This window comes from Tetrao urogallus (assembly GCF_951394365.1).
Source record: "Tetrao urogallus genome assembly, chromosome: Z".
NCBI lineage: Eukaryota > Metazoa > Chordata > Aves > Galliformes > Phasianidae > Tetrao > Tetrao urogallus.
In genome coordinates, this window is record NC_136816.1 from 48,918,016 (window position 1) to 48,990,104 (window position 72,089).

Genomic DNA, 72,089 nt, shown 5'->3' on the forward strand with positions numbered 1-72,089 from the left:
TGTTGCTACTCCCTCAGGATGTGTCATATCCCATCTCATGCTTTTTTCTGTCTGCCTTCCCACTTTCCTTTGCCTGATATGTTGTAAGTTCTCTGCAAGAGACTGCCTTATTTTCCTCTCTTGTTTTCAGTAATACCTGGCGGAACAGCATTGTTACAAGGTTTAACTTTCAGGTGCAGTACAGCTCACCTCTATTCCCTCAAATCTGACCGAAAAAATGGTCCCTGGAAATTAATTTTGAAATGGGCTGTAGTTGGAAAGATACAGCAACCATGTGTAGAAGAATACTTACTGTAGCACCTGCAAGAGCTGAAAACTCTGGTAGCAAGCCAACTTTTATTGTATGTTAATAGCAACAAAATTACAGTCCAAAATGCCAACTGTCTTTTTAATTTCTCCTTGTCAAAGATGAATAAGATGCCTTTTCTTAGAGTGCTGTACACATTTACAATGAAACAGAAAATCAGAACAGATGCAGGAGATACAAAAGAGAGACAGCATACTGAGTTTAAATGCCTATAATGAAAATATTAGTAGCTATTTACTAACAATTTAATTAACTTCTTTTCCCCCCTCATGCAACCTCTATTTCAGATCTTTTGAATACCATATGGCAATTGAGAGTGCATTTTGAAAACTTTCCCCCTAGGTGTTTTCATTCTTAGGTCTGAATGTGGCATTAAGACCCAAAGCGTATTCTTGCTGTTTGTGGTAGGCAAGGTTGCCCAGCTCCTGAGGTAAAACAAAACTGAGCAGTATGACACTGAAGTTAACTTTGGTCAAACTTTGTACTACATATTGTCTTCCTTTGAAGTCCTTTAGAATTTTCTGTGCACAGAAGCTTCGGTTCCTGCAGCCAAGTGTGTTGTTGGCTTTTTCTCTGCCCTTAACTCAACCATCCTTTTCTGCTTGTGGCAGCTGCAGTTACACCCACTGTTCCATGACTGTCCTTTCCGTAGGTCAAAGGGGAAATTGAATGTTTTCTCTTTTTTTGCAAAGGAAAGGCTGAAATCTTTACATTTGCTTGAAGAAGACACAGCATGAAAGCTGAACCACAGAATTAGAGAATCACAGAATGGCTCAAGTTTGGAAGGGACCTCAAGGATCGTGAAGCTCCAATCCCCTTGTCACAAGCAAGGTTGCCAACCTCCTCATTTAATACCAGACCAGGCTGCCCAGGGCCCCATCCAATCTGGCCTTGAACACCTCCAGGGATGGGGCATCCACAACCTCTCTGGGCAGCCTGTTCCAGCACCTCACCAGTAAAGAACTTCCCCTGACATCCAACCTAAATCTTCCCTCCTTCAATTTAAAACCATTTCTCCTTGTCCTGCTGTTATCTACCCTTTCAAAAAGTTGACTTCCCTTCTGTTCGTAGGCTGAAAGACTGCAATGAGGTCACCCCACAGCCTTCTTTTTTCCAGGCTGAATAAGCCCAGCTCCCTCAGCCTGCCTTTGTAGAGAAGGTGCTCCAACCCTCTGATCATCTTTGTGGCTCTCCTCTGGATCCTCTCCAAAAGCTCTCTGTCTTTCTTGTACTGGGGACTCTGGACCTGGACACAGTACTCCAGATAGGGCCTCACGAGGGCAGAGTAAAGAGGGACAATCACCTTCTCTCTGTGCTGGCAACCTCTCTTCTGATGGATCCCAGGATACCATTTGCTTTCTGAGCTGTAGAAGCACACTGCTGGCTCATGTTCAGTTTTTCACCCACCAGGTCCTTCTCTGCAGGGCTGCTCTCAAGGACTGCTCCTTCCAGTCTGTATGGATGCCTGGGTTTCCTCCGACCCAAGTGCAAAACCTTGTACTTTATTATGTTGAACCTCATTAGGTTCACCCAGGCCCACCTTTCAAGTCTGTTGAGGTCCCTTTGAATGGCATCCCTTCCTTTCACTGTGCCAATCACACCACTCACCTTGGTGTCATCAGCAAATTTGCTGAGGGTGCACTCGATTCTATCATCGATATAATTGATAAATATGTTAAAGAGCACTGTTCCCAAGGCAGACCTCCTTGGGGACAACACTAGTTACCAGCCTCCGTCTGGACATAGGACCATTAATCACCACCCTTTCCACCCTTTCTCTACAGCCTGTCAACCAATTCTTTATTCACCAAGTACTCCACTCATAAAATCCATATTTCATCAGTTTGAAGTTAAGGATGTGATGGGGGACCATGTCAAAGGCCTTGCACAAGTCCAGGTAAATGACATCAGTCGCCTTTTCTTTGTCCACCAATGCTGTCACCCCATCACAGAAGGCCACCAGGTTGGTTAGGCATAACCTTCCCTCGGTGAATCCATGCTGGCTGTCTTGGATCACATGCTCATTCCTCGTATGACCTAGCATGTCATCCAGGAGCATGTCTATTCCATGATCTTTCATGATTAAGTTCTTTACTACGAGAATGGTGAGGTGCTGGAACAGGCTGCCCAGAGAGGTTGTGGATGCCCCATCCCTAGAGATGTTCAAGGTCAGATTGGATGGGGCCTTGGGCAACGTGGTCTAGTTTTAAATGATGAGGTTGGTGGCCCTGTCTGTGGCAGGGGGGTTGGAGATTCATAATCTTTGAGGTCCCTTCCAACTCGAGCCACTCTGTAATTCTCTGATTCTGTGATTTTGTGATTCCCAGGCACAGAGGTGAGACTGACCGGTCTGTAACTCCCCTGGTCCTCCTTTTTCCTTTTCTTGTAAATGGGAGTGACGTGACCCTTCCTCCAGTCATCTGGGACCTCACCTGACATCCACAACTTTTCAAATATGATGGAGAGCGGCTCGGCAACCACCTCAGCCAGCTCCTTCAGAACCCTGGGATGCACGCCATCCGGCCCCATAGATCTGTACACATTCCGTCTCATGAGGCAATCTCGGACTTGCTCTGCCCTTACATTGAGGGGGGGGTTTACCACCCCAGTCCTCACCAAGAGGTTTAGGGATGCAGGACTCAGGGATGTGAGAAATATTAGAATCCTGGCTGCTGGTGAAGACCAAGGCAAAGAACTCATTCAGTACCTCAGCTTCTCCTCATCTGTTGAAACCAGCTCTCCTTTCACATTTACCAAAGGAGGTACACTTGCTTTGGCCTGTCTCTTCTAGCCAGTATGCCTGTAGAATGTCTTCATATTGTTTTTAACATCCCTCACCAAGTTCAGTTCTGCCTGTGCCTTGGCTTTCCTGATCCCACATATGCAAGTCCGGACGACATCCCTGTATTCTTCCCGGGTGACCATGCTAGGACCAAGGTGTTTTGGTTTTTTTTGGGTAGTGCTGAACTTTGAAGCAGGACAGAGAATTGCTTGAGGGTTTTTTTTTTTGTTTGTAACAGTGACTGGGGTAACAACCCATGCTTTAGTGTTCCATCTTCAAGACTGGGTGACAGAAGGAAGAATAACAGAGGAACTGCTCTTTCTCTTCATGCACAAACAGTCAAGGAGAGAAATAATTCAATATGTTTTCTTTTTATGGTGCAAGAGAATACATGCTCTAATGAGCAAGGTACAGTAGCCTCCATGTTCTAGTTTGCAGTATGCCAGGGTCATGTGATGAGAGCTGCTGTGACGCTGCATTGCTGCACCTTGCCTGAACCAGCTTTGCATGGCCCCATAAGAAATCTCACATCAGTTGGGGGGACTTCTCCAGCACAGATAGTAGCACACATGGTTCACTTTTTGCCCTGAGTTTTCAGAGGAAAGTTAGAAGAACGTGAATAAATCTTTCTAGAATTTCACCAGAGTAGTTGAGCCCTCTCTTGACCCTTCAACATCCCCTCTTCCTGAGCCAGCTCCAAGACCTTTCCTTCCCCTTTAAGTCCAAGAGCCAGTCACTCTGAAAGCCAGTCTCTATTCCCTGCTGCATAGAATCATGGAATCATAGAATTGTTTGAATTGGAAGGGCTTTAAAGGTCAGGTAGTCCAACTCCCCTGCAGTGAGCAGGGACACATACAGCTCAACCAGGTTGCCTGACCTTGAATGTCTCTGAGGAAAGGACATTCACCACCTCTCCAAGCAGCCTCTTTCAGCTTCCTGTTCTGCAGGTGAGAAGCAAGCAGAGAAAGGCATCTCTCTAACCTAACACCAGACTCTGTAGTAGTTTGCATTTCCAATACAAAACAAAACAGAACAGAACAAAACAGTCAAAAAACCCCACAATCTAATAGAAGACAGTAGCAGCACAAAAGAAATTACAACACTTGTGAAAAAAAAAATTAAAAAATTCTGTTTTCCAATTGAAGGTTTTGAGTCTAATGTTTTTTCTCTAGACCTGAGCCTTTCAGCATCTGGAATAGCATGAGATCACAGGCAAAAATGGCGTAAGATCTTTATAAGTGAGCCAAGAGTTGTGCATTTTGTTTGCATTGGATTAAAGGAAGAGGTTTTGAACTATATGTTGAAATTACAAGTGTATCTCTGCTTTCACAAAGCTGAAATAAAATTTACATTCCATGAATGTACCGTTCAGTCTGTAGGATATTAGTTTCAGGTTCCTGTAGGACATGAGGATAGAGGATCCACAGTGATTCCAGTTAACTAGAAATGACCCAATTTTCATAAATGCTGAACAACTTCTCTTGTCATTAGTTCTCATGAGATCTGTGGATATTTCAGACTTCTGAAAATTATGTTACTCATATTAAGACAATTGAAGTAACAAATACCTTCAGATGAATTCTCTGGCAATTAGTCTGTTGAGATGTCTGTCTGTATTCAAGGTTATTGTTAGCTTCACCTCTGTGCTATCTACTGTCATACAAATAGTTACTCCTTCCAATGGTATTTTGCAGAATATCTTCTGCAAATTTCTTCATGCTTAAAGTTAAATTATTAAAGTTATTGAACACGCTTTTTAGAACTGCACTTAAAAGAAAAAAGAATAAAAAGTCAGATCACAGATTCATGGAACTCTTTTTCCTTTTTTCAAGCAGAGTTAAGGAAGCGCTTCCATGGTAACATAGAAGCAATCATCCATTCAATAACAGAAAGGCCTCATTTTTTATTTCTTTTTTTAATTGTAGCAAGTTTCATTTCATTTCATTTATCAATATGTCTATTTCACATAATTTACTACTCAACACTTCTTTTTATTTTCACTAGTCTAGGATCCTTATAAGTAAACACTTGTTAATGCCAAGTGAATCAGCAGGCCATTATTAATTTTATAAAGCCTGAAATGCCAGTCTCTCACCTTCTGGGATGTGTTCATTCTCAGTAATCCCTGAATATCCCTGAATTCCCGTCTAGTGAATTAAAAACTAGCTGCTTTCTTTTTTTTTTTTTAACTTTTGCTAAGTAGAAGCACTTTGTAAATGAGGACAGTCATTTCTGGAAGAGCATTATGCAGATGGAGATCATGCATTTTAATGCTTCTCCATTTGGAATTTAATCTTGAAATAATTCTAATAGTGGTTTAAATAACGAATTTCTGAACCTATGTGATGGCATCTAAGCCTGGCTGGTAAAGACCACATGCACTTCACATGCTTTTTCTTGGAAATTAAAGAAAGCAGATATTTGACAGGGGCTTTCATAAACAGGGCAAAGTAGTGAGTCCCTGAAATTAGAAATGATGATCAGAGAGTCATCCATGTCCAAACAGGTAAAAGCCTGTTGGAAAAGGTTTGCACAGGCAGGTCACAACCCTTCATGTGAAAACCAAGGTCTGGTTCTGAAGGGGGTTGCCTGTCTTATCCTCTAGAATTTATTGATTTTCATTTTAGCTATTTACTAATATTTCAATATGTGAAACCACTGACAGGTTTGACCATAAGTAAACTGTCAGATATTTCAGTTGTAGATCTTGCATTTAGAGAGATCCATTACTGGGCAGAAGAACAGAATGATTTCATCCTTCATAACACAAGGGACAATTGTGAGATCTGCCTGTAGCCATTGCCAACACCTTTGTTAATTAAAAAGTACTCCACAATAGTCATTACCAGTGAAAAGCACCTCTTCATCATCAAGAGGCAGTACCAAAGAAAACAACAGATAGCACAACTTGAGATCACAATGCAGTTTTCCCTCTTAGGAATCATAAAAACTATCAGAAATTATTTTTCTTGGTTAAGGGAAGGTAAAATAAAATAGTGGCATCCTTTTCATCTGATGCCTCTAAGTGTGGTCTCTCTGTTCTTATAAAGACCAATAGCATGTGTTCAACAGGACCAGCTGAGACAACACACCTTGAAGTCAAAGATCGGAAAGATAGGTGTTCTACTCTAGCATGTTTCCATCTAAGCTTTACCAAAACAGTTGTGTGGATAGACTCTACCTAAAAGAAGAACCACACAAAGAAATGAGAAGGATTGGAAGGGCACGTTCTCTTTAGACGTCATTTTGGACATTTTCTCATCAGTGTCCTAAAACTCAGAACATCCTCTAGGGAGGTTGACTACAATTGAATTAAGCCTCCTTTCAGCCCTGTGAATCTGGTTTCCACTGGGGTCCTCACTAAACAGTCCTCAGAGAGAAAAAGGACTGAATACATTAAGCCTTGGGCCATTTGGAGCAAAGAATATAAGTAATATGTAAAAAATATCAGTGCATTCAAGAAGTTTCTCTCTGTTCTTCCTTGCAGTCTGATTACAATAGGTGCCAAGTCATGTTCCCACCTGTGCTCTGCCAAATACATCATTTTACTGCCCTGGCTTTTTATTGGACTTACATTTGCCTCCCACTTGTGCTTCTTGGTAAGAAGTGGGCAGAGCAGACTATCATGAGGAGTTTAGTGCTGAGTGGTTACCCGAGGATGCAAAAAGCTTCCATTTCACTGCCTGCTTTGTCAGCATTGGACTCACTCCCTTGAAAAGATGGGCCTCAGGACTCTTCATAGGAGAAACTAAAAAGGCTTTTTGACCTTCAGCTGCGTACAAGAATCTTCTAAAGGCCATGGTAAGCACATTCTCTATAGCACAATTAAGCTGCAAACTGTCACCTGTTTTGTTGATTCATTTCATTTAGAAAGTTCTCTTCTGTTTTTAAGTGCCTGTCATGAACAGCTAAAATACTGGAGCTGTTTAAAAGTCTCATACGCAAGACAGAAAAAACAAATCCAGGGCAACCACCACAACCAGTCTGAATGAAGAATCAATCAAGAAATGGTTCTGGAGCTCATCACTGCAATGAACAGATGCTCTTTACAGTTACCCGAAGGGAGGTTATGATGAGGTGGGGGTTGGGCTCTTCTCCCATGTAAGTAATGGTAAAACTAGAGTCAGTGGCCTCAAGTTGAACAAGGAGAGATTCAGGTTGGATTTCTTTTGACAATTATCTTTGACAATTACTATTGACAATTTTGACAATTACCTTTGACAATTATTTGACAATTGTTCTTCTGACAATTATCTTATCAATAGCAGACTTTTCCGATTTAGTACAAATCTTGATGTCATCCTCAGTGATGCAGCCAGACTGCACAACCCACCAAGCTTCTATGGTAATTTCCACAGGTTTCGCAGGTAACAGATCACGCGCAGTTTTCCTTCTGACAAATTTCTTAGAAGATCTACATTGGTTCATTAGATCTATATATTGGTTTCTTCCTATACCAAGGAGTCTTAGACAGTCGGCAGCAGTAAAGTTGGGTAATGAATCATAGCTTTTTTCACTGTTCATTATATCCTCCATTATGCCCATGTAATACGAAAACGGTGTTACCAGGAAATACTTCTTCTCTGAGAGAGTGGTGTTCAAGAAGCATCTAAATTTTCTTCTGAGAAACATGGTTTAGTGGGAAATATTAGTGATGGGTGGGCAGTTGTACTGCATGATCTTAGAGCTCTCTTCCAAACTTGGAGATTCAATGATTCTGTGATTCAATGTGGAATAACCTCCCCATTAAGGACACACATACAACTACTGCCACACCACTGCTCAAATACAAATAAAGTGATACAGATTTGTTTGGCAACCTCAGCTTGAAGATACAAGGGGAGAAATAAACATAACTACTACTAGGAGCAGAAGTAATGTTATCAGGACTCAAAGGACAAACTATTTATTGCACTACTGCAGATTTATAGCTACAAACCTTCATTTAGAGCTGTGGATTTACAGCTTAATGCCAATGGAGTAAGCATAGTTGCTATGTATTGGCAACAACAGGAAAAATATACAGAAAACAAGTCACATACTCAAGTTAATCCATACAGTTTTAAGAGATTTTGCAGCTCCATTCCCAATGGAGGGGTAATTGGTGTCACCCAGCTTATGATGTTTCTTCAAAGCATGACTCATTTGTATGATTCTGCGTTCAGAACTCTCTGTCCCAGAAAGAGTCAAATATGCCCTGTCCTGCATCTTGGTAAAGTTATACTGATACTATATATATAAATATACTATAATATATACTATATATATAAAGTTATACTGATACTATATATATATATTATACTATAAAGTTATAGTGAGCAGGCATCCTCACAATCATGGCATTAACATATCTCTCCAGGAATGGCACACAGAACTTCTGCCTTTCTCCCCAATAGCTGTACCTATTCAGGAACCACCTAATTAGATAGACTAAGCCATGAAAATCAGTCTTAGTATTCTGTCATTTGTTCTCTCAGCTTACTGCTCAGTACAAACATCTCTGATTTCCAGAGCCTGCCATGAATTTTGTTTTCAGTAGTGCCTAGAGAAAATCAAGGCATCCTACTGAAGCCACCTGGAGCTATGCCAATGAGGTTAAATCAGAGACAGACTGCATTCATCCTCGTGAACTCAGTCAATCTGAAGAAGGGATGTGGTAGGTTTCAAAGAGCTGTGTGCAGGAGTAGTGTCTTATGTAATCATGTTTTTATTGCTACCCTCCTTGTCCAACTACCTGGCTACACCTAAGCTTGTTATTGTATCTTCATTTTCCTTCCCGTTGTCATTTGACAGAACTGTATGCTCAAAAATCCTAGATAACTCCAGCAGGACTGATAGAGGTGTGGTGATCCCCGGGAGAAATGTAAAAGAGGACTGCACTGTCTTCTCCTATCACCCATTCCTGAACCTTCCTTTCATCCCAAGCCCTTTCTGTGCTGTGGCAGAAACAGAAAACAGAAAATACCCTTTCAGCTTGCAGACATTTTTTTAACCCGGACTCTTCCCTGCTCCCAGTCTGTCCACCAAGGCCAGAGGGCAGTTGCACCCAGAGGACCCCAGGCAGTGTGACTGATGTCAGCTGTAAACCAGTGGCAGGGAAGACCTGCTAAGAGCTATTGCTAAGCCACAGGGTCTACTTAAAGGGTCAGGGCTAGGTCACTGCTCTTTTGGTAAGCCAAGTAGCTGCAGGCCCTTCAGAGAGACAAAGGAGAAGGGATTTATCTAAAAGATTTGCAGCTTAATCACTGTGGGGTTGTGGGGTTGTTTTTTGTATTTTTATTTATTTGTTTGTTTGTTTTGTTTTGTTTTGTTTAATGGAGATTGCCCTCACCTGCCCTCTGATGCAGAGCTGTACAAGTGGGAACCAGAGCCAGGAAAGTTTCTGCCTTTTGTGGGCACAAGATAAACAGTAGGTGACTCCGCAAGCATAGCAGGAAATGAAGAGACTTTACTGGTCCTTATTGCCATCTACAGAAGATACACAGCAAAGGCACCCTCCACCCCCCTCCCGAGGCTGTGACGCTCACCTCCACCCTATTCACAAGACAGTGGGCAGAAAACCCTGAACAGCAGCACATCTCTCCCTCCTACCACCTCCCTATAAGATTTAACTCTCACTGGAAATATATATACTTTCCTTCTCCTCTACCCCTTCTTTAGCAAGGTTTTTTTCCATTTAATCTCTCACAGCTTCTCTTGGTTATTACTGGAAAATTACAGTCACAATCTTGAGCCTATATTTAAGAACTGCTGTACATTAACACACTTATGTTAAAACATTCTCTGTTACAGCATTCTGATTTATCTATGGATCTTTATTTTTGGATACCACTGCTTTTTACAGCTTTCTAATTTATATAGCCATTTGTTTTGGCTGTCAAAACATTTTTAATTTTAATTACTGAGTATCATGCTTCTGGGTATAAAACTGTCAGATAAATCTGAGTATCTGCATAAACATGTGGGGAACTGCATGTGTTATCACTCAGCAATCGCTGGTGGGCAGTTTGCAAGCTCTTGTCTGATCTGCATTCAGCTGCTGCGGAACAGCATTGGTGTGATGAACTGTTGATTAGTTGTCAAACTGTGTGCAGTTATGTCCTTGGCTCTGCCTGATACAGTGGGCTATTCAGACAGCACAAACCTTCAGCAAAGGAGTGTCCACAGCCATCTTTACCCCAATCATTCAAATCCAAAGTGCTCATTTATCAGGACATCTCCCAAAAGAGTGTTTTGTTTTTTTTTTTCTATTTAAAAAAAAAAAATGTGGCATTTTTTGCTTCACGTGGTGGCCAGGAGAAAAGTGACTCCTTTTTAGTACTTAGGAGCCAAAACATGTGTTTGTGTTTTCCCTTTACAACAAAGATAAGCCTGTGTCTCCGTGCAATAAGTAGAAACCCTTTCTGTCTGGGAAGAGAACAGGAGCTCTTCTGCAGAGCACCCTGACTGTTCTCTTGCATTTCCGCAAAGTGGCCTCTCTTATCCTGCTGAGACATTGTTTTATTGGTGCTGGTGCTAGACCCAGCCAGGCAGAGGACCCATTGCAATAGGACACAGCAAAGCCCATAAGAGTGAGGATCCCAAAACTGGTAGTGGTGGCAGACAATTCTCCAGAAGGCAAGGTAGGACTAACCAGCCCTCTTGTCACACCTGGCTGCAGCTACTGTAGGTTTGTCACAACGGTTTACGGGCTGCTTTGGCCCGGTTCCATGACCAGAGGAGCGGAAGGATCTGCGGATCTGCGCCTCCGGAAAAAGGAAATAGGGGACCCCAAAATACTTGAAAACAATGGCAATAATCTGAGGTGGAGCAAATGATTTACTAAATATAGTATTAGCAAAGTACAATGAGAGAGAGAGAGAGTTTGTCTGAATGGTAGATAGGCCTCATCACAATGCTGAGGTGATAAGTGCAGTCCAGTTGAGTGAATGACGAAAAGCAGACGGCGAAGCGCAGATGGCAAAGTGCAGACGGCGAAGTGCAGATAGTGAAGCGCAGACGGTGGAGAGCAGGAGAAGAAGGAATCAGGCGACCTTGCACAGAGTTATATCTCCTCGCTGACTGCAAAGCCTCGTGGGGAAATGTAGTTCTTCTCCGTTGGACAAACATTTGGAACTCGAGCATCAGAAATCAAACCCCCCAGTGCATTACATGATGTTATGGTGTGGAATGCTGATAACCAAAAATCATAAAACCATGACACCTATAAAGATCCTCTCCTCATCTTTCTCTAGTATCTCACAAGGCCTTTTTGCTCTTGTGAATATCTGGTGATGTTTTGTGCTCCTGTCAAACTCACTGTGGGAGAGACACAGGGAAACAGCCCTTACAAGCTTCACATTTTGCCTATCCATCCTGTCTTAGTTTGCTATTTCTGCCTCTTATGTTTGCATCAGAAGCTCTATGAAGATGGGGCTGCGTGTGCCTGCCAGTGTGCACAGTGCCTGGCACAGTGCAGGAAGCTCTGCACTCCTGCACTACAAATTAAAATTCCTTTATAATAAAATACTACCAAGGGTAGGGAGGGAAAAATGTAAGGGACAAAAAGGCAGCAGATATACCAACATCAGCATCCCATATCATCTGCCACAGCCAAAGATCTGGTGCAATGTTCCTGTGAAAGTTCTTTCTGTTGTGAGATCACTTCTAAGCAGAGCTGATCTTTTGCCATATTTCTCCTCTGTATGATCTTCACTTGGCTTGCAATAATGTTGCTGTTTTTGCTACTAGAACAGTTTTGTTTCACTCTCTCACAAACAGCATCTCCAAGCCAGAGATTTGCACTGATATTTTTATATATTCATCTTTACCTTTTGCTTTTTCTGCCTCAGGTGATCAAATTGAATGAACTTTACTGCCATCTGGGGATGTAACATTTTTACTTCTGTTTGTCATTCTATCTTTTTATCTCATTAAAGAGACTCATTATGAAGTTTAAGGAATGGAAGAGAAAGCATTTCAGTGTTTTTACTTACTGTGAAAACAGGTGAAGACAATACAGTCCTCTTCTGTGTCTCCTTGGTGTCTTTGAGGCTGAACTTAACAAGTGAACTCACCAAAGGGCACACTCCTGACTGGTGGATATGCACTGCTTTCAGCATCAGTGGAGGACAATGCCAATGCACGGCAGCACTGCTGGTGGTTCATGTGAGGCCCAGGGAACAGGTAAGCTCTGCCCTGTATCTCAAACCCATCAGTACTGGCACTGAGGAAGTGCTAGATAAAGCAGATATTGAATATAACTCATTATCTTCTGCTCTGCTGTAAGCTTTTGTCCTGAGTGTAGTGTTGCCATGCACATGCAACACGCAACCAACTAAAAAATCAATATTGGTGTGCATGTCTGCTTAAAATGGGTCTTGTACAACATCCAGGAAGTGCCATGCCAGGGACTTGGAAAATGAATCACCAAACTCCCTTGGAAATAAGGACAACATTATTTCAGTGCAAAACCTGCAGACTATCAAAGGAATTAAGTCTAATACAAACAAAAGGAGGTGTTTTTTCACTCAGCAGGTAGCGGGTCTGTGAGGTTCCTTCCCAGAGGAAGCAGGATAAAAAAATGTTTGTATCCCACCATAGAAAGATGGGATTAATGTTCAGAAGACAGCAGGTTACTCAGAAAACCATACCAGGGTCAGGATTTCCTGTAGGGTAGATGGTGGGAAAGTTCCGGGGACATGGCAGGGAAATATGTTTATCATAGAATCATAGAATGGCCTAGGTTGAAAAGGACCTCAAAAATCATCTAGTTTCAAGCCCCTTGCCATGGCAGGGTCGCCAACCAGGTCGCTAGACCAGGCTGCCCAGAGCCACATCCAGCCTGACCTTGAATGCCTCTGGGGATGGGGCATCCGCAACACATAAATCCACACTGGGCAACCTTTTCCAGTATGCCACTGCCATCTGTGTGAAAAATTTCCTCCTAATATCTAATCTAAATCTCCACTATCTTAATTTAAAACATTTCAGTCAGAGTAGCTCTTCTTACGTCATAGTTTTATGATGACAATATTAATGGAACAGGTAACAGGGCTGATGCAAAATAAGGAAGTTTTGAAATCCTGGATTATTTTTTAAGATTATTGATTTTGCTTTAGAATTAGTTCATAAAAGGTTCTGCTTCAAAAAAGTTATAAACGTACAGCGGTTCTGATACAATTCCACACACACTTTCTTCTTACTTGCCTTAACAAAAAGCATTTATCATGAAAGTACAGTGACCCTTTCTTGATAATGTTTTTCACAAGCAATCATTTTTACTAAGTAATCTTACAGTATTTATGTAATCAGCTGGAATGTGTGTGATGTTATGTGCTCTTTTTCAGAGGTCTGCATTTATATTTGGATGAGGGAACAGTAATAAATACATCATTAGAATGAACTTTATTGTGATAAAAAAATTTTGCTTCGCACTTGATGAAAAGGAATATTGATAAGGTCAAGTAAATTATTATCTTGGTTATCCTCTTAGTGTTCTACAGGGCTTGATTCTGAGGTGGGGAGTGGAAGGAGAGAATGCAAGGAAAGTAGCAAAAACATTTTGCTCTTGAGATAGCATTAGCGCCAAGACTTTGACTTAAATTAGTGCAAGGTATTTTATGGCTATGTTGCACTTGCAGAGAAGATACCAGCACTCAGACCAGGGCAAAAAGCCCTTTGAAACCCATCCCACCTTCCCTCACAAATATCATCTGCTATTTCTTACCCCAGCAGGGAGATGTAGTTGTAGCACATGTGGTGCCTCAGACGTTGTGCGCCAAGTTGTAACAAACTGAGGGTGTTAAGGCCCCACTTCATAAGAGACCTTTTCCAGTCAATTCCCACTGGTAGCGTATGACCTTAATACTCCTTCTTCACTCCTGCCTTCTCACACGACCCACTTGTGGTCAGTTATCGGGCAACAAAATCTGTGTCAACAGGGATTCAGTGAGAGTAACCATTAGCTTCCAATTACTAGTTGTTCACGGTTTATCGAGCGTTGTGTCTGTAATTAGGGAACTAAGATGTAAACTGCAGTGTCCTTTACAAAGTCAGTCCTGTGGGAATAATTTCAAGAGCCAATTGCTGTTGCTGGATAGTAATTGGGAACCCAAAGGAATTCACATATGAATAACAAATGAAGGTGCACAGTAGTAGTTGGAATTTATACCTGGAACGTTAGACTTCTTAATGACGACATTAAAAGGAATAAGGTCATTTTTTATTCAAAGGATCATGAGATACTGCATTTTCTAAGGATAAAAAGCACACACAAGGTTAGGAAGTATAAATGTGAGACATGAGGGCTTTCTGATGTCCATCAGTCAGGACTGCCAAAGGAGTTCGCATTCTGCGACAGAACATTTCCTACATTTTTGTCACAGTAGCTTGAAGTCCCAGGTGTTGATTGCCTAAAAACAAAGCTTGAAGTTAGGCAAGGCTGTTTCATACATCTCATTTTGTGAGTGTTTTACATGCCTGAGATTCACAGAGCAGTGCAGATAAGTGAGTGGGTGGGGTTTACATTGAGGAGATGAAATGAATTTTAGTGCAACAAACATTCTGGCTGGAGATTCAGACTAGATAGCACCTTCTAAAACACATAAGACAAACTCACTTTTCAACTGTAGATACACTTAAAACAAGAGTTAAGTTTTCTGAATCGTGCTGTGACAGTGAATATCAAGGCTTGAATAGCCATGTATAAATATACTCTACATAACACTTTCAGATTACAGCTAAGAACGTTTTCAATAATTTGGTTTGAAAACAAGACTTAATCCTGAGTTTCTTCACATCTCAGCTAAGCACTCCTAGTTTAGAAACACTGTTTCTATTCTAGAAGCCAATTCCTTACGAACAAAGAAAACCATTTGTATTAATCTTGAGATTTTCTGGAGGAAATGTATTCACATTCCCTTCACAGAAGGGAAATAGCTGAATTTCATTTTTTATGTCATATTAGTGGAGAAAACACATTGAAAGCGTCTCTGACAGCCAGCCAACTTTTAATTTCCCACTTCTGTGGGAACAGATCACACAGGACTTCTGTGCATTCATATATTTTTGAGACACCTATCCCAATCAAAGTTTCTTGAACTCATTTCTAATATTTCAGAGTGCAGGTGACTGAAAATAATGCTGATTTTCCTGCAGAAGCTAAGCTAATTGTGTTCTGCTTTTTGTTGAACCAAACATTTCAGTAAGATTACTGATCTTTTCCAAGCACTGTTAAAGTAGTCAATATTTTTACTATCTCTGCATGGTAACCAGTATACACCAGTTTATTTATTGACCTAAATAATGCTTTTTATCACAGAGTATCCAGAGTTGGAAGGAGCCCACAAGAATCAAGTCCAATTCCTAGCTCTACCAGACCACCCAAAATTAATAGTCCAAATGCTTCTTGAATTCCAGCACTTGGCAGACTGTGCTCACTGCCCTGGGCAGCCTGTTCCATGCCCATTGCCCTCATGTAAAGAACCTTTTCCCTAATCACCAGCTGCCCCTTCCCTGACAGCTCTGTCATTCCCTCAGGGCCCTGTCACTGTCACCAAAGAGCACACTCTATGCTAACTGAAGTATGCCATTACTGATTCTAAACTGCACTGATGTGGCTCTGATCCCTTGCAGTATTTGCATGCTTTGTTGCCTACACCAAAGACTTCATAGTTTCTGCTAACCTAAGAGGACATTTTCCTGGTCTTCTATTTTCCAAGAAGGAATGCTTCCAAATATTTTAATAATCTCTCTTCAAATAAATTGTTACAATCATGTTCAACATGCCTTCCACTTTTAGTGTCGCCTTCTGTTTGCCAGTTCTTTCATTTATATTTCTTATGAACAGGGCAAGAAATAATTAAACCAGCAAGTGAGCATGTTGCTGTTATCAGCATGCTTCACTTTTCTAGAAGAAATGCACTTGAACTTAGCTCTTCAAATATTCCCAGAGGCCACTGTCAGCTTCCCTGACTGTGACAGATCTCCATGTGGACACAGGCAACAACCAAGCAGACTGACATTAGAGTAGATAGTGCTATGACATGCTTCTACCTGCATGAAGTACTCTAATAAAATATGACTGAAAGGTCAAATTCCAGTTTCCTTTTGTGAAATTCTGTTTTCTCTAGCATGACTGGACTGCAAGTCTCCCTGCAAGCTCATCAATTTACCTATGATCAACTTCAATTCAAATCAATTGCTCTTTTCTTCATGCAGTGTCTATTAACTACATATTTCTCCTATACTTAACCAAATAAATGCAAAAATGCATTGCATTATACCTCCTCCTGGAAATGGCAGGTTTACCTGGGGACTTGTTGCCCAGAAGTGAAGAGGAACAAGTCAGATGTGAGGGAGACAAGGCTGCTTGTAGATGACAAGGTCAACTGTTGAAAAACTGCAGACATGAGAAGGTTACTGTAGGCTGTGGAAGGAAACATGTAACTTGTATCAGGGAGGAATGGTAAGTCAGAATTCATGTTTTCGTCTCTGTACCATGTGGCATCATTTTCTCTCCTTCACTATTGGGAGATGGTGGCAGTGACAGTTTTTTCTGCCTGCTTCCTGTCCTTTTGAAAGGATCCAAACAGTTCTCAAGACTACAGATTGCCATGGTCCTGGGAATGACAATTTGAATCATCAGCATAATCACAGCTTTTAGGAAGCTTTGTGTAAAACAAGTGAGAAATGGAAATCCAGCCACCTTAATTGAGGAAATGGGACCAGACTGAGAGTCCTCAGGAGACTATTTAAGGTATTCTTTGTCTCAGAGTTAAATTCAAGTTCCCTTACCCAGAGCAAATAAACAAGAGGTCAGAAACTAAACCTCTTACTCTTACATTCTCAAGTCCACTTAACTTTGAGAAATTAGTTCTCAAAACGTAAGATTTGCAAATAGCCAAAGTGAAAGACTTTTTTTCTTTTTTTCTAAATCTGGATTTGCCTCTGTAGGTTTCTGAAGATTGCTTTCTCATGGATACAACTGAAAAATGTTCCATCTAAATCTTTGTTCTGTTTTTGTTTCTTTTATTGCTTGCATTTCTCCTTTTCATGATCTCTTAACAAGAAACAGCAGAAAAAAATAAAAAGAGGAAAAAACTACCTCCTCTTCCAAAATGTACCAACAATTTAAGTGGGAGCTCAAATGATCACACAGTATTCATTATGGAAAAGAAGGTGAAACATATTTCCTTCCTCTACAGGAGCCCATTAACTGAATTTGTATTACAGTTGACATCAGCGCAACAACAGCAAGCAAGTTTTCATACTTTTGTCAAAGTCATCATTTCCACATCTTCTAATCCAGTGTAACAAAAACAAAAACAAAAACAAAAACAAAAACAAAAAAAAAACAATGCTAAAATAAATTATTTCACAGACTCTAGCCTTGCTGAGCAAACTGCAGCATGATTAGTGCTAGGGACTGCCTCACAATATTCTTTGCCTACATGTTAACTCTTACATTTCCTTCTCTACATGTTCCTCCCTTTTCAGTCAGGTTGTTTATAATGAAAATTAAAAAAAGAAGAAAAAGAAAGGAAGGAAGAGAGGAAGGCAAGAAGGCAGGCAGGCAGGCAGGCAGGAAGGAAGGAAGGAAGGAAGGAAGGAAGGAAGGAAGGAAGGAAGGAAGGAAGGGGGCCTTAATGTCCAGATGAGGCTTGATCACTCTCACTACCCACTTGTTTTCTGGTTACTGTGATCTGCAAACAAACATCAACAGGATTAATAGCATGCCTGTTAAGGATTTCTGTGAAACATTAAAAAGCAGAGCAACTGAACATGACTTTCATTCATCTTTGAATGATTCAGCAGAAAAAAAAACCATACTGGCTTCTATTTTCTATCAGATCTTCAAACAAATCAGAAACGTTCTAAAGATTTTGCTAGATCTTTGGTCTTTCTATACAACTCATGGGATGATCAAGTTGATTATGTCATTCCATAATGAAGGTTTGCAAAGTTACAGGAGAAATAAAACCACGAGCGATTTGTAAGAATAACAAAGTATCTGTATTTAAAGATACCTCCCTACTGCAATATCCACAAAGTGGCCAGGTCTTCTAGCCCGCTCCTTTACCGTTCTTCTTCAAGTATAGCAGGAAGGAATCAAGCTGAGAAAAGTTGTGGAACAACACTTGGATATTGTTTATGCATGCAATAACAATGTTATTGTTAAAAACAATGTTTATGCATGCACTTTTTAATAAAAATCTCACGTTTTTCAGATTCAGTCTTCCTACGTTCCTTGTAAATGTATTGTTAACAGAAAAAAAAAAAAAAAAGAAAAAAGCAGGCAGCAGTTAATACGAATTATTGATGAGATTTTTAAGAATGTTAATTACTAGTACTGTACTCAATGCCTTGCTTTTTTATAGCAGAAAGTATTTTCAATAATGATGTGATACTGGGTTTGATGTACACTAATATGTTCCTTTTTATTCATGAAATAGTACCTCTTTAGCTTAAGAGATCTGCTACTATTTCAGTGGTTCTCTTTCCTCTGAAGAAAAGACATTAACAAATGATGTCACAGAGCATCACTCAATCAGCTAGGTTTTTACTTTAGGAGTTTTAAAATTAATGGCCTCATCATCATGCTGTTTTACTATAAGAGCATTAATCAGGAAGAACACATTTGCCACAAGTAGAGGATATCATAAGCACTTCTCCAAGATTTTTGCTGTAATTCAGACTTCATTACCTCCATCATTATGGTAAAGTGCAATTTCGGACACCATGGTGTCATTACCAGAAGCACTGTAGCGCTTTCCAAGGAATCTGCATTCAGAAGATGTATTAGGAAGGTAAGACTTTGGCAGCTGGTGACTGTGTGTTTATATGTATGTCATCCAAGACACAAGAGATATACAGGTGTGCTGTAGGTAGATCGCGAACGTATACCTTTACTTTGACTATGACAGCATGATCTAATGCAAAGTTAGTCCTGTGATTGTGCACTGTTTTTCAGTATCCTTGCATTCTTCAGTGAGCTTTGCTGTCTTTAAAGCACTATCAGAAGGTCAGAACTGTGTAGCATATACTGCCAAAAAAGGACAGAAAAGAAAAAAGGCATATAACTGGTCTGCTGCTTTCAGAGGTTATCTGTGTGATCTTTCTGTGTTAGCTGTGCCCTAAAAGTTAGATGTCCAGTACAGCAAGCTGCAGAGTAGTGTACTGTTTGTTTTTTTGTGTTTTAATTCATCGCTGAAGGGTGATAATCTGCATTGCTCATTTGCATTATTGACATATATCCATAGAAGCCAGATTCACTGGCCATAGAGCAGCTGCTCAGACAAGGCCAAACTCTCTGACCCATTAAAGTCTCCAGAAATAATCTAACAACTTTTTAATCATCCCAGAAGATCTTGAAAAGCCAACAGTTTCCTGCAGAATTTACTTTAAGGGAAAAAATATGTACTGTATACACTCACACAGTAATCTCTTTTTCTCCTGAAATGCTGTCCAGTACTCTTCAAGGGTGATTTGGCCACTGCAAAATCCAGTGAAATCTTTTCCCCAAAACAGAGACTGATACTTGTGAGCTACACTGAATGCTGCAAGCGATGTAGGTACAAAGCTGGGAGGTGATAAGCTGCAATCCTTCTGCAGAAAGGTAAAATATTTTCTCTGTTTTAGCAAATGTTAGCCCCAAACTATGGAGTTCATGGATGCACGTCATTATTATTAAAAAAGTATTAAAAAATGAGAATACTTTTTAAGAGCATGACTATATATTTTCAGCTGTATGAATTACATGTTGAGGATATATGAGCAGGGACCTTAGAAACTAAGATTGTGATGTTAGTCTGCCATCAGTCTGTTCAAACTTGTATTCAAGAGCAGCATCACTAAGGTTTTCTTTCAATATGAGGTTTGTGCTCGGACCACCAAGAATGCTTAGGAGAGCACTGCCCTGTATTTTCCATAGATATTTATTCTTCCTAAGACGTAACAGCAATCTCTACCCAAAGCAGATACACTATTTGCTCATTATTCCTGTATCTTTGATATTTCTTTTTTTGCTGCATGGGGTTTCATTTCCAGTCCTGTTTTTCATTTCCATGCCTCCCAAAACATCACTTCTAAAATAATTCAGCCAAAGCTTGAGGTGAAGCACCAGCCTCCAGTTCCAGAGAGGCAGACTCAGACTTGGGGAAAATTCACTGAAATCATGAAGTTTGCCCCACAAGTGCTGAGATTCTATTGCTGGAGGCCTATGCTTTTGAGAGGTAGAACTGAAGAACTTTATGGGAAATGCTTTTGACATTTTTTTGTGATAAAAAGAGGAAATCACGCCTTTCAGTGAGTGGCAGTTTCCTGCGTGAACACATCTCACCAAGGCTCACCAGCTCAGCAGAACATGGTAGCAGGAGTGGCAATATAACAAACAGGCCCCATGAAATGGTGTTCACCTCTCTGAGCACATCACTGACTGCTGTATGGAGGGCTGCAAGGCAGTATGGAAAGGTCTGTGGAAAAAAAGTCTGAATTAGAATTTAGGTAGCTCTATGAGGAACTTGCTTACTGCTTCCTTTCCTCCTAGCTGGTTCCATTGCAGCAGAGCTATGGTGAGCCCCAGCCTGTTGTTCACATGGATTGTGTCAGACTGTAACATTAGCTTTGTAACACCTGTTTACATTTTCATAAAGCCTAACGTAGAAAGGAAATGTTATTTTAAATCAGCACGCATAGTGTTATCTCAGGTTGATTCCTTTCTAGGGATAGGGAAGGAAGCTGTCAGATATTCTTTATGTGGCTTCCTTGCAGATGCAGGGCTATCCTATAATTCCAATACATTATCACCACGGTCTATTTTGGGTTCATAAGGGAATAGCTGTCCAAAGGACTTAATTACTAATATTGCCTTGTCAGAAAATGAGAGATATTATTGGCACTGGAGATACTATCATGGAGTTTTTGAGTAAGACAGGTATTTGTTGCCTGTGGTTGCACTCAGTAATATGGTAAGAGACTACCTCTGCTTCAAGGAACTTGTCAGTTGGGCAGAAGGTAAAATTTCTTTGAGGCACAAAGCAGCACTTTCGTGTATCCCAAATTAAGTAGACAAGCACAGTTAAGTAGACAAGCAATTCTCCCAGTTCCCTGAATCATACCATGCCTCGCCCTGGGAACCCAGGAATTTTTGTTTCTTCTTTATGTTTTTATACTATTTCAATTCCTAGGGCTTGAACTTTTAATAGAGTTGCATTGTAACTGAATGACATTGAACATAGATGACAATTGTTGTTTATTCATGCACAATCTTTAAGAGCCAAAGAAGATCATGGTAAAATAGATCTTCTATGGACTAATTTTGTGTACAAGAAGAAGGTATTCTATGCAGAGTCAAAAACCTGTGTAAACATGCTCTTAAACCAGTATCAGGATTCAGTCAGCTTCAGTATTCCTTACAGGTGCAAAATTACCTCTGAACCACAGAGGAAAATTTCACTGTGGTTCCAGGGGGAAGGTGATGACAAGACAAGAAGTACTGCTCTTTTCTGTGGGTAGAAAAGTACCTAACCTGATCTTCTTCCCAAAATGGAAATTGCATTGCTCTTCAAATGCCCCTTTTTCCAGCTTTACGTATCTGTGCACTTTCTGGATTATATCTAGAGAAATTAAGCAAAGCCTTGCTCATGTGAGATCTCAGAGCTTGTTTCCAGACCAAAGAAGATTTGAATATATTTGCATGAGCAAGCCAAGTTGGCTTGTCACAGAGTAGTGATTTGGTATGTAATGGATGAGATTATAGAATCATTAACTGGTAGAGCAAAAGAAAAAAAAAGGATCAGTCTGTGACAACTCTAAATATTGATCTGATAGAAAGTTTCCTAATTGCTTTAACTGCTGATAATGTACTGAAGATCTTTCATAAAACACACATATATATAGGATTCTAGCAGCAGAGGACTCATCTAAATTATATCACAGTCCATGTAGCCATCTGGCAAATCTCTGAAAATGTGGCATCGTCCCACATTATCTACATTATGTCTTAAATTAGTAAAGGCTGCAAAAATTCTATTTCGATGAAGTGATTCTCTCTGCTTCATCAATTAAACTAGTGCAGCAAGCAATAAATTGTAGAGAAAACGTACTCTTTCATTAAACTGAAAAATTACTTAGAGTGCTAGAAAAGGTCAGGAGGGTCATCTGATAATACATATGAAGTGGGAAACACTTCTAGAAAGTAAACAAGGGCTTTTTTTTTTTTTTTTTTTTTTTTTTTTGCCTTAGAATACAGATGGTGTCATGCAGAGTCAGATAATGTATTAATGTCAAAATAAGAGAGCCCCAGTAAATTTCCAAGCAGACAAAAAGTAGATCATTGTTTAAAGTTTCAGAAACAAAAAGCACAATACCAAAAACCATTGGAAGCAGCATTATTTTGATGTCAACTCAGTGGAAAATGAGCAGACTTCAGTATTAAGCATTATTATGAGACTTGGAAGATAGCCAAATTAAAGAGCAGTGTAATGTTCACTCATTAAAGGTGAAACATGAATCGTGCATTTTACTCAGTCACACTCGTAGTAATACAAAGTGCATTTGTGAATTCTTACAGTAAAGTATTCAGAACAGTGCCGGAAAAGACTAAAAACTGAAGTCCAGATGCAATCTCTGCATCTTAACGGCACTGTGCTGCATTAGTTTCCGGTGAAACACACACTCCTCTCATGACCAGACACTGTGTTGAGCTCCTGGCAAGGGAGAAACAGCTCATCTCTCCTGAAGTACATTCTCAGGGGAGGAGAGAAGGCTGCAGGACTGCAGGCAGCATCAACCCTTCCCTTTTGTCTGCAGCCACTCCCATGATTTTCCTGGAGGCTTCATGATAGCTGCAAGTTCCTGATGGCATTTACCTGCTCCTCCTGCTGCTTAGAATCATTCTGCATGAAATAAGGTGACCTTGAAACCATGCAACCCTTTTCACTTTGTACATCCCACCACCTTATAGCCCATTAGTAAAAGTGGTACCAACTGCAGGTAATTAATATCTTGTTCTTCCAAAAGCAACAGCTGGAGCCTTGGGGTCACATCTTTCACGATCTGATAACACCAGTGGTGCCACACACCTACTGAAATGAGCAATTCACGCACCTTTTGTAACATTCTATCCACATTTAATCTTTAAAAAGAACAATAATTAGTCAGGAACAAAAGTCATACAATTTTTATTTCAAGGTAGCCAGCCTCTGTGCTGTCACAGCTTTTGCTGGAACAGCTCCAGCAGAGCAAGCCTGAAGTAAGATTATCCACAGATCAGAGGAGATCCAAACATACCCAGTTCAATGGGGCACTGACACAGTGACTGAGCCCCGAAGACGAGAAATTTGCTTCATGATGTAATGTTGTGCAATGCAGGTTGAGGAAATAATTACATAGCTACCAGAAACACCTCTGGAAATGAAGATATCTGCCTTCTTATGTCACTGTCAGAGGAAGACACAGCCTCACTTCTGGAATTTGCTCAGTACACATTTATGATTTCATAATCATTCCTTGGATAGCAACATTTCCTTCCTGAGACCTTGTTCGGATGAACCAAACTGCCAGTCGTGTTGTTACCACTGTTCTGGCAGGAACTTTGGAGAATGGCTTCAGGGAGACTGTGCCTTTTGGAGTCAAGGGGCTTTTAGGTGGAGTCAACAAATCCAGCAGTAAATCAGCGATGCTGGCTACCCACTGAAACCCTTAATGATAAGACTTGCATGCAGTAAACTACAGGCAGCTAAAGGAAATTAACAGGGAGTAAAACAAAAGCAGCTCAGGAAACACAGCAGATGCTTGCCTGCTGTGCCAATGGAGACTGTCAAGTGGCAGCTCCTGAGCTTTCAAGTGTAGCTCTCTGTTTCACCCCTGAAGATCCAGCTGAGCAAAAAGGCTAGACACAATCTGATGCTCCTTTGAAAGGCTGAGTAGCAATAATCAAGCTTGGCATTTACACAGTATTTCCACCTTTGGTGTTTTATAGACCTTAATCAATCAATTCTTGTGCTTCCCTGGGGAGGGAAAAACGAAAACATCCCTCATAATGAAAGAAGAAATTATGAAAGAGGAGCTAAATGCCTTCCCCATGGCTTACAGAAATTCAGTCTTAATAAAGGATATTGAATTCAGGAGACTTAGCACAGTACCTGCTCTGCTAATGCATGTCTTCCCCTTGTAGTGCACCACAACTGCACCAGAAATGCTTCCTCCCCTGTGTGTACTTGCTGAGACCCAGGACAGCAGCATCATATCCTCAGATATGCCAGTAGATGTAGTCATGCCACTGCCAAGATTATTTACAATAGGTACAAAAGCTTGCTGATAAGATATATGCACATAGTATGGTCTTATCAAAGACCCAGTCACACTAATAAAATGCAAAGGTTGTCATTTAGGATGGAAAATCCTATGATTTAAAAGCAGTGGCCAAATATTGGATCATCTTATATTTTGTTAATAAATCAGAACAAGCAAGGCACAGAATATCTGGTGTAAAATTTAGAGCTCTTCTCTAATAGCTCCCTCAGGTAGGGACTCCAGATTTTCTATGCTAGGTTCATGTGTGCTGGTTGCTTCTCCTGCAGCTTGCCAGTGCAAAAATAGCTCAGAGGTGAAGTTTTGTGGAGAAGGTTCTGCTACCACCCTTCCTTTGGGTCTGTTTGTTCAGGTATCAGTAGGTGCAAAAAGGCTCCAAAAACAGGATATACACAGCTTCACAAGTGTGTGGCAAGTGTTTGCTGACTGCCTTGAACACAGGCAGCTTGGATTGTGAGCTGTGAGACAGAGCTGTTTTCCACTTCTGCTGATTCAGGAGGATACACCCTTGGAGAGAGAACCCTGTAGCAAATCCTGGGCATTACAAATCCAACATCTTCCACCAGCTTAACCAACTTCAAGGAGACCCAGTAATCCAGGAGCCATCCTCCCCATTTCTTTCCATTAGGGTAGCAAAGAGAGGAACACAATGCCACTTGTGGCACTGTCATACTTCAAAATCTTATTCTATACCTTTTTGGAAAATATTCAGCCCCAGACATTAGCCGTGCTTAAAGACTTCATGTTAGGGTGTGCACTGATCTGATTCCAGGACAGCTTGGCTGAAGTCTGGGATTTTGAGAAAGTTAACGAGCAGAAAATTTAATAAAAATTTACGCAACTGAACAACTGAAAAGAAAATACTTCTATGCAGGCTATAATCCTCTGCCAACTCAAGAGAAGGAGAGAGAAAAAAAGATGGATTGTTTCTTGGGGCATGGGACATGTATTAGTGCATATCAGTGCCTTCTGTAGAAGCAGTACTGAATTCTGTGCGACCATTCACGTGAGAAAATCATGGTAAATGTGTGTAAATTATTGCTTCTTTTAGTGTTTCACCTGTTGTAGGCTCGTTCCTGAGGCACTGGCATTTAATCCATAATTTGGACTCCCATCATCTTCTGGCAATCAGCAAAAAAAAAAACAAAGCTCTGTATGCAAAAACCCTGAAGCTGTGAATACCTTCATGCAGGTGCATCTTTTGGTATAGCTGGCTTGTACTGGTAACTATGACAATAGTTTCTAACTAGGGTTTAAAGACTCCCATCCCCCTGGGAACAGTATGCCTTGTGTCAGATCATCCTGTCATTCTTAACACTATTTGAGTTTTGCAATGAAAGAACACTTTAAAGCTACATATTCACAATAGTGGAAGGAGCTTACCAAAAGATCAAATAGCAATGCATTGTTAAGACTGTATTTAATGAAGAACATTTTCCTTGGCTTCTGCAGTGCTGCTGGTTGTCTACGTTTCTGACTAATCTGTCCCTGTAGTGTCCTTTAAGGCTGACATGACCTGGAGAGTTTTAGATCTGTGTGTGTTCTGCTTTTATTGCTAACGATGACTACAGGAGCCACCTCTGACAATTCCTTTTGGCAGTCTGTGGGTTTCATTTCCTACCACAGGCAGAAATACGTTCTTCTTTCCCATCTCGTCTTCTGGTTTTCTTGATCCTCATCTCCAAAAACCAGCTGTTCATGTGTTACATGTTAAAAATTATTTTGGCTCTTTCACTCTCCTCTTCCCATTAAGGCTTCTTAACTAACATTTCTATTACATACTTGAATTAGAGCATTGTTAGCTTCAAACATAACCACTATTTTCAATTTAAAAGTGTTGTAAGACACAGTGGTATGGCTTTACAGATCATATATTCAAGAAGTCATTAATCATATAATCAAGAAGTCAATAACAATCATATTTTACTAACCTGGAAATCACTTCAGTCTTAGCATCATAGAAAGTCTCACCACGATCTGTTGATCTAAGTGAACGACAAAATTGGAAAGTAAATTACCATGATTGATTAAAACTTCTTTATCGTCAATACTCTCAGGTATCCACAGCAGCATGGCAACAGCTTAATATTCATTCATTTGAATCCTGTTTCTTTCGAAACAGTGAATTTTCACTGTTTCCAACTAAAGTGCCACTGTCTGCCTGACAGGAAATGTTCTTTCAATGCGGTATTTCAACAGATATTTTAGAAGCTGGTGCTTCCTGTGGAGTCCCCACTTAATGCCCTCAAACAACAAGACAAACTGTTCAATTTTTCTAGCTTACAATTTATTTTACTCTGTTATGAAATCCCAGATGCCTTCCAGCCAGTTCATAAATGAGAGAACATACTTGCCTCCTTTCAGCCAAATTAGGCTAGGGAGATTGTAAAGCAGCACAGGAGAGTGAGCAACCAGCCCACAGCAAATGATGCTGCACAGGAAGCATTTATTACATTGATTGCTCTGAAAGTAATGCCTCCTATTTATTTCCCTGGAAACTGCAATAGATACAAAGAGCATAATAACAAAGAGCACAATAAAATAGGAGGCATTACTTTTGGAGTTGCCCTCGTATTTTACATTCAGAGGAAGTCCTCACTAGGTTTGTAAGTACTTTTTGCATACATTGTGTTGGTTGCGTACCATTTTGTACCAAGCTTGTGACTTTGATACAGAGCCAACCAAACCAATCTAAAGAACTAGGAAAAGGTTTGGCTCCTTAATTTCAGCATGGCAAACAACTGCAGTGCTTCAAAAGACAGGAGGGGGTGCTGGGTGCTAGCATCAGATTTGTTGTGTGAGACTCCAGTATCTCCCAGTATCTCAAAGTATTTCACCAGTATAATTGTTTGCACTCTTAGCACTGCTCCATGGAGGAGAGCTCACCCTGTATTACTGCTCCATGGAGGAGAGCTCACCCTGTATTACTGGCAGAGGAGAGTAACACCCAGGTACACAGACCTACCTCTCCTAGCAAGCTGTTGTACTGCCAGCCTGGAAAGTCTGCTTCAGGTTTTGCTTTCCAGTCTCCTGTCTGACCGGTTTTCCTCTGAAAGACAAAGCCACGTAAGTAATGCATTGCACAAAATCTCATCTTAAGCTCTGTTTCCCCAGTGCAAGTCTCTGCCCCCTCTAGTGGCTGGACCGTGTGTCGAGGTGCGTGGATCTGAACTAATGGAGCTGGTTCAGGCAAAATCGCTGCAGGACCGCCAATGCCAGTTCCAATTCCAGCCGGCAAAAGACAGCAGGGAGCAGTGAATATGAAGGTCAGAGCAAATCTCTGTAATCGCTAGAAGGTGAAGGTGAGAACCTAATGCCAGACGTGAAGGCTTAAAAGTGAGCAAGCAAACTAAGTCAGGTGGAGCAGCACAGTGTTAAGATGTGGCTTTCGCACTGCTTTGAACAGACTGGAGGGTATTAAGCATTTCTAAAATGTTTAATTACATCCTACTACAGCCTGCACAAGTGGTGGAGGAAACAACATGCAAGAGGGTGTCACTTCTGCTAAGCTTTTCAACTTCAAATTAGCAAAGCCTACGTGTTTGACAAATTCCCAGAGTTACAGTATAATAGCATTATTTTCTTTTTTAACTGAAAATCAAGATTCTTTCTCCTTCTGCCTTTTTAACTATCTGCTCTCGGTTTGTTACCCTGCTTTTTCAGTCAGTCCTTATTTCCAGATAGAGCTGATACAGACAAATGACCAGGTTGTAGTTCTGGGAGAGATCTGGGAGCACAGTTGTTCATGGCAGCTGTGGATGACACACATTAATTGGGAAGCAAATAACTGCGAATTTATTTTAACTGTGGTTATATTAAACAATATTGGTAAAACATAAATAAATAAAATAATTTTAAATGTAAATAAATAGGAATTTAATATTCATAATGTATGTGCTAGAATTTTTATACACACAGCTACGTACATTCATTTGTTCATGCAATCTGGATTACTTTTAAAGTCAGAACTGCTTGTGCAAAATAGCCTTTAATGTAGCTGTTTAATACATGGTCATGGTAAAAAAAAAAAAAAAAAAAAAAAAAAAAAAAAAACTGCAATTCATGCCAACATACATAAGGGCTGCTCTGTTAGTCTGTTAGCACTGTGAAAAGTAAAACCTCCAGAAGGAAACATGGTACGGATGGAGTTTGTTTTCCAGATAACAGCTGGTAAGGTGCTGTATTTTGTAATTGTTACCAAAACAATGTTGGTATCACACAGATGTTTTACCTGTTCACAGATCAGTGTTTTAGCTATTGCTGAAAACTGCTTGCACAACATGAAGGATTGCTGCTTCTTACCCTAACCACCTGGGACAGATGACTTGAATTGGCTAAGGAGATATTCAGCACCATAAAAAATCGTGCTCCCACCTCTAGATAAGGTACCCATATCCTGAAAGTGTAAGGCACACAAAGAGATATTCCTACAGCCTTATGAGAACAAGAATAATAATACCTGTGGCTAGTCTTATCGGAAATATGGATGGTGCTATTGGTAAGTAAGGATAACTTTTCTTCAGCTTATGCAACAAACTAGTACAGATGTATCCTTAATTATTATTTTCTGATAATAAAGCCCAAGCAAGCTAATTTCCTGAAGGACAGTTCTAAGCCAGATGGCACATAGTGAGGTTATACTCCTCTCTCCAAAGCCAAGTCCATTCAGTGATGGAGGAGCCAGATTCTTTTCATGGGTGCCCAGTGACAGGACAAGAGACAGTCTGCCAAGAGATTCTGTGTGAACATCAGGAAACACTCTGGAAGCAACTCTTTACTGTGAAGCAACAGAACAGTGACAGGCTGCCCAGAGAGGTGGTGGAGTCTCCTCCTGGGAGATCTTCTACACCCACCTGGGCATGGTCCTGGGCAACCTGCTTGAGCAGGGGTTGGGCTAGACATTCTCCAGAGGTTCCTGCCAACCTCGTCCACTTGGTGGCTCTGCGATCTTCAACAGCAACAAGTGCTGAATGTCCTAGCTGTGTTTATAACCAATAATTCTCTACACTGTACCTTGAGTGCCCCTAGGGAGATGGCAGATGGAGCTATGACCTAGGAAGGGAAATAATACATGGTAAATTTTACTGGGCCTTGGCTTAATTGGAAATGAAATAACTGTAACAAGTTGAATCATACCTTGCCTTTTCCTGTATTTAGGCAGCTCCTGCTCCCTTTAGCCCTACTAACAAGTTTCTTGTCTGCAGGAGAAGCTCCATAGATTGTTGAGTGACTGCCATTGAGCACTTGCTAGAAATTCCATTTAACATTGTGCAAGAAAAAGACACCTGAACACAGATTAATGCAAGGAAGGAAAGCCACATCTCAGTGCCTCTCCCACACTCTGCTGTCCCCACTCTCAAATAGTCCTGTTGTGAAGAGTGTCATTTGCAATGGGCTCTTTAGATACATTTGACAAATGGCACAGATGTAAAAAGGTCTTGCTCTTACTCAAAATTTTATTATGTTTACAAAATACTAAGTCACAAGTGCTTGTTAATCGTTTCAATAGCATGAACTTTTTGAAAATTGCTCTTGTATTTATATACAAAACAAAATAATGCATTGAAATAAAAGGTCAGCATGGTCTTTTCTAAGTGACTTACTCATTCTCTTTATTGTAGAAATAATAAGGATTATATTTCATTGAAGACTGTGCCGTATTATCCATCTCACTCCTTAATACCCCAGGAGAGGTTATTTCAGATCTCATGGATTCCTCAGCCAGGGGAAGAGAACAATATTATCAAGACCAAAAGATCTGCATGTGCAAGCATGTTCTAAATGAAATAAGCCAAAGCCAGAACAATCTGATATCTCAGAGAGGAAATTCTGTGCACTGGGGTACAATCCTGTTGCTTCTCATAACCCTAAACACACAAATACACAAGGAAAGAAAATTTGCATATCTGTGCTTTCCTCTGAAGTTGTGGTCTGTGAGGTACGCTCTATATTCATTCACACTGTCACTTTTGCTCTGTCTCTCTTAGATCTCTTTTAGCTTTCTGCTCCTGTAACAGGGCTAGAACATGATAAGAACTATGTATGCCTAGATTTTTGTATAAATATTGGCAGATCTACATTTGGCAGAGAGAGCTTAACAAATTAGAAAGCTGAACAATCACCAACTACCTGAAGTTCAACAAGAGTAAGTCCCAAATTCTGCAGCTGAGGTGGGGCAACCCCAGCTATACATGCAAACTGGGGAATGTGATGCTGGAGGGCAGCCTCACTGAAAGAGATTTGGGGACCCTGGTCGACAACAAAGTAAACATGAGGCAGCAGTGTGCCCAGGCAGCCCGAAGGCCAGCAGCAGCCTGGGGTGCATTAAGCCCAGCACTGCCAGCAGGCAAAGGGAGAGATTGTGCCACTTTGCTCTGTGCTGTGCGGCCTCACCTCCTGCACTGGGTGCAACTTCGGGAGGGTCAGGTGGTTGTTAGGAAAGGGCTCTTCACAAGAGGTTGGTGGGCATGGAACAGGCACTGAGCTGACAGAGTTCAAAGAGTGTTTGGACAGTGCTTATAGACGTCGAGTTAGAATTTTAGGTGGTGCTGTGTGGAGTCAGGAATTGGACTCAGTGATCTTCACAGGTTCCTTCCAACTCAGGATATTCTGTATTTCTGTGATTCTATCATTCATGAGCCTCCTGGTCTTTACACAAGCTGCTCATCCTGTTGCTGATAGGATTCAAACAGGGGGAGATGTTCGGCTGTCACAGGACAGAGCAGGCACCCAGCATCTGCATTGCCACGGCAAACTTTTGAATTTTGAACATTATAGTTTTCAATCCCTAAAAGTTTGGGGCCAGTATTTCACAGCAGACATAGTGGGCAAACTACATGATTTCTCCAGTATGTTACATACATGCGCATATCTTACATATATGCACATTCACACAGACTGAGAACCAAATGATGAATTCAGATTTTGTGAGTGACATTGGCTCCTCGTGCCACAAAATGCATCAGACCAGCCTTAGAATGATGGGGTCGTCCAGGGTGAAGGGGATCTTGTGAGGTTTTCTTGTTCTATCTTCTGCTTAAAGCAGGACTGCATTCCTTTAAAGCACATAGGGTACAAGTAGCTGCTAGTGTTCTAATGGTATGCTTCTCAGAGGATGGAGACAGTGTTTAAAACTACCAGCCCTATGCTGTAAGCAGATGGAGATGACCAAACTTACCAGCTTACAGGTGAGAGCTGCCCATATGTTCCTCTGGCTTCAACTCCATCTGTAGGAACTGGATGTGAAGAAGTAGGTCGTATCTTAAACTGGCCCAAGGTACCCATGCACTGCAGCAGTTTAAATCACTTGCAATCTGGTTGTCTTCTTACTTTTTCCCTAGTCTGAAAAGCCATGATACATGTTGTGCTCCTTCCCAGCGTTTTCAGATCTGAAACTTACTTAAACAAACTTAAAGCTTGGTATGGGAAGCCAGTTTCGGTGTTACTTAGAAAAACACCACTGATGGAGAAGCAAAGTGATCTGCAGACTTGCTTTTTGGAAGCATTATTTTTTTGTTCAGTGAAAATCAATCAGCATATTGTAAGAAACCTCACACTGTAATGCCTCAGCACCCAGCAGAAGTACAAAAAGCAGTGAAAATACAGCCAAATTTGGATTAACATAATACATTGAGTTTCTAAGCAACTCCACAACACAATCATTTTTATTTCAATACTCAAGGAGATAAATTATTGTCAGTAAATACCTTCTGAGAGGATTCAAAACTGTTTTGTTATGGATGAAGGTGGAATGTCCCCAAATACAAAGTTATATCAGTACTTGAGATTCTAAGTGGTTGTTTAGATTTTTGGGCCTGTTTCTATTTTCTTACCTCCCTGTATGTGTTTATTTATACCCCTGATTCACCCAAGAGAAATATGCAACATAGAGACTTTATATTTCAACGTGTAATCTTGCAATGAAAGCATTTTTCCAAAATGTACTGAAGACTTCCTGCTTTCAAATGGTCTAGTAACAAGAATTACTCAGGTATGTGGAACTAGAAAGGACAGGGCTATAAAGCAGCAGTAAATGAAAAAACTCTTACCCTTGAACAGATTTTATTCAAACAAATCATGAGAAGATTAAGCTTCTGGGAGAAAGATAACTATGGTCATTATTTCAGTGAAAGGTTACCAGATATGTTGGTGAAACAAAATGCAAAGTAAGAATAACAGGCTGTTTTGAGGAAAGCGAGGGCTTTTGGTGCTTTTCTGATTCGCTCTTCCTTTCTTTGACACTTCTCCTGCCCCCTTGATCTTATCTGTAGAAGTGACTTTGGTGTTATTTCTGACCACTTGCTCTTGGCAGCATGCAGTTTAAATTTTGCATACTTCTCAGTGAAGTTTGCACCACACTTCGGCATCCTCAGCACAAAGATAAGATCTCATGAGTTCTGAGGAGTGACGACCTGGCAGAACTTGACAGCAGCCAACAAGGGTGCTCAGCCATTTTAAGTAGGCAGGAAGAAACCCTGCGCCATTGCATGGCTGTTTCCCTTCCCTCCTTATGTTCCCAGAGGTTTCCTAGCCTGCCCTAGGCATGAAAAGGGAGAAATCCCAGAGATATTTTCAAAGCCGAGTCTCCAGCATGATTAGACATGTTTAAAACGAGTGGGTGGAGACAGGGGGGGTAAGGATTTGAAACTGTTCTGAAGTAATAGTAACCTCAGCTGCCACAACAGGGTGCAGAGATATGTGATATACTGAGATCATTGGAGTTTGGAGGCGTCCTCTTCAGACCACGACATTTTTCACTCTTTTCGGAAACAGTATTACATTACAGGTGCTATAACTTTTCTTCAGAATCAGAATGACCAGGGAACTGTAAATCTAAATCATGGCTGCCCTCAGGAAACCTGCCAGCCTGTAAACACAATGAAATGAATGAGATGAAAGCATCTGAGTGAGAAAATGAATTTTAGGCATTCCACTGAAGTCTATTTAGTTTTTACAGCCTGGCCAAGCATCTAGAAGCAACAGCTGGGAAGGACATATTAACTCCCAGTGACTAATGCTGGGAAGCTTACCTTAAGCTTGAAATTTTTGCATAGAGGATCAAGAGGGAAGAATTGTCTGATTGCCTCAATATACCTCGTATTCCTTCTTTGCTGTAAAGGGACAAGATGCTGCCTTAATTAGTAAGTTTTCCTGCTTCTTGATTAAATTGATGACATTTGCAATGAGGAATTTGTAATGAAAGGCAGTTGAAAATGCAGTCTGACTGCAAGAGCAGGTCTTCATGCTGCTGTTCGTTTTGCAGCATACTGTCGTGCCTGCCATAATCAGAAGATTCTATTTTTAAAGGGGTGTCAGAGATTTCTGCTCACAGATCAAGGCTGGCAGGAGCAGATGAACTCTAGCCAAAAATGCAGGAGCAATTCATATACTTCTTTTTTGTATTACTTCATTTGAACCTGAGCAAAGGTTCATTTTTAGGCACCAGTATTCTGTGATACAGAATACTGTCACCATTAAAGTGTTTACTTCCGCCTCCTTTCTAATGTTTTTCATTTTCACACTTTCCCATGTGTCACCTGAGTGCAAAGGATGAAGTCAAAGCCCTGCAAGAACATTTCCTCTCCAGACTGTAACAGACTATAAGTCTCATGTTATCTTGTCCTCACAAGATTTGTAGAGCTCTTGCACAGGTTTCATAGAGTCAAAGTGCATCCAAGAAACACCCAGTGGTAACTTTGCCAGATATTCCTTGCAGTTTAGCAAACTGAAGTGTAACCTGGATTCTTCTAACATCTTTCAGATAATATTTGTATCTCAGATGCTAACTACACCCAATGCACACACACATACACATACACTTCTCATGGTCCAACCGACATTCCTGGATACTTTCCATATGCCATTTCTTTCTACATCCCATTAAAAAAAAAAAAAAAAAAAAAAAAAAAAAAAAAAAAAAAAACCTCATTGTAAAGAAAGTTTCTAAGCATTGTAAATAAGCAGCTACCTGACAACTGTAGAATTAGAGGGAAATAGCTTCACCACTGTGATTACCTTCTTATCTCCCTAGGTACCAGGTCCTTAACTTTATTGCTCACTGATTTTTTACACAGCTCCCATCAGATTAAAAAAAATTCTTGCTGTACAGCAGAAGCAAAACTAATGATTTGTCCACCAACCTGCTTCTTTGTTTAGCTTTGTCAGGGTTATTTTGCCATGAATGTGCTTAGGCAGCATTAGATCCCAGCTCCTCATAGAGCTGCAGCATCTGAAAGTTGGGCTGGCAAGCTTCACCCCAAGTATGAGTGGTGACCCTTCCTTTTTAAGGGCTACCAGCTAGAGTCTATACTATAGACAGGCTATATGGAGAACATGAAATGGGAACTTGAATGTGGGGAACCTGTGTGGGTAACCAGAGACAGATTCCCTCTACTAAGAGGTTATGCTGAAGAAATAACATATGGAAAGAGTTTGGAACTTGAAGCCAATCATTTTCAAGAAGGGAAAAGTAGGAGCTGTCAGAGGCTTGAATATGGTAAAGAAATACAAACTAGACATTGATTGCCCTAGAAACAGACTTCCTCAATACACAGCTGTGCTTTCCTATCTAAGCAGACATTGACCAGGCTGGAAAACCAGGTAGATAAGACAGCAGGTTCCTCTTCTGCCTTCTAGGATTATGCTCTGGATAGCAGCTGCACAGCATGTCAAGATGATGTGATCCTACAGCATGGTCCAGAATGTCTTCACACAGGCTGCTGGAAGGCAATGCTCTGTAGCACTTTTAGACACCTGTACATTTCATACAGCAGGCCACCTGCTCTTAAGCTCAGCAGGTCCTGGAAACATAAGGGCTCTAAGAGAACTTAACCAGCTTCATCACTTGCCAATCCAAAATGAGCAATCAGTGAAGATTTTAGACAGAAAGACTCCCAGAATCATTTCCTCAGTTACTGAGTTCAGATGCCGTGGGCATCACGAGAAGAATCCTGTCTGTAGCTCATAAAGGAATATCCAAGAGAGAGTAAGGTGTTTGCAAGTAAAACCAGGTATGAAGCGCATATCTATTGAGATCAAGGGTAGTTGGAAAAGGAGGAAGTTGTGTCAGACCTAGAAGGAAATGTGGTGTATGTGAAAAATTTGCACATATGATTCCTAGCACATAATCTCACTTCTTAGGATGACCAAATGGCTACAGAGCCTAACACCCCAAGCAACATATGATTGGGAAATGCCAGGCATCTAACATTTTGTATTTATTTTGTCCTGACACTGACAGAGAAATGAATCCTTTTCAGAACATCTGGGAATTTACTGAGCTTGGGCTACCCAGCTGCCTCTTGAATAATGAACTCCTTGTGTTAGGGGAGATAAAAGGCTCCTGAGCCTTTCCTAACAAGGTCAGCAAGTGGCAGCAGGTGTAAATGTCCAGAGAGTCTTTCATCTTTCTCTTTGGATGATGGTCTCCATTTTTCTGAAGGGAAAGGCTGGAATTTAGATATCTGATCTATTCATTCATTCATTCTAGAAAGAAATTACCCTTTGCTGTTTTTCCTAATATTCTTGTTTTTAGATACATAAATATATTTACTGTACAGGAAAAACTAAGTTAGTATCCAATATGCACTGATACTGAGGCTTTGACTTCAGAGCAATGATTCATTTTAGATGAAGGATTCTAATTATAAAGGTAATGATGCATTTATCTGAAAGTTATACAATCTCAGCAGTTTAAAAGACGATTAAAACCTAAAAAAACAAAAGTATATATATACATACAGACATATGTGCATACACAATTTTAAAATATTTCTATATTCTGCAATTGATGTTATAGGTTAGCTTTAAGTATGTACATAAAAAACATATATGCGTATTATATATGATGGCAATAACAACAGATAGATATAAAACACTGCAGAAATAAAGGAGGTGCAAAGTGTCCTGATTAGAATTGTGTTCATAAATCCATCTGTAATCTGTAAATGTAAATCCATCTACCAATCCCATATGCAGTGTTGTATTTCTTGGTCATACTATAAGCAGTTATGATTAAGCTATTATAAACATGTAAGAAAATGTTTCTTTCTTTCTGTATTTAATGTATGAACTATACTGTGATTATATAAAAGCATATCTTCCTTAGGAATATTTCTGGCGTCAATCAATTTTAAATACCTTTTAAACTATTTAAAGAAGGTTTCATAACTCTTATGCATTTGAGATAGGTAGATTGCAGGTTGAAACCTTAGGATTCTAAATGATGTCAGATGTGTTTCCAACTAATTCTTCTGAACTTTTTTATGAAAAAAAGAAATGCTTTGAAAATTACAGAGCACAGTGTCACACCTTACGAGTTGGAGATGCTGTTACAGTCACTTTCATGGCGGTGTCCATGGTTTTAAGTCATTATTAAGCCCTGAGGTTGCAGCTTTTTTGAGTTAACTCCAGATCCACAGCTGTATTTTAGCATTTACTCCTATCCAAAACTGAGTCTATATGAGCAATTTCACAGTGACAGGCTATACATTCCTATGCATGACAGTACAAACATACAGAATATGCTTCCCAGTAAAGCACTTACTTGAATACAGAAAGAACACCAAGCCCCAAGATTATACAGAGGCATGGACGATTCAAAACAGTCTCCCTCTGGTTTTGAAATGCCTAGGCTTCATAAGGCAATTTATGGCTTTCTACCAGCTTGTGACAATTTCACTGAAATTCTCTTCAGATAAAAACAGTAAAAGAAAGTTAATGTCATGATCAGTTCACATCTATGGTGAATATCAACATTTTTTGACAAAGAAGAGGGCGAAGTTACCCACGGTTCTAGTAAAATCCTCTTTGTAGTACAATTTTTAAGCTTTATAAAGAATTAAGACATAATAATGAAGTCACTGCTGCGAGGCCAAGCACAGTGTTTATGTGTATGACCTAGGATACTTTGAATGCAAAGATAGAAAAAAAAATCAAATAAGCTCTTTGCATGGTTCTAGCAAATTGTCAGTAAATCTGCATTCTCTGTTAAATCAGAGTCATGCGTAATGTGTGCCCTCTCACAGATAAAAGGTTTTTTTTTCCTGTTCTTTGTTGCATGTCTCTGATTTCTAGATAATTGAAACAAGAGAAGCGGGTTGTACTTGGGAATGATACTGTCTAAGCTGTTCTTGGCTTGAAACCCTGATGCAAAGCTGACTATTCTGCTCTTTTAAAAACATGTAACAAGCTGTTAGACTGATAAACAAGCTGAGAGCAGTCTGAAAAGATCTTTAAAAAAGAGAGAGAGAGAGAGAAAATAAGAAGAAAAACAATTCTAAGGCAAATGCTTCGCTAGTACTGAAGGAGTAACTTTCTACTTTTATTCAGACATGCTTCAATACTTCTATGCTCCCAGAAAACAGAAAAGTCAGGGTGACCTCATAAACAATTCAGGATAAGGAAACTTGCTGTCCCCTTCAGTGCTTTGAAATATGTCCTTCAAAAGTGCAGCTTAAGAGTTCACTTTTCGTTTTCTATCTGGTTGTTCTGATGAGCACAGTCTGGTTACTCAACTCAGGAGAGTAAGGTCAACGTGCATGCTCTATCACAGAGCTCTTCTTTGTGTCCTTGGGCAAGTAACTCACAGCTCTTGAAGAAGCTCTCCCCAGTCTTCTCAGTGAAAAAATAAAACAAAATCATGTCTGACTTTCAGCATTTTCTAGAAATTGATTTATTGCTATAGTTACTTATTAGCGTCTATGATGAAAGTTACCAACCAAGATTTGTCCCAGGTTCTGTTCCTGCAGGTGATAATCCCTACTTGAGCAACAAAAAACAGAGCATGCCAGGCAAAACTAACAAGCTTGAAGCTGTTGTGGGCAGCAGTGCATAAGCACTCAAACCGTGAGTTTTTATGAGACAGTCTAGTCACTAGTCTGTTTTGTATCGATCGTGTGAAAATATTGAAGAAACTTCTTTTAGCCGCGTTAGCAGCTCTTCCATGTTGCATCACATCAGGAAAAGAGGAGATAAAAGTAAATACCAGCAACCGAAATGAGAAAACCTTAACAGGCGGCAGAAAATGCCCAATACAGACGCCGGGAGGGGAGCACATCTGGGTCGCTCGCTGCGTTGCTCAAACCGGTCGGAGGCAGCATAGCATCGCGCGCTAAGCCGGGGATGGAGCCCAGGTGGTTCGATCTCCGCCGGAGCCAGCAGATGGCAATGTGCGCTGCGGGACTGCCCTGCCACCTCCCCTCCGCCTTAGCAAAGGAGAATGAAGAGCTCCGCCACTACTGACGGAATAGCAAAAAACTGCCTGAATTGCAATGACTTATCTGATACGTTAAGTCATTAGTTCTATCACAATCACATAAAGAATAGTGTCTGGAAGTCCACACTTTCCAGGGACACACTTCAGTTTTCTCATCATCAGAGTTACATGGGGTCTCAGAGGTCATGTCCATACCTAAGAATGTAGTTGAAGTCAATGTAAATGAAATTAACCTCAGTGTAAGGAAAATAAAGTTACCAAGTATTACACATTTGTATTGATTTCTACAAGTATCTAATGATTTACTCTTCATTAAGTGCCCTACCAAGCATATTTAGCTTCCTGGTGACCAGCGGTCCTCCTAATGGGGCAATTCTGTCTTTGAAAGACAGTGCTATACATTACAATTTCTGACTGCACACCACAAAAATTTCCATCTTTAGCGCGAAATCAATAATAAAACATTACTTTGTGCAATACCGTTTGTGCATTTTCCTGCTAAAATATCACTTTCAAGGCAAATAAGAATCCAATTCAGATTGGGCAGATTTCTTAGAACTTCTGAGACTTTTCAACAGAGGGATGAAGGCCCAGCCCCCTACTGTGAGAAGTGGCTGGAACAAAATGGCTGTGCCCTTCCCATCCAAGCTCTCCTGTTCATCCAGATCCCAGGCACAGCCTGTATAGCATCCTTTGTTCTGACACCATGCTTTAAAGTGCAATGGAGTACACTTTAAAAGTGCCTTCTGTTTCTTTGGTTGTCGGATATCGTGTTTTCCAAATGCCTCTAAAGCTTCCATCTAGCATTCTAGGAGGTCATCTAGTTTCAGTTTGTAAATATATTGTTCATACTCATTTTTTGTGGAGGTAAAAGAGAACAGAACAGATGTGAAAATTCAGTCTAGCCTGGCTGCATGTTACCCACATATCCCCTTATGCAGACCAGGTTACTCGGAGCAGGGGACACTGCTCACACAGTCTGGAGAGGTGATACAACTGCACCAACTGGAAAGCTACTGCTAAAGTATACAGTATTTGTGTAAACACAGCTTAAGCTAACTGATGTTTACTGGCTGTGCTGTGGCTGCAAAGACCCTGCAGTGTAAAAACAGCCACTACTGATTTAGATAAAAGCAAGGGAAATAATATTTATTTTCTAAACACTGTCCAGTGGTACAGTCATCTGTCAAAACAGCCGGTGTTTTGGGAAGCATATCCTGTTAACAAAAGTGCAACAGTGACTTACTGACAGTGTTTACCTATAGAAAAACAATCCCTACTTGAGAGGAATTCACATTAACTGGTGGAGTTTTCAGGTTTTGATGGTGCTGACCACATCTTAATTTCATTTCATGTCCCTCGTTTGCTTGCTCACGTGGCTGTGCTCATCCTTTGAACAAGAGTTAAGAACATGGTTGCTCAACTGAACTGAGTTTCATTTTCTTTATGATGACTTTTCATTGTCCATTTTTGTCTCCTGCAGTGGTCTGCCCTCTGTTTGCCTGGCTGTGATAGAGCAGCCAGGCACTAGAATCTCACATAGTGCAGGAGTCATGCCACTCCTAATAGGACTGCTGAGAAGGGATTAAAGCTTTTCATGTCCAAGCTGCCAGAACAAGTCCTACAAACTTCTCAAGAAGTCTTACCTCCCCGCTGACCCCAGTGCCTGCCTTCACATAGAAAATGAGCGTTGCTGTTATTCCTCTGACAGAAATTGTTGCCAATGTCCTGCCAGCTGATGGCATCATCAGCAACCTAGTGTAGACACTGGGTTAAAATATACAGAAACTGCTATGTATGATGGACCGGTGACACCTTCCTCTGTGATGATGGAGGTTTGTTAACAGACTGGGTATGTCGTCTGAAAGCTGCTTCAAATGTCATATCCCACAAAAGGTGGTTCTACCCATTTTAAAACACGGAGAGTGAATAAAACTGGATAAACTGGCTGTCATGGGCCAAACAAAATCATCCAACTCTCTGGCAGTGTTCAACAGCAGATGTGCAGGATCAGTGTAAGAACAAGGCAAGAAAATTGTATGACTATGTTCTCCCAGTCTCTGCTCATTAAACCCCTCAGCCAGCATGGCCCAAGTCATATCTTTTTATTCCAGCCCTCCTTCACTGTTTTACAGTGAACAAACAAAACAAAACAACCACAGGGTGTTTTGTTTCAAATGGTTTCTTTTGATATTCAAGAATACACAGGCAAAGGGACAAGGAGACACATGCAGGCATTTGGTCTAGGTGCACAGTAATGTGGTGACCACTGTATTCCAAGGAGGAATAAAAAGCTGTTGCTTCTCTATACAGCATGTGGACCATATGATATGGAGGCTTCTTGACCATAGCCTCAGACTGCATTGTTTGTTTCCCCTGAGTCATCCAACTCTTGTCCTGCACAGAGGAACCAGCAGATGTTTGCAGATTCTGCACAAGGGTGCTCTGTATGGCTCATTTCCCACAACTCTGAGATATAATGTCTCAGTTGTGCCCAGACTCTGCAGCAGTAAGGACTAGGGCTGCCTTTGATGGAGGTTTATGTACTGTACATACTGTACATTTTTTGTGAGAAGAAATATACTTCAGAGTTTGGCTTTGATGGTGGATTGTGGGTATTCGTGCATTTGCAAAGTGTGTTTTCAAGGCATTTCCGTTTCAATTCCCTATGCAACAGAGACCAAGAGCGTGAAATAGAATTAACACCAATATTAGCTGCATGATTGCTTTCATTAGGGCTGGTTTTTGACCTGTAAGCAGCTGTTGCCAGTACATGTAAATTAAAACCAGGAAACTGAATTATATTATACAAAAGGAATAAGTCTCCTTTTTCTGTTCTTTTTGTATAAAACATTTTTCTTTCTCTCAAAATAGTCCAACCAGATTATTACACTGTTATGGTCACACTTCTCACTTTCCTTTTCTGTACTTTTTTCCCCCCTTAATGGTTCTGCTTTATTAGCCAGACACTTTTATTCCCGCAACTAAGTATTTTTGGGTATTGATGACAATGACATGGTAAAGAGGCTAAGCTGTGCCGAAATAAATGAGATCCGTTACACTCATTCTGATTTATCTGGCTCCTTTGCTGATTTGCCAGCCTGAAATCTCTGGCACAGTTTCAGACCATGTCTCTGGCAGAGCCAGGATGATTTTTGTCACTGTTGTTGAAAACTCCTGCTTCTTTTATTTATTTATTTTTATTTTTATTTTTATTTTCTTACAGATGATGTGATTGAAACTTAAAGAGCCTCAGACCAAAGCCTGTATCTTAAGCCCAACAATTCTTCTGTTTTTTTTTCCTAATGCCATAAAAAACTAAGCAAAACAACTTAAGGAGGGAAGGTTTTTTCATTTCAGTTTCTTGACCTGCACAGACGCACACTATCATCTGTTTGCACACATAGCTATTTTTATTGCTTGATGCAGCAGTAGCTTATGGCTATGTCCCATACAGATACTGCTGTAACTGCAGTCACAGGAATGTTCTGAGCATCTTGGAAGCTCTGTACACCAGCAGGTTCTCACTGAGGCTGTGAGTGCAGATACTTTGACACAAGGGCTCAGCAATCTTACTGAAGATTGCCCTCTCTCTTGGTCTGTTCTGCATGGTAAGTACCATTGATACAGACAGACTTCCTACCTCTTGAAATAAAGAGGTTTTTTTTTGTTTGTTTCTAGTCAATGATTTGATAGATAGACTTATATTTATCCCCCCGGGCAAGGTGAAGATTTAATGTCTACTACACTAAATGTTCGGTGACAAAAAGTGTTAGAAATAAATGTTTGTTTTGTTAGGAATACATATTTTTTCTTCTGGACTGGGTCTCAAGAATGATACAGTGTACAGTGTTTCAGTTGATAGACTCTTGCTGTGCTTGTTATGCTCCTTATTGGCACTGGATGAGCAGAACAGGACACTTCAGGACAGGAGCATTAAAGATGCAAAGGCATTCAGATGTCTTTACAGATGCAGTTGTGCCACTGGAAAAGCATACCCAGAAATTCTACAAAGCTAAGAAGTCCAAGCTGAATTTAGGAGAACTATATACCTGGTGTTGTAAGCATAAGCACAGCTTTTTGATAAGCACACTACCCAGAAACGCTTGTGCCTATGAAGTTTTTCTGACCAAAAAAAAAGGAAAAAAAAAAAATTATTTTCTTCAGCTCTGCAAACTGAAGAGTACTTACAACTTGATAGTCTTCACTGATGTTCAACTGGCCACATCGCTTTCTCTTTTTTCAAGGGGTTTTCCATTTGAGGTATTATCCCAACACATATGAGTATCCATTCATTTTTTATACGCTGTTTCGGCACATATATGTCAGTTTACAGAGTCAAATAAAAGTCCTACAAATCACTGCACATACATCAATATAAATAGATTCAAAACTCAATAGCTAAGGAAGTACATTATTGGCACAGTCTGAATTTATCGTAGGGTGATGAATTGAATTACAAAGTAGCTTCAGAAGGGGAAGGATTAGGGTGGCTTCTTTGGTCAATTGCTGTTCTTACAGGATGTTATGAAAGGAAGCAGCACATACAAACATCTGTTATACGAGCCATTCCTGAGACTTGCCATTTATCCAATGTCTCACATAACTTCTGGGAGCCACCCATCTGGTGAGAGAGCCCTGAATTTTCTACACTTTGTAGTAACTCCAATACATAAAGCTAATAGTATAGGATATTCCTCTGCACCCTTCATAACCCAGAATAAATATGCTTTGCTAAATTTCAATATATTTGCTACTTCTGTTTCATGCCTTTTCATTCTGGTGGTAAAAATTAATACATACAAATGAATAGTGAAATTAAAAAACAATCAAAATAAATACTGTTTCAAGGCAATACAACCTGCACTAAAAACTCTATCTTCTCTATTTCAACATATTTTGAAAGTATATTGAATAGAAACTATTAATATGATGTTCTTCCTAGGAGAAAAAATAAGAAATGTTGATGAGTCTGTAACTGTTTCATCCTGAAAAATGCTATATGCCATGATATGCTAATAAATGACTCTCTAGAGTCTCTGTTCCCACGCAGAGTTATTGTTCCCCTATCAAATGTATTTGATCTGGTAAAATTATTTCTAAACCTGTTTTAGAAAAGTGCTTAATGCATGAGAAAATCTCACAGCACAAATACTTTTGCCTGCTAAAGGAATTGAATTAGTAAGACTGCAGATAGACCATAAAGATCAAAATCAGAGAAATGCCAGACCTCATTCAAGGAAGAATGAACTCTATAATGTATTTAGAGAAGGACTTGGAGTCTTTCTTGAGCTGCAGAGACTCAGAGTACACCCAATGTCCTGAGAATTTCACATTAATTCTGGCTGGGCCATAGGTGGAAAAACTGCCACTGTATCGTTTGGCAGTTCTCAGGTCATTAATTAATATTTTGAGGGTTGTCTATGACAGGAAAAGGATGAGCATTTTCCTTTAACAAACAGCAAAAATGAATAGCCCTTCCCTAGCGAATAATTTTTGTCTTTGGCAACTGTTTAATACTTCTTCATACAAAAATATGTAAGACAGAAAGTCTGGGATTTTTTTACCACAAAAACACTTGGATTTACATTTGAGGAAAACAAGCACGTTGACCACAGGCAGTGAAGAGAAGAGGCATTACTTCAAATTCAGATTAATCCCTTCTTCTCTTTTAAAGTGTTAAGGAAAACTATATTCTGAGCCTTGCAATGCCTCAACTATTATGAAGTTCAGGAGCTGCTTATGTCACTCATAAATTTTGCACAAAAATTTGGCTATGAAACAACTGTCTGGACAATTTGTAGAGAAAATCTGCTTATTAATGACGTTATTTGTGATCTTTAATGTAGGCAGCACTTACTGCAAACGTCTCTCAGTCCTTGATGTTGGAACACGCCAATTACATGGCAGTAAAACATAATGGGCACATTTACAGAGAATTATCCTGAAAGTCCTGAGTATATAGATATATTTGCAGACTTTCTTCTGAAATGCTTATGTATGAAGTTGATTGCTCCTTTCAGAGACAGTGAAGATTTTTCATAGAAATAAGAAAATGTCCGTCTGTTCTAAATGTTATGTTAGAACAATAGTACTGTGATGAAGCCCTGCAAAATGACTTCTCCATGATTTCATGAAAGCCACATCTAGTGCTATTAGGCACAAGATATATTTCAGAAACACTACTGAGCATAGATTATTACAATATTAGATGATCATGGTTACTCTGTCCTGTGGGCTGATATGGTATTGCTCTGAAGTATATTGTTCTAATTCTGTGATATATGACAGCTGTAAACCTCAGCGAAGTTTGTTTAGTGAAAATAGGTTTTTGTTGGTTTCTCTTAGCACAGTTTTTGTTTTTCCTCTTACTTCAAGTGATTATTGGAATCTGAGGATTAAACTCACTTAAAGGATCTCAGGATCAGTGCTCTTCAGCATCTTTAATGACAACATAGGCAGAGGGATTGAGCATAACCTCCATAAGTTTGCTGATCACAAACTGAGTGGTGAAATTGACATGGTAGAAAGGAGGGATGCCATACAGTGGGACCTGGATAGGCTTGAAAAGTGTGCTCATTTGAACCTAACGGATTTTAACAAAGCCAAGTGCAAGGTGTTGCACTTGGGTTGAGACAATCTCAGATAAGAGTACAGTCTGGGATTAGAACTCACTGAGAGCAGTCCTGCTGAGAAGGACATGGGGGTCCTGATGGACAAGAAGCTGGATGTGAGCCAGCTCTTACAGCCCAGAAGGCCTCCAGTTTCCTGAGCTTTGTCAGCAGAGGGAGGTGACTGCCCACCTCTACTCTGCTCTCATGAGGCCCCGTCTGGAGTACTGTGTCCAGGCTTGACCACAAAGATGTGGAGCTGTTAGAGCAGGTCCAGAGGAGGATCATGAAGATGATCAGAGGGCTGGAGCACATCTTTTGCTAAGACACGTTGAGGGAGTAGGTCAGAAAGAAGGCTCCAAGGAGATGTTCTGGCCTTCCAGTATTTGAAGAGTGCATACAAGCAGGAAGGGAATCAGTCTTTACATGGTTTGGTAGTGATAGGCCAAGAGGTAATGGCTTTAAACTAAAAGAGGGAAATATTTTACTCAAAGGTGTTGCAGAGCTGGAACAAGTTGCTCAGAGAGGTTGTGGATACTCTGTCCCTGGAGCTATTCAAGGCTGGGTTGGACAGAATCCTGGGCATCCTGATCTAGTGCATGATAACCCTGCCCACAGCAGGGATTTGGAATTAAATGATCTTTACAGCCCCGCCCCAGCATAAGACATTCTATAGGATGATATGATTTCCCTTGTTTGCTATATTACTATAATAATTGATTTCCAAAATTTCAAAACAAAATTTCCAATTTAAACAAATAAACAAAATTATCTGGGAATAGAATGATTCTCTCTGGAGAAATTCCTATCACAAAATATTGTTTATTTGACTCTAGTTCATCAAAATACTGCAGAACATTCTTAATCTCTTGTACTCATAGAGTTAATAGGGATTACAATTTATCTTTCATTAAAGCACAGTAATTAAGAAGAGAATTTGCTTTGAAGTATATAGGGAGATAAATAATTCAAACTTCTTTTGTCTTAAACACTTCCTCAGGAAATACAATGGAAAGGGTAATAATTAAAAAATCCAGACAAGACAAAACAAAACAAAACAAAACAAAACTATTGCTACAATAACTGGGTGCTTCACTTGAAAAAAAAAAAAAAAAAAAAAAAAGACAAATGTTTTAGCAGCCCAAAAAACAGTTTGTTAAGTTGCTTCATCAGCTCACTCTGCTCTTAATTTAGAGGATTATTATATAGTGAGAGTATTGTTTGTCAGGGAAGTGGTCTAACAAAGTCAAAAAAGGAGAATTTGTCTCCCAAAGATGCTATGAGCATGAGAAGTAAAATGTTTGGTCTATTTTTTTACATGGAGCTGAACTTTTCACTAAATAAGCCCCCTGCTCTGTAGAGAGAATTTAATATTAATATTAATAATTTAATATTTCAGTGCTGGAGAAATAATTCTACACAACATTATTGCTAATGTGCCAATCCCTTCACTTTAATCAGGCCCACATAAAATTTCGCCTTCCAGAAGCAGGAGATGGCAGACACAGAGGCTGAAAGCCAAGGACGTATTAGCTCACACTAGCAGAGCCACAGCCATTTGAGGGTATATTTTGCTCTGGAGGTACTGTGGGGACTTGACAGTATTCATTTTCATGTATTAATTAGTGCAGACCCTCTGCCTGTAAGAAAGTTGACTTCAATGACCTCCTTGTGTCAGTTTGTATTACAGGGATGGAACGGGATTAGGACTATCATTTTAGCTGGTTGTCACTGCTAGTCATTGTTGGAATCAAGATATGTATGTAGGCAACCTGGCACGTTTGAGTTCAGGCAAAGAGCAAATGTTGGTTGAAAGTGTCTGAATGGCAAAAACCTTGTATCATCATTTAGGGGAGTCATATTATGTCCTCTTATAGACCCAGTGCTATAACCTTTGTCTTCAACTCAGAGAATTTTTCCAGACTATACTCTAGGATGCCCTTCTGTACATACTGTTTCTGTATGGCATTCTCTTCTTTATTATCTTTCAGAGACCACTTCATCAGAACAGCAGCAGTCATTTGTTCCAGCGGACTCAATGGCATCAATACCCCACCTGAGACAAACTCTACCGATTCTGTCTTTGGACTGTGTAACTGAAAATAGTTTGATGCATTTCTCCTGATGGTAAGGGAACATCAGAATATTCTTAAATTTAAAGACTGTATCTGTTCGAAAATTCAGCGTTATAAGAGTGGAAGTAAAACATCAAGGATGTCTAACCTTCTCTTCCTACCTCTTTGACACTCATCACTTGAGAATTAGCCCTCCAACAAGGTGATACTTTTTCATGAAAGACCTGTTTTTTAGGACCTTAAAATATATTCAGAAAAGCAATATCTACTCAGCAGTAAGAACAAAAAAGAGGCACACCAGTGCTGGAGATGTTCTTCAGGAAATAGGCTGCTTGCCCAGAAAGGACAGGTGAAGGTAGCAGGCATTCAAAACAATGCAAGGGAAAAAAGACAGGGACATACGGGAGAGGAAACAGGAGACCAGAAAGGGGAGAGACCAGGTTGAAAGCAGCTTTCACACTTAATTAGCGATCTGTTTTAGGAGGAACAGAAATATTTGTTCCTCCTCTCCCAGCCCTTTGGAACTACAACATCAGAAGCTTTGGAACCCAGGGTGGGGGAAAAAGAAAAGGAAAAAAAAAAGGGGTGGGGGGGGGAACCAGCAAAACCTGAAATCTGATGTTTAAAACATTTGCTGTTTAGAAAAAATAAAAGCAGGAGGGTGTTCAAATGGCTATCTGAACACGATGCAGTGTGCAAGTCAGGGAAGAGATCAGACAATGCCTGTTCGAATCCCAGGTCTTTGTCTGGCATTTCTCTGCAGTATCGTAGTACAGCCTGGAATTATAACAATAGCTAAGGAGGATTTGTAATGATAGGCATTTTACTCCTGGGGAGAAGCAGCTCTGAACAAATCACAGAAAATCATCTTTTTTCCAGGCCTTCCAGATTGAGTCATAACCCGATGTATCTATCTCAAATTGAAAATGTATTTCATAGTTATCTTTAATACTTTTTCATAGCTTTATGTATTTTTTTACATGCTTCTTTTTTTGATAATTGCACCTATCATGCAGAAGAGGAAAATGGTAAACCCTTACAGCTGTGGAGAAAGACAAGTGAAATAATATCTGTTGAATACAAATTGCATGTAAAAATCCAAAGACATTTTTTCTTTGGGATAGTTCCTTAGAAAACCAATCTCAAAATGTTATGCTTCAGACACAGTGTCAGACACATCATATCATTACTGCAAGAGCCACTGTTAGCAAGTTCAAGTCATATATCACTTTTCAGTTTAAAATAGAAGAGTATCAAATGAACAGCCAGAAACAAAACTTGTCAGTTTTGCCCAGAAAGCCATTATTCTACACTCACTAAATAAAACTGTGTGATTAGCTTTCAAAGAGATGGGCTCTCGCAATGTAGGAAAAAAAATCAAATACTATCTATTTCCCTCCACCCCATAAAACCACCGTGAGGACTGAAAAGTGTAGTCTGCATAACACTTCTTTCTGTCACAAGTTAATAACATGCTTTCTACTTCAAGGACTAGGAACGCAAAGGAACTTTAGCTGTTTCTTCCTCCAGCAAGTGCCCCACCTTAGTGCATCTGGGTTTGCAGAAATGCTGGTTTTATTGCTTTTGTGACATCTTGTTGCTTTTATCAAGTAAGATGTTCATGACTCTGTAGATCACTTGCGTTCAACAAAAGTTACAACAGCCAGATGGTGGAAGGTTTATGAGTAGCGTTTCGACCAGGACTGTTGCATCTGTTTTTCAGGACAGAACCCGAGCAGATGGTACCTCTTACATTATCTCATATATCCCCTCCTTCAAAAGGGACTTTTTAAAAACATTCCTCAAAAGGATAATTTCATAATTAACTGCATGTGAATTAATGTACTTTGAAATGACAGCCCTTTGTGTGCATCATGTTAGGCATACACAGCGGTCAGGATACTGTAACACTCAGCACATGTTTTTCTCCAGTCATTTAGATACAGTAACTTCTGAAAAGATTACACAGCAGTCTCAACATTACTGAAGAAGAAAAAGTCTTCACCAGCCCAGCTGAGTTTCCTATTTTGGGTCTACCTTTATCAGTATGGGTTCATGCTTCCATCACCTAAAGGAGCACCTGAGTATGGGGAGAAGGTGATACAGAGTGAGAAGGAAGGCTAGTGAGGAACAAGAGCAGCAGTGCTGGAAACTGCTTAACATAGGGATGTCAGAATGCTTTCATCTGTCTCAGCAAGGTTTTGCACCAGTCAGTTCCAGTTACAGATACAGTAGATATCTTCTAATCACTTTCATAAGTGTGAGTGCAACAACTGTGACCTGACTGAAGACTGATGCAGCTCTGCCATATCTTCAGAGAGGTGCACCTTCAGATTCAACAGCAAGAGAAGTAAACAAGATGAGAAACAAGAAATTATTGGTAATTATCAGTGGCCAATTGATAAAGCTGTGGCAAAGCTGTTACTGTTGTGCAGCATCTGCAGAAGATGACTGGAGATAAGAATCTGACAAAAGGAACCTCTAAGTTTTGTTAGATACCTGCAGAAGTGAGGGTGGGCAAAGAACTGCTGTTCCTGTCTCTAATATAGCAAGCAGTTTCGCAAGTGCTGCAGATGCCTTTATGCCGCAGTGTTGAATCTCTAGATCTCTGCAGTTAAGAGGACAACTTTATGTATAGTCAAACAACACTGCTTCAATGATAAGATGGTGCGAAAGGAACGGAACAGTTTTGAGGTATTCACCATTCCTGGTCTCTAGCCAGGTGCTTCTCTATGCAAAAAAAATACCACTCCATGGAGTGTTATTGTGGTAACCTTATGACTCAGGGCACAAGCATAAAAATATTACTTCTGCAATTTCTTCCAGAAAGTTCAATATGAAGCAGAAATTTAAATATAGTAGGTTCAGAGCTAACATTAACAGTGGGATCCAACTTTTGGCTATGTATTCAGTAGTAGATACCTCCAAGTCATTCACCCTTAGACAAAACTGCAGCCCATAGATTGCTGGGCTGGGATTCTTGTGGCTGCATATGAAGGCAAGCACGCCTTGGGAATGGGAATGGAGCTTATATCACCGTAATGGACTAGGAAGTGCCATTGTGTTTATGGTCGCTGGAATCATTTTCTAAGCCACTTCTAAATTACAGTTTTCACACTGTTTGTTTATTTGACGTCTGGAACAAGAGCTTTGATAAAAGTATTTGTTTTATTCAGCACCTGCACTGAAACATTAGTAATGCTGCACTGAAGCTTTCCACATGTTTCTTTTACCTCAGACTGGTTGAGCAAGAGTATTCACACATTTCCTTAATCCCAAGCATCATAAATCCTTTTCAAGTTCCCTGTTTCATTTTTCTTCTCTCAGGGGCTTAGCAAAACACTCAGAGTGCACAATCCTTCTCCCCCAGAGCTGACATAGTTTACAATAAACTTTGTAATTGTCTTGTTCTGTAGGGTTTAGTGCACTGAAGAAGAGAGTCAGGGAGAAGCGGCAGAGAAGAGATGAAACATTCTTCCAAATGGGAACAGTTCTATGATGAAGTATTATTGTGATACAAGTAACTTCAACATTTTTGAAGGCTGGAAGTAAACTACAGCACTAGAAAATATTGTCACAGTAGGAGTTTCAATTAGTTTTATACCAAAAATTGATAGTTCTTTTTGAAAATTGTAACAGTATTTCTCAAATAGTATGAAAACTCTGGCAAAATTTAGAATCATAGAATCACAGAATCCTTAAAGTTGAAAGGGCCCTTTAAAGGTTGTCTAGCCCAACTCCTCTACAACGAATGGAGATATCCACAGCTAGATCAGGTTGCTCTGAGCTCCATCCAGCCTGACCTTGAGTGTGTCCAGGGATGGGGCATCCACCACTTCTCTGTGTAATCTGTTTCACTTCCTCACCTCCCTCACTGTAAAAGACTTCTTCCTTATATCCAAGCTAAATCTACCATATTTAAGTATGAAAACATTTCCCCTTATCCTTTAAGTTCCTTATTTCTCATCTGAGTAGACTTTCAAGAACATCTGAATGCATTTAGGGAGAATCCCACCAGCCTACCTTGTCTGGAACTCTCGTACTCTGGTTTTATGAGTGTAATAGGCCGATAGGAAAACACAGCAGTGGAACTGGTTAGTCAGCAAAGCTCCTCTTCTGTAGTTTACTTTAATGTGTAAGAAAATATGTTTGAGCAGAAACTCTACCGGGAGGGGGATTGTCCCAGGATGTTTTCACCATGCCAACACAGAACACAGACTTCTGTCCCTCCTTCACACACACCTGCAGTACTATGTCTCTAAAGATGTGTGTGCACTGGCGTTTATAGAACTTTCTGACCCAGAGGCACATAACAAAGTCCAGAAAAAAAATGCCTTAGACTTTCATAGAGTCTTTCTTGTTAGTGGGACCAGTACATAAATAAAAGGCACCAAGTATTCATCAGGATTTCCCTAAGGTTAGCCTCCCTAGCCTCCTTTTTGATCTTGCAAATAGCTTCAAACCAAAAAGGTTTGAGCCTTTAGCTTATTTACTATATATTTATATTTAATTTATATATATTGATATTTATATCAAACTTATTTAGCCAATAAGGTGTGAGCCTTGATGAAGTCTGTGAAATTGTTTAGTAATTTTATCACAGTCAGGTTTGTGACTGCGCAGTTCAGGCAGCCACACAGGCATGCTCAGGCTCAGACATCTTGCCCACATTAGTCATTTTATGGGTCAAATAGTAGAAGGTAAACCTTGTTAGTAGAAGAACCCATGCTGCTTAAAGATACTATACTTTCAGAGTAAGCTTTCAGGAAGCAGTTATAGAAAAGAAAGTCCAGCTCCATCTAAGAGCTCAAAACATCTTTTACTTCTGCCATCACTGTTCTATCCCTGAAGCTGATCTTTCTCTGCTTTGCTCTGTTGGTTAGTGATGCTTTGCTCTACACCTGCATCGATCTGAACATTTGGAAGTCCAGCTTATTTCATAGTTAAAGAAGCTGTGTTATTCTTCACTTTGATGAAAATTCTCTTAAGTGTCATCTTAGAGTAGCCTTGCTTTTTCTTTATGCAGCAAATAGAAATAAATTGTAGGATGAGGAAATAAAGAGAAAATCATTTCACAGAAACAGAAAAAACATTCAGTTCTTTTAATCTAAAGAGTAGAAAAGGGGAAACACAGTCTTTCCTGTCATTTAATTTAGATAGTTTACAATTTGAAGTTACATGTGCACCTAATAATAGGGGAAGCACTTAGAGACAGCCTTCAGTTCTTACTGGCTTAGTGTGTAACAGGAAAACAATTTTGGTTCAATTTCAGTTCAGTGCTCTTCCACAAACCTGTTCAGAACGCCTGAAAATTCTCCTTTAAAACATCAAAAATCTTTAAAATATAATTTATGAATTTTTGAATGATATATATATTTTTTTTCCCATGAAGATAGGACATTTTGAAGGCCAGCAGAAGCTTTAATTTGTAGATTCCACAGATTCTAAAACAAAGTAAGGGCCCTACACTGCTTTACAGCTAAAAATATGATCAAATATAAACAAATAACTCTCCAAACTGCAGTGAAGACAGTAATTATTCAGATTGTCTGATGATTGTAATGAAAGAACAATTACATATACGAAGAGAAATCTCAGCCAAGCAAGGTCTCTTATTTTTATATTTTAAGAGTTTTTTGCTAATCTAAGCACAGAACAAGTCTCCTGTTGAAAGGATGCATGACATAACTTGGTTATTTCTAACTCAAAGGTTCCATGAGGGATAGAAAGTTGCATTTTGCGTCAGACAGAGTCACTGCTTCAGATCTAGTCTCTCTTGAGCTATCTGTATGCATCACAACCCTGGCAAGTACATCAAATTGCATAGTTCATCTTTATGAGAAGAAATTCATATGCATGATGAGAAAACACTTCAGTGTGCTTTCTTTACAGCTCACATTCCATTAAGAATTTCCTGTGATGTTTCTAACAGCTGGTGGAAAGGTGGGAAAAGACTGCTGGGTGGAAGGCAGTGCATTCCTGCCCTTTGTGCAATGATGCATCGAGTATGAGCAGTGCGCAGCAGAGCAGTGGGTGAGAGAGATGGGGCAGATGCCTCCAAGTTTGACACCTAAATTGTGTATTCTGTTGGTGAGACTATCGTGGGCTAAAACTCCTGAGGGAAATTTCACAGTTTAATCAAAATATAAAATTTGGAGCTTAAAAAGGGCAGTAGCTGCTTGTGCATTAAAGGGGATAGCTGCATCGCAAACTTCCGTCTTACATCACAAACTTTGTGTTTCTTTTTTTTCCCTCTGTGATTTGTTGCAAGGATTAACAAGAATAAATACTGAAGTATCGAGTGGTAAGATCTCCATTAGAGCTTCTGATTAGTGGAAAGCATATAGCACAATGTGCCAAACTCTTTACACAGTAATACTTCTCATCCAGATTTCCAATCAATGACTCCAGTATGTGGCCATTCTTATTATGCAAAAGTTTATATGGTGTCAGACAATGCCACCCAATGCTCTCGTTGGCTGTTGCCCATATGTTGCACTCACAGCTGATGGAGGAGAACTCAGAGAAAAGTGGATAATTTTTTACTTCCCTTTCCATGAGTTTTCTCTCTCATTCTGTATTTCTGAGGTGAGGAAGTTTGGCAGGAGTAATCATTTAATGAAGGCTTAAGTTAACCTATTTGTTACTTAGTTCTCTCTCTGGGAGTGGGTTTGTCTATTAACAGTTGACTTCCATCATCCCTGTGCTGACATCTCTGGGAAAGCATTTACTTATTCAGATGTAAAGAACACAGGGCTAGCCTCCTGTCTTTCTTTTTAGTTTGCAGTTGACTGTGGGAAGCTGACAGATAACCCAGAACAGTAATTTGCTCAAAGTAGCTGTTCGGATAATGGCATAGGGGTGGGGGGTGGGACACACCTTTCATTTTTCCCCTTTGTTGTCGTATTTGTAAAAATAACTAGCTGTTGCAGTGCAAGCTGGGAGGTTAAATGGTATTTGTCACAATAAACACAGATGTAGAAGGGCTTTTTCACCTTTATGCTGTGCTTGCAGGAACTTGCATAGCATTTTGCAACATCTTCATCTGATGGAGGCTTTCATTTAAAACTTGAAAACAGAGACAAATGTCCAAGCTTTTTTGGCTTTTTTAACTATTTCAGAGCTTTGCTGTGCGGTTTTAAGGAATCTGGGGAGATATACTGTAGAGAACCACAGAATCATAGAATAGCTAAAGTTGGAAGGAACATTAAAGTTGTAGTTTCAACTCATCACCAAGTGCAGCACTGCCTCCCACCAGCCCAGACAGCCTAGGTTTCATTCAACCTGACCTTCAGTGATAACAGGACAGAAAACTACTAAATCAAGAGCTCTAGAAAGAAAGTCTAATGATCTTTAAAATCAACATCAAGTAGCTAAAGGTATTTGATATTGAAGGTACGGCAATTTTCTTCCACAAGTTTCTAACCAGTATGAAATAATATTTTACGTATGCAGAATCTATGAACGCCACATGAGACTGAATTAAGGCAGGTTCCAATGAAAAATGCAGATAAGTGGGTTTCAATGCAATCTGTGAATAATCTGTGAAGATGGCTGCTACAGAACAGCACAGATGACTAAAATTTAAGGAAGTTCAAAGAACAAAAAGAATAACGAAGACAAGCATATGGGTGAGAAATCAATAAGGGAATATAAGCTGCAGTGGTACTACTTCTGACTCAGAAGTCACCCAAACAATCCAGTGACTGGAGTTCAATAATTATTTTGGGAAGATATCACTGTAGGTTTGCTCTTGACACTCACTCCTTCCCTGAAAAAATGTGTTTGGTTGCTATCTATCTGGTACTGACATAGATGGACATTGTGATATGATCAGATTGCTTTTCCTGTGTAGGAGTGAGGACAGCTGAGCGTCCATGCAAAGGGAATCAGTGAAAGTTGGCACCATTTGTTGCTGCCATACAGCTGGAACTTTTACTCTAATTTGAAAGCATACAATTCATTTCTGAGGTGAGGATCAAATATACTTCAGGTTCTTGGATTTGGAGTCCTCTGTAAAATGTCTCCCATTGAACTGGTGTCATGAGTCCATAAATCACCAAATTTCAAGCTTTTTCCCTGAAAGAAACACAAGGGACTACTGAAATCTTTCATGATAATCCAGAGGATGGATAGACTTTTCCACACGAAAATTAGGCTATCGCCACAGAGCCACTGTTCACTAGTTCATTTGCAATGCAGTGTCCATGTGCAGCTGACAAAGATGGACATTTCTGACCACTCGTGGCACGTAGGCTGGTCTGGTTCCGTTTCACACATTTTCAATCATTTTCAGGAAGCTCACAGCAATGTTGCAGCTCCAGTTACAGGAGAAAGGGCTTAGGTATAGAAATCAGATCCTACATTTCATTTTCTTTGTTAGCCTGACGGGGTCCTTTCTGACACAAATCTCAACCTTTCAGAGCAGAACTTATTTTTCATTGCGGTGGAATTACACTTCAGCAAAGTTCTAGCCAAATTTGACATGAGGCATGTTTGGTTTTATTCTTTGGAAATAGAATATAATAATCCTCTTCACTGACAATGTGGCTTTGCTTTTGTTGTATGCACGCTTAAAGTACACTTGATGTGTTCATTTTGAGCAAATATATAGAAAAGCACAGAAGTTTACTGTTATCTGAGAATAAAGAAGTCTTTGCAGCCTTGGACAATGCACCTTTGACATGCTGTTCTGATCTTTTAATTCTCCCAGGCTTTTTCGATGTTTATCAGTGCACCAAGAGACTACACAGAAATCGTGTCTGCTTCACCTCGCAGGTGCTAAGGATGGGAGCATGAACAAAAGGCAGAACAAGGTAAATAGTGTATTGTTTGGTTTTATTTTTCCATTTTCTGATAGTGTACCCTTTTTAGGTTCATTTTATATGCTGGAATGCCTCCTGTGGGCAATTACAGCATAGGCTTTTTAAAAAATGCACCTACATCAACAGGCCTTGACTGTAACATACTTCCCAAGAGACCTACAGCCAGTCAGCCAGGCCCTGCCGTGTGTGGAGCAGCCTGCAACAACTGCAATAGTGTCAGCATCCTGCATCCTCCCATGTGCTGCCAGGGAGATTGCTTCTTTCACAGCAATCAGTTCCAGTCTACACTAATGTAAAACTGTTCTTTTTTATTAACAAGTAGGTTTGAAAGTGCATAGGATTTTCTCAGCTTCTCCCTGATTAAAGGTTCTAATGTTTCTCAAGAAGGATCCAACAGAGTTTTAATAGACTCTTTTTCCTAAATGTTTTGCCCTCCTTACCTTGCTACAGGTTTTGTTTTTAACACTGTATAAATATTTTGTGCACACCACTTAACGGGTGAAGTAAACTGAAGATTTACCATTTACTTGGAAAAAAAGTGGTTTCTGCTCATTTGGAGTTCTCTTCGGAAACTTGAAAAGCCTAGAACTCAGTAAGTTACAAAGTGGAGAGGATGAGGGTACTCATTATGAAGCTCTCTTTCTGAAAGAGAAATTCTAAAATAGAGTTATAGAATTCTTATTTCTGAAATCTAACTGATTATGAGGCAAAAATTGTCCTGAAAGAGAACCATAGAAAACTCTTACTGTTCCCTTACAAGTGCAGAATTTGCTTGCTCGCGTGCTTACCAATCTCATAGTTACCAGTATGTTTCAGTAATAATTTTGATAGTGTTTGTACTACCTTAACTTATAAGTAATTTATTCAAGGGACCCAGATTTTTTTCTTCCCTCTAGAGTCTTTCTATTAACTTTTAATGTAACCATGCAAAAGCTGCTGGGTTTGAACTGCGGAATGAGAAGTATTGTAGAAATACTGGGTCTGAAAGGTTTCTTTCTAATTTTCCACTGTCTGTTAAGAGATTTCACTCTTTGAACTTCTCTGTTGCAATGCTACATGTCATGCATGATTCATTACACCTAATCCTTTGCACCTACAATTGCTGGAACTGTTCTAGGACAAGGAAAAACCACCGATTCAGTTCAATGATCAGAGCACTGCTTTATGATATTCCAGTAACTACAAGGGAATGTGGGATGCCTACACAGAGAAGATAATTTATAGTGCAGAGAGACTTCCTGGCTTTTTTTTTTTGTCTTTCTTTCTTTTTTTTTTTTTTTTTAAATGAATCTCAATAGTTTCAGCTCACAGACGAGGAGATGGGAAGGGAGGGGAATGGAAGAGAGGGGAGGGCAGGGCAGGGGAGGGGAGGGTAGGGGAGGAAAAGGAGAGGGGAGGAGGCAGGGGAGGGGAGGGGAGGGCAGAGCAGGGAAGGGAAGGGCAGGGTAGGGAGTGGAAGGGAGGGGAGGGGAGTGGAAGAGAGGGGAGGGCAGGGGAGGAAAAGGGGAGGGAGGGAAGGGAAGGGAAGGGAAGGGAAGGGAAGGGAAGGGAAGGGAAGGGAAGGGAAGGGAAGGGAAGGGAAGGGAAGGGAAGGGAAGGGAAGGGAAGGGAAGGGAAGGGAAGGGAAGGGAAGGGAAGGGAAGGGAAGGGAAGGGAAGGGAAGGGAAGGGAAGGGAAGGGAAGGGAAGGGAAGGGAAGGGAAGGGAAGGGAAGGGAAGGGAAGGGAAGGGAAGGGAAGGGAAGGGAAGGGAAGGGAAGGGAAGGGAAGGGAAGGGAAGGGAAGGGAACTTTTACATTCTTCTGAATGTAAAAGTTAAGGAATCCAAAAAAAAAAAAACAATACAGGTTCACAGAGAATCTGAGGACTGAAGAAGTGCTTAATTTCTTGGTAAAAAGAAAGTTGCAGCTGAAGTGGAAGACAGGTGGTTGGCTTACTTTTACCAAAAACTTTTGTTTTTGCCATATCTAGTAAACATGGCAAATTTATTTGCTGTACTACTGTTGTCTGAAGAGTTACATGCACAAGACAAATGTTCTTTCAAAGCTGAAGAATGAATTTGCCAAGATTTTAAATGAAATCTTAGTGAAGTCTAAATTATAGTCACAGAAACTACAATATGCTACAGCTTGAAACTTAAAACACATTGAGTTGTGCTGCTTCTCTTATTCAAGCAGCATTGGGCAAACACACTATGAATCATGAACTCTGTGTAACAGGCAGGGTCAAGGAGGCTGTCAGTTAGCAGAATTTCAAAGGCAATCCTCCTCAAGTTTAAGAGTTATTGTGGAGTGGCTCTGTGAATACTCCTGAAGCAGTAATCTTTCAGACAATTTTCTCTTCACATGCATGTCCCCACCTCTGGTTTCCTTCCAGTCCACCAAAACTCTTAGCTATAGAATGTCTGCCATCGACAGGTTATCTTGAGCATGCAGAAATCTATCTCTCTCAATTTTTTTGAATTTGCCTCACCGTGAAGGAGCTGACAGACTATACGCCAAATTCCAAATACAGCAGTGATTGTGGTATACTGGGCAAAAGATTTAGAGCCAGTTGCCTAAGTCCTTCAAACTGTTGTACCTGTGCAGTTCTTCTACAGTGGAGTATGGCTGTCAGTTTCCTTTTTGCACAGGCAGCAATGGATGTTTGAAAATTTTCTTGCCACAACCTGACTATTTCCTTCAGTGTCTTCTTTTTTTCAGTATTTTTTGAGTTACAAACAACTTTTATTTTTTCCTTCATGACTTTCATGACTTGACTAATTAATTTCAGGGTCTTGAGAATAAGTTTACCTGTAAGTAATAATTATTCCAGAATAGATAAACAAATTTGTCTGTGAATAAAGTACGTTGATTGCTTTTTTTTTTCCTCTGTTTTTTTTGTGAAATTTTCTGTCCTGTTCTTTCAAATCCCTTCATCGTTCATTCCTTATTCCTGTTTGGCTCAGTTTTTATTAGGTGTAAGCTAAAATGCAAATTTTGGGGGGATAATTAGAATAGCACAATGAAATACAAACCACTTGTTTTTTTTACAACAGAGTGGTGAATTTCAATAAATTAAAGTCACTAATGCCTGTACTGATGGTCTCCAAGTTGCCAGCATTTCAAGAACAATAAGGAGCAAGGATCGGTGCTACTAAATGCTAATTCATGCTCTGCTGCTGAAATTTCTTCCAGTATTCCTTCATGGTGTGTGGGGAAAGACAATGCATAACACTGACTTTGATACTCACATTCTGTTAACTTTTTTGCCTCAGCACTACAGCACCCTGGTAGCTCTGTTCATATACGTTTCTCCTAGCAGTGTGAGCAAGGTAAAAAATAATAATAATAATAATAATAAAATACAATAAAGCTAAGTACTGCACTACCTTCTAAAGTGCCCTGTGGCAAGCTACCAGAGTGAAAACATGTTTGCACCTGGAGATATTCAATTTTTACTCTTGTTTTGTCTTGTTTTGTTTTACATTATGTCAGTGCTCTGAAAAGACAGTGCTGGTGTGGTCTGTGCTGTTGGTTGGTTTGTGCTAGAGGCCATGCCAGCAGTGCAGATTGTTGCCACTGCCACTCTTATAGCAGCAGCCAGAGCTCCCAGGAGATCCTGAGATCTGCAAAGCCATCGTTTCCTCCAGCAGGGAGGTGGGGATAGTGTGAAACCTTTGGTTTCTCTGGTTGATGGGCAGATGAAGGGATCAGAGCAGTGAATTCAGGACATCAACTCTCCTGGCTGCATTGGCAGCCACATTTTTTTAGACAAGGTGTTTATGTTGCACAGCTGCCAGACATTCTGGCATGTCTCTGGGTGTAGCTTTCAGTAACTGCTATCAAACTTGCTGAGCTCTGATCAACACCTGCTTGACGTCTGGATTTATACCACAATCTGTCGTATGGCTGTGCTTCTCCTGTCCCCACCTTTCCCTGGCTTGTCAGAAGAGCCCTTGCACAGCATGGTACTCCTGTGTGTGACTGAATCCTGCCTCCTCTACACTAGGAGGAAAAGAAATTCACCCAGTCAGACAAACCAGTGTCATGATACAGAACAAAGTAAAAAGGTTGAGGACTTGCATTTGCTTGACACGGGGATGATGGGTGCTAGCAGTAGAGCAGGGTCTCTCCCCAGTGGGCTCCAGCATTCTGCTGCCAAAACAGTTTGATCTCCAGCTCCTGGGAGCCAGAAGAAGCCTTGCTGCAGTTGTCATGTGTGAGAATGGTGATGTGAAAACAGCCCAGGGGCTCAGGGCAGGGATAGCACATTTTGCACAAGCTTCTATAAGACTATTCCACACAGCAAGCCAGAGTGATGTCTGCTGGGCTCTTGCCCCCAGACTTGGCAGCCTCAACTCTTTCTGCCAGTCATTATGGACATTAATGCACCTTTTTCTATCATCATCTGATGCGGGAGCCCTCTAAGCCATGCTGACGCATACAGCTAGCTCCAATGACAGATCTCCCGATAGCGCGTTGCTGCAAGTGAGCAGGTGCTGCTTAAAGCCAAGGACACATAAAAGCAAAGAAAGTTTATCCTTTCAGAAGCCCTCTCATTAATCATCTTCAAATGCCATACTGACCCGATGTATTTCTCTCCATTAACAAGCTTATACAAGCAGGCTTGTTTGACTATATCTGGTGGTGAGTAAAAGTCAGTAGGAACTCACTGCAGAGTGTTTAATTTTTTAAATTTTCTCCTTTCCAAGAGTGTTGAAAGGTCCCATTTGCCTGTAACACTGCCTGCATTGTTCACCCTTCAGAAAATCCTATGTCTCTCAGCCCTCAGAGAGATTGTTTTGTTTCTCCCCCCCGTGTCCCTGCCCTCAGTTGCATTCTGTGGTCACCTGTGACGGCGGATGGCAAACAGCAGCCTAAGCTCCCATGCCTTCCTTTCTTACCTCTACAAAGTAACTTGTCACAGCCATGAGAAAGGTTTCTATTTAAAAACAAAGAGCTGTGACCACAGAACTGTGACTAATATTGGAATTTAGCAAGAAGTCAGCTCTTGTTTCAAGAGGTTGTGTTGCAAGTTTGGGAACATTTGCTACTAAGCTCTTGATGAATGACTCCAGGAAGAGAGAGTTAGTTTTTCTTATTTCTTCTTCTCTTTCAGTGTTCATTTTGCACAGATGATAATGAGGAGTGTCAGGCAAGCATGTAGCAAACTGTTTTCTCTCTCTTGACAAAGCGAAGCTATCATTATGTCAGTCTGACACTGAGAACTCACTGGACTTGGACAATAAAGAGATTTACAGAGAGAAGTACTAAAAAAAAGCAACGAAGAAGAGAAGAGAAGAGAAGAGAAGAGAAGAGAAGAGAAGAGAAGAGAAGAGAAGAGAAGAGAAGAGAAGAGAAGAGAAGAGAAGAGAAGAGAAGAGAAGAGAAGAGAAGAGAAGAGAAGAGAAGAGAAGAGAAGAGAAGAGAAGAGAAGAGAAGAGAAGAGAAGAGAAGAGAAGAGAAGAGAAGAAAAGAAAAGAAAAGAAAAGAAAAGAAAAGAAAAGAAAAGAAAAGAAAAGAAAAGAAAAGAAAAGAAAAGAAAAGAAAAGAAAAGAAAAGAAAAGAAAAGAAAAGAAAAGAAAAGAAAAGAAAAGAAAAGAAAAGAGTAAACATTATAAATCACTTCACACTCTCAGGACTGAATATTTCAGAGTATCTCATGTATGTCTACTTTTTATACTCATGCATTCATTTTCTTCTCCCATCACCAAGAACTGTTTCACTCATGTTGAAACATAATTTCAACAAATTTCCTTCCTTCCTTCCTTCCTTCCTTCCTTCCTTCCTTCCTTCCTTCCTTCCTTCCTTCCTTCCTTCCTTCCTTCCTTCCTTCCTTCCTTCCTTCCTTCCTTCCTTCCTTCCTTCCTTCCTTCCTTCCTTCCTTCCTTCCTTCCTTCCTTCCTTCCTTCCTTCCTTCCTTCCTTCCTTCCTTCCTTCCTTCCTTCCTTCCTTCCTTCCTTCCTTCCTTCCTTCCTTCCTTCCTTCCTTCCTTCCTTCCTTCCTTCCTTCCTTCCTTCCTTCCTTCCTTCCTTCCTTCCTTCCTTCCCTCCCTCCTTCCTTCCTTCCTTCCTTCCTTCCTGTCTTTTTTTCTGTCCTTCTGTCTGTCTTTCTGTCTTTCATAAATATTAATTAAATTGAGTTTGATGTTAGTTTGCATCCCACTAAAATTTTTCTTTTTTCTCTCTCCTAGTATGAAGTCTTCTGTTGTATCTTTATTCTGGGAACAAATGGGAAGGTGTGTGCAATGTTATTTCAGTTGTCCAAATTTTGTTTAACAGTTCATGCAATGAATGTTACAGCTTCAGAAGGCAAAAATTATAATGCAGTCCTTTTCTTGATGCCCTGGCTCTGGGCTGTTCATCTACCTCTATAAGAAGTTTTTTCCCTGTGGGAAAGCCGTGTCTGTCCATCCTTCCCTCTGCCCTGCAGCATCATCACTGCTGGGTGGAAAGAATCTATGCATCTCATCTGCCCTCCTGCTCTTTCACAAACTGTTTCAGCTACCCCGTATTTGCTCTGTTTCGGTTACAGATATGCTGATTCCCTGGAAATTGTGTTGAAGGCATCAAGCTACTCTGGGAGATCAGTTTTCTTCTGTGTTCAAAGCCTTCTGCTCTAATCTTGTTAATGGTGACAGACGTTCTGCTTCAAGGAAGCCCAGTGTCCACACCTCAGTTGCTAATCATGAAAGAGGATCTTGTACAAGAATTTACCAAATTAACACTTATTTCATCAGGCTCACAATTCCCAGATTGAATTCACTGGAACTGTGGTTTCAGCATTAGGATGAAATAAAAAATATGCAGCCTGCAGTGAGTCTCAGAATGGACTTAGCAGAAAGTGCAGCTGATTGTTTCACCACTTCCACCATCCATCTCAGTGTTTATTATTGTAGCAGACTGCTCAAAGCACTGCAGTTCCTTCAGAGACAGAAACTGGCACAGCCCCAGCTGCACTAAGGTGCCCAGTGAACTGCTGTCCCCACGTCAAAAGATGGCCAGCACTGGGCCATGTTCCGCAGACAGAGAGAGACTAGCATCACAGAGCTAGCCCAGGGCACAAGAGATGTGCACATTCTCTTTTCAAGTAGATTTGCTCAACCTATTACCATTTATCCTTGATGAAGTCTGTAACTGTAGCTCAGCCATGCTAATCCACCATTCCACTCCTTTCCTTCTAAAGAGAAGCAGCTCTTCTCATTACAGAGCTATGAGCGTTTGCTCCAGAGATGGTCTGACTCTTACTTTATATTCCTCTTTGTAATAGGAGTAGCTCTAGTCATCCTCTATCTGATATACAACACATTAAAATGCCATTAAATTAATAAATGTTAATTAATCTTCTAATATTCTTATAAAACATCATTCAATCTAACTTACTTCATACCTTGAATATTTAGAACGGCTGAGGAGGGATGACATCATAAGCTCCAAATCTGCCCTGTTTTGCTGTAAGCATCTCTTGCATTCGTTGGTCTATTCACTTTGCCATAACAAAGATGTCACACTTGTACCCGAACCAGAAAGTGATTCTGGAAGATTTCTAAGTGCCGAAACTGCCCCTTGCTGATGCATAAACTATTGCTGACAAAGGAAGACCTATTCCCATGAGTCCTAATGCCATGAGTTTGAAGATACAGTAGAGGAGAATATTTATCTGGACCACCTATTTCCTCAGAAAGCATGTCTAAGTGGAATTGGCACTAGTTGTGGATACACGCAAAGAAAGATGATCATATCTATGTCCTTAGGACATATTTAAGTTGTTGGCTATGTGCCATAGACTTTTGGCTTGGAAAAGCTCCAAATCAAAAATAAATTTAAATATGTTAGAATGAGTTAAATGATTGATGATTTCCTAAGAGCCACAGCACATCCTCCTCCTGAGCTCATCTTTTACTCATTTTGTGTAGCTGAGCTACTGTGGACTTCTCTGGCCTTGCACCTGATCAGCTGGTACAGAGAGGAGATTGGAAGCACGCTCAGCACTTCTCAAGTTATGTGCTTGACCTAAGTTCTACTGAAGCCAGTTAAAGACTGCAGAGCTCTATTAGGGGGTTTTGAGAAAAGTCCTATGCAATCAGAATAAAGCATGGGACTTGCTGAGCTAAAGGCTGTATGTAAGAATGTTAGTTAGTACTTGTAATATAATGCCTGTTGCTGATGCAAGTCATTATTTAAAGACATACAGCCGTGTGGAATGAGCATTTCACTTAACAGCTAAGTATTCACATATAAAAGCTCTTGAACTGCTCCAATGCAAAAACTTTTATGCAATGCAAAAAATCATAGTAGACTTCCTTTTGTTAAAATTTCAAGTTATATGAGTAAAATATGGCCTCTTTCCAAGGCTGCAGAAAGCTGCAAAATCAATTGCTTGCTATACTGTACACATTCTCATTTGAACGAAAGTGGTGAGCCAGTGAAACACCTACTTGCAGGCATACTGTACATTTTGGAAGCCAAAGTGCAGGTGCCTTGCTCTGAAACAATCTGTTACATCACAACATATCAGTGGATTTTGCAAGGCAGCAGCCACCAAGAAAGGGCATGATGCCATGTCAAGCAGCCAGAACCAGAGCAGAACAGTCCACTGCTGTTTGGGGTTGCCAATAATGAGCAGTCATGTTTTAAACATCACAGAAGTGCTTAAAGCACAATCATTTTTCTGTTGCTCCTAAAAACTGTAGTGCAAACTTCTTTTGTGTTATTGACATGATGTTAAGGGCTGTTGCCACAGCTATGGCTTACATTTCTTTTCAGGTCATAGATCTGCTGATGTGATGCCAATAAATCATTTTTTGACACTGCAAATGGACATTTTTTACATTTATATCTGGAAAATGCACCACATTTGGTAACATTCACACCAAGGAAATTTCTCATTGGTCTCAATCCTGGAAGTACATTTCCCTATCTAAGAGCAGCACTCAGTACTTACCCTCACTAAACACCTGTATCCCTGAAGGAAGTGATTTACACCTCCTTTCCCCAGGAGTACATACGTCTGTCTCCCCAAAATATTTCTTCTGCTACTATCTACACAAGCCTAGACAGTGATTTATTTGGGTCATAGAAATAACTCATTAAGATCCTAATGTGATTTTTCTATGAAGCCATGAAATCTGATTTCTTTTCCTGTCACCATGTCCAACTGATTGACTGTGCTTTCTGTCTCTGTGATTTACACTGTACCTAATTGTAGCATGAACAGGTTAGCTCCTCAGAAATAACTAACAGGTGTACAATTATGTGCACTCACATTATCCCCATCCGCGAGATTTCACACTACATATCCAAATGCAGCAGATTATTTTTCTTTCATGGCAAATGGTTGAAAACTAACTCAAGGTTGAGTGTGCTCTGCTTGAAATCAACCTGCAGGCATGAAACTTCATCATGGTCTTAAGTCAATGTTTGTTTCATACCAAAAAGTACTGTAGAAAGTCGTCGGTCAGGTGACTTCATTAATTGTGTACAACAGAATGTGTATTTTATGAACAGATCATGATCTATACAATTATCTGGCAGGTATGAGATGTGAGAATCACCAATGACTTTCTATGGAGCTTTTGGTATGCTTTAGCTGGACTTATCATGCATGTCTCGTTACTGTCACGACATTTGCAGTATCATGATTAAAAGACAATAAATTTGCTGGCATTTTTGTTTTGAAAAAATTATCTTATAAAACATTTTAATTCTGTAGTTGATTTTCAGTTGCTGATCTTGTTACTCAAAATATTCATACACTATATGTAGAATAGTACACTCAAATTAGAGTCTTACGCTTACTTTTCCATTTTTAAAGTCATCTCTCTAAATTGTACCAGTCTCTGATTTCTCAAACATCTTGTCTGTGCAGAACTGTGTATCTGCCTGCATTCAATGACTGAATAACAAAGGCAGTTTGGTCTCAGAGTTGAGGTGAATGTGAAGATGTGACTGGATTGCTAGCCGTTTTAGAGCAAGTTTTAATTGTATTTTCCCCACTGTTTTAGATCTTCAGCTCTGTCTTTTCTGTTTGAAAACCTGCTGACTCACCTATTTTGCTTTATACTGAACACTGCCTTGAACAGAAACTAGAAGTCTTCTTGCTATCCTGTATGTTCCTCAAATATTTTAATACCGTACTTACTGCATCTTCATTGAGCTTAAGATTTCTGTGTGCTTTATCCTATTACTGAAGACAATTTTGTCTAGTGGAAGAGCTCCCTGGCTGTTGAGACAGTAGTCCTACCAGATTTGTACACCATCGGCTCTGAGCATGGAACTGTCCCTGTTTTCAGTTCTTTCAGTCTTTCATCAAGACCCCATCATCACTGGCCCATGCTGTTATGAAGCTGATCATAGTAAAAAGTTGTGCTTGACAAAAAGAAAAGATATCCTCTGGCCAGTTTATCTTCAGACACTATTTGGATTCATGTTATTAGTAGTAGTTCTTAATAAATGAAGTTCCAAGTGGCTTTAACTAAGAGAAAGAAGTTTTCAGAGTAGCGTGCAGAGGATGAAAGAGATGTTAAGGAAATGCATTCAACTGGGTCTTCATTTGTTCGCAGTGAGATCAACCAGCATTTATAGAATGACTTGAGTATGAGATGAACCACAAGATGGACAAAACAGAATAAATTGCACAACAGAAATTATTTCAGAAATTAGGGAGACTGAAGGCAAACACCTCTGTTTCCAAAAGCAAGAATTCTGTGCCATTCTCCTTCATAGATTCTGAGGTTGGTGTACATACTGAATACATAACTTCAGCACGTTTGGTTCCTCAGGCTCCATAACAATCAGAGGAGCAAAAATACTGCAGGGTCTTCAAAAGCAAGCTGAAAATGCATGCTGCCCTCCAGAGGTCTTTTCCTGGTTTTGTTCAGCAGTAACTGACAGTAATAGTCAGTGCAAAAAGGCCAAATGCATGCCATGTCTGTTCAGTATTTTGCTCCTCATTATGAAAATATTTTCAAGCAAGTTGCTATCATGCTCCTGGCAGTGAGTTGCCCCCTTTAACCTTTGCAGATCCGCTCTAAAAAAACAAATAAACAAAATTGCTGAGCTACCTTCTTTCCAGGGGTAGAGTGAGGGGCGGGCAGTACCTCACACCAAGCAGAGCAGGGCTCCTAGGATAAGAAGCCTTCCAGTCAGGTGACAAGGAGATATCCAAGCCATCCAGGCTGGATGAGACAAGGAAGCCACACCAGAAAGGACATGTTAAAAGGCATCTGCAAAATTACTACAGGGAAATGACCTAGTATTTCTTTCAGTTAAGGAACTTTGGTCTCCGTATAACTTCTTGGCTTTTTTAAGACAGTGAGAGATCAGTCTGTGCATCATCAAGCATTCTTTCTCCTTGCTGTCTTAAGCTGCAATCCAAAGCTGAAAGCACAGTCTTCAACACAAACTTCACAAGCACAAACTTCAACAAGTTTGCATGTCGAAGCAAGGAAGAGATTAATTGTCCTGTTATTATGCTGTTATTCTCAGCAGTCTCTTCAGTTTTCAGGCAAGGACATGAATATGAAGCATGGGGATTCAACTGACTTTCAGCCAGCTGTAGTAAGACAGGATATTTTCATCTCTCCTAAGAACAAGTTCTCTTAGAGAACTGTAACTTTTAAACATAACTTGTGAGAAACATTTGGAACATCTCGCATTATACAAGGACTTGCATTGTGCAGTGTTAAACTATGGGACATCTAGCACTGCGGAAAGACTGTCTGGTCAGGGTCCTCAATGCCAAGAGTTGAAGGTACTAAAAAATATCCACTGCAGCCACATGGATCAATGAATGTATTCACCCAAGTGTAGACAAATATGGGTAGAAAACATAGAAGCTTTATGCAGCTGATTGTCCCATATGCATCTACAAAGAAAGAATACACTTGGAGGAAGCTTTATTTCTGAAAATAACCATTTTAAAGAACTATATGTTGTAAATGGTTTCAGAACCTGGATAAAGGATGCTAAATAACATATGGTAGTATATACATTTGTAGAGAGCTACATTCAAAAAAAAAAAATAATAATAAAATTCTGTTTTAATCTGTTTTCAGGCTGATAGTTCAGAAAATTGAGGAAAGATGAAATATTTATGTTAAATGGAAGACTGAAAAGCAAATCTTCTTACTGTGGGGAGATCCTGATTAAGACTACCAAAGGGTGACAGGGATTTAAGGTACCTTAAATAGTTGTTTAGAAATTAATGGAAGGCAGAGAAATGTCTGCCAACAAAGCAAAAGTATGAGGAAAGGTACTCAGGCTGGTGTGCAGGTTTATCAAGGTGGACAGTATTTGGAGGGCTACATGCACAATGATAAAATCTGCTAACAACCAGCAGATTGTTAGCAAACTTTAGTGGATCACAGAGCTCTGCAAGAGGTTACCAATGCCAGCTGCATATGTACTGACAGTGAATGTGGGATCAAGAAAGAGAGCACAGCTGTGAACTAACACGATTTACACCTCCAGAGGCAGGACGATAGAGCAGTTGTCTTTTTCATCCCTTGCAAACCCATCTTCTATGGTTGTGTAATTCTGTCAGAGGAAATCCTCACTGTAGAAACAGGGTACACTGCAAACTGGAGAAAGAAGGACTGTTAGCCTGGAATAAAATGAACCATATGTTAAGTTAAACTTAGGCAAGTCTATCTATCTGCACAAGGAACACTAATGTTTACTCTTAAATAAGATTACAGGCATTATAGAGTGAGCAGGAAATTCTGGTCTCTACAGTAATAAGGTTTCAGGAGAGTCTGAATGGGTTATACTTGCTAATGTTAGATTAGAAGTGGTAACATCTGTTGTACTACAGGAATGAAGTACCCGAGTTTATAAGACTTGCAATGGTGTTTCTGTGGAGGAGAAGAGGGCCCTAAGAATGGAGGAGTTATTACAGCTCTCAGTGGGGCACAGCACTATGAAAAATAGGCCCAGCTGTCATATTCTACTGCCAGAGGAGATTTCTGGCTTTCTTCAGAGAAATAAAAGGAATGGAGAGATATGCATTGTCCTACCGTAGCTGTGGTACTTGCATTAAAGAACTGGATGAGATGAGCAAATATTCCCATTAAAGAAGAAATACTGGGAGAGATAGGAGACAAATATTTTTCTTTTTTTCTTTTTTTTTTTTTTTCTTCCACCACTGATTACTTTGGAAACAGTATTTCCTTAAATTTCCTTTTGGGTAGTTCTCTGTATCCAAAGAGTTTAATAAATAACGAAGTGAGTAGTCTGTATGGATATGGAAGGTCCACAGTAGTCATTCTTTGGTCTGATAAGTAAATGCTAAATAAGCTCAAGTGGAGATCTTACTTTCTTTTCTGCAGAAGAAGAACATGCTGCTGAACTGAAATGAAAAGCTGGTATCACAAAGCCAGACACATGGGAGGGTGGTGGCAGGTAAGGTACATCACAAACTGAAGGACTGTCACAGAATCATGGAATCACAGAACCGTGAGTTGGAGGGACTGCTGGAGATCACCTAGTCCAGATCATCTAGTCTTGAGCACCTCCAGAGAAGGAAACTCCACAACCTCTCTGCCAGTCTGTTCCAGTGGAGTGTTTCCTCATGTTCATATGGAGCTTCATGTGTTCCTCTTCATGCCCATTGCCCCCTGTCCTGTCACTGGGCACCACCAAGAACATGGCCCTATCCACTTGACACTTGCCCTTTAGATCTTTACAAATGTTGATAAGATCCACACTCAGCTTTCCCTTCTCTAGGCTGAACAGTCCCAGGTCTCTCAGCCTTTTCTCCTAAAGGAGATGCTCCAGGTCCAAATTATCCCTGCAGCCCTCTATGGTGGAACTGCAGTGTGTTATATGAAGGAAGGCCATCTACAAATACCTGTCCCAAAAGATAAGAAAAAAAGGAGGGAAAGGATTTATAGTTGTGAAAGAAGCTGTATGTGTTGTTGTATCTTATAGCTCTGCTGTTATAGCTGGATAGTTTTCAGGACCCAGCTAGCCCAGAATTGCCTATAATAGGCAGCAGCCTGCAGGGTGTATATATCACAGGTCAATTTTAGTGAACAAATCCTACTGGACTTTAGTCAGGGAACTACATAATGCTGTGGATAAATGTCCAGGACTGTGATCAGTATTAATTTTGCTCCTGGAACTGAGCCTTTAAGGGCAGGAACTCTGAGCTGCTGCAGGGTTGGCTGAGTGTGAATAGGTACTTCCAGGGCTATTTCCTCTAAAGCTGTGGTTGGGGATCTCACAGAGGGAGGCTGTGGGCTCCTTGCATCTCCTGCTTGAACAGCTTCTCCTTTCAATTCCAATTCCTTCTTCCCAATTCCACAAATTGCCAATCAATAAGGGGTCACCTAGATAAAGTAACCACCGCAAGGCACTCAAGATGCTTTGGAGTAGGCTTCACTTTACTGCAACTGTTTCCATGGTGGGGAACCCTTTCAGGCCAGGTGTATTTATCAAATTCACTCTCTTTAAATTTATTCTGGTATAGACTTTCGACTCATTCTAAATACAAAAAGGAGATCCAAAAAAAGCAACAAGTATTATTTTCTTAGGCAGAAAAAGATATGAAAAAAGTCCTGGTTTCTGAAGAAAAGAAAGCCTAGATGTAAGACAGTTAGTAAAATATCCTGTCACAAGTAAGAAGGCAGATATGTGAATACATCCAAGGAAATGGAAATGAGCTGAGTAGAGACTGGCAATCAGTACAGTCATCCATATTTGAACTTCTCTCCCTCTGCATAGCTTAGCTCTTGCACACGTATTTTGAACTTTAACACATCTCCTACTAGCAGCTTGCTGAACAGCCTTTCTCAAGAGTAAACAGAAAACATCTTCAGGTTTTTTTGTAGTTAAAAAAGACTGTCAGATCAATAAGAAGTGCAGAATTGTAAGATGTCCTAGATGGAGAGAAGATGAAATGATGGATGGTTTGCCAGACAGAGGTCCTTAGCCTAGAAAATAGCCCAGACATGGCTTTGTCTCTGATAAAACACGAGTGTAGGAGCTTATAGAATAGTCCTATTTGTACAAGATGGTGTCACTCTAAGGAGACAGAATTGTCTGATAGTCAAGATCAAGCAAATAAGCCCAATGTTTGTAGTTGGTCTTATCACACCTTCTTCTGTGCTGTAATGAAAATCAGTGAGTCTTGGGGTACTGCAGAAATGAATGATAAATGCAATTCCAAGCCCACTGTAAGGACCAAGGACACACACCACACACCATGTAAGCATTCATGCTGGAAAGTACAAGTTCCTTCTGAGGCAAGACTCTAGCCCAAGCTTCAGAGCTCACCCATATTTAAAGAATGAGCATGGAAAAGGACATGTTCCTCCAACTTTTGGGTGGACAAAGTACATGGAGACCCTAACTTACACAGTCCTGGATTTCAAGCAGATCTTCCTGAAGGCCTATTGACCTTTCCTTGGAAGGCTCATATCTATTCATATGTAGTTTAGGAATGGGATTGCAAGGGCCTAAGCTTTATGCCTGGGCATGAGGAATGAGAAGCACTACATGGACATGCTGTGGTGTTAGCTACAGGCAGTAAATTTGTACAGGAAACTTGTGGGATGCAGGAGTCTGCAGATTTGATGTAAGTCACAAGTGCCACTTTCTTCTTTCAGTATGGATGTAACTCTATTTATTAACCTATCTGTCGGTAAAATACAGCTCACCTATATATGTGGGAGTAATAAGACTCCACTAAGTGATGCTTGCAAAGTGCTTTGCATTTCTTGAAAGGAACGTGTTGTACAAACACAAAATATTTCAATCAAACTCTATGTAAAAGTTGCATTTAAAAATGGTGTATAAAGGGGTAACAAATGATTAACAGATGTTACAGATATGTTACAGAGATTAATGGGTCCTAGATGCTTATAAACTATCTACTGAGTTGTTGAACTCTTGAAGCGTCTAGAAAAGTAGATTAACCATGGATTAAAGTATCAATCACACATAGAACTCATTTGCAGACTAAGTAAAAAATGTGAATATGGCTTTCATGGAGTGTCATTC